General features: G+C 37.6%; 3 protein-coding genes across 4 annotated transcripts in view; 2 read left to right on the plus strand and 1 right to left on the minus strand.

Moving 5' to 3' along the window:
- Positions 1-574: 574 nt before the first annotated feature.
- On the minus strand, positions 575-35,874 carry LOC129278991 (tripeptidyl-peptidase 2-like). Its single transcript, XM_064111576.1, has 26 exons — positions 35,866-35,874; positions 35,495-35,623; positions 34,691-34,786; positions 32,576-32,808; positions 30,881-30,978; positions 29,400-29,620; positions 28,865-28,941; positions 26,755-26,882; positions 23,908-24,007; positions 22,844-22,977; positions 20,987-21,117; positions 19,802-19,964; positions 18,620-18,777; positions 17,640-17,817; positions 16,954-17,225; positions 16,305-16,405; positions 15,001-15,097; positions 14,120-14,257; positions 12,333-12,656; positions 9,468-9,536; positions 6,423-6,571; positions 5,640-5,736; positions 4,747-4,877; positions 3,715-4,033; positions 3,276-3,401; positions 575-2,232 (listed from the first exon to the last, which is right to left on the minus strand). Exons 1-26 carry the CDS (start codon positions 35,872-35,874, stop codon positions 2,143-2,145), a joined length of 3,768 nt encoding a protein of 1,255 aa, XP_063967646.1. The 3' UTR covers positions 575-2,142.
- A 12,275-nt stretch (positions 35,875-48,149) lies between these two features.
- On the plus strand, positions 48,150-58,451 carry LOC129278999 (inner centromere protein-like). The gene is made up of 6 exons (XM_064111381.1): positions 48,150-48,410; positions 53,307-53,488; positions 54,060-54,305; positions 55,546-55,673; positions 55,951-56,020; positions 57,280-58,451. Exons 1-6 carry the CDS (start codon positions 48,302-48,304, stop codon positions 57,526-57,528), a joined length of 984 nt encoding a protein of 327 aa, XP_063967451.1. The 5' UTR covers positions 48,150-48,301; the 3' UTR covers positions 57,529-58,451.
- Positions 58,452-68,632: 10,181 nt separating this feature from the next.
- LOC129279450 (quinone oxidoreductase-like) overlaps positions 68,633-72,089 on the plus strand; it is a 22,069-nt gene continuing 18,612 nt past the window's right edge. Inside the window, exons 1-2 of one of the 2 annotated variants that reach the window (XM_064111444.1) lie at positions 68,633-68,954; positions 70,788-70,937. In XM_064111444.1, the coding sequence (XP_063967514.1) occupies positions 68,832-68,954; positions 70,788-70,937 (273 nt within the window). In that variant the 5' untranslated portion in view covers positions 68,633-68,831. Of the gene's footprint in view, positions 68,955-70,787; positions 70,938-72,089 lie in introns of those variants that run through there. The other variant, XM_064111445.1, reaches the window with a different exon arrangement.

The following is a 72,089-nucleotide window of genomic DNA, read 5'->3' on the forward strand; positions in this document are numbered from 1 at the left end:
CCCTGCTTAATTCTCAATAGTCAAAATATAACTGTGGAGAAGGCCAACAAGGGTAGCAATAACATGACAGCCAAGTTTTATATTAGCTCTCCTGAAAACTTGTGATACAATTCATTAACACCCTATCAACAACCCAAATGGTTAATTTTGAGTTCTGTGTTTACATCTGGTGTTAACATCTTATGTTAGTGTTGCCTGAAAACTCTCACAAGTCTCAACACTTAGGCCCGAGAGTATTTTGTAATTTAAAAAAAAATTTGTTGCATGACCGGTGACCTGTTCGTTGGCTAAATAAGATATCCCAAATTTCGTATTTGGACAAAGTATCATTAACAGCAGAAATTAAATCTACAAAGATTTAAATAATAATAATTCAAAAATGGTATGAAATTGTGAGTCTTGGGGCTGTTAATCAATTCTAGAGTCTTCTACACTTAAAAACTTCACAATACAAGATAACACTATTTTAATCCAATCCTGAACTAAGTAAACATTTTCTGGTTATTAAAAAAAACAAAAGTGCAGTCATTAAAGGAAGAGGGTGGGGGGATAGCACAAATAGAAGGACATTATTCATATTATCAAGATATATACAATAAAACATAAAAATCAAGGTTAAAAAAGGCAATAAAGCAGAGGAACTTTACAGACTGGAATAAAGCCAAGTGAGATGAAAGGAGGGCAAACTGACTTGCTACAGCTAAAATTGATCTATCAATCGTAAATTGCATCGGAAATTAGTGATTGCAAATATTTTCTTGAAACGCTCCCTCAGAGATAATTGGACCAAACATACATTAGACAAAATGGGCATAGCCATTGTGGGTAAGCCAATCGCGGCCATGTATCACAAGGCTTAGTGATCGATTGTACGTTTGATTTCATGAATAATTGTACACTGTGGTCAATGCATTTAATCATAAAATTCTGTCTATGATCAATAACTAAGCATTATGACACAGGGCCCTGACATATGACCACAAGGGACATGAACATGAGGCTGTAAACATTTACAGGTTAACATTCACATAATATGACTTACGAAAGTTACTTTATCACAAGTTTTAGGACGTTGACACATCAAATAAAGGGCGTGTCTTTCCGACAATACTGTTGATTCTACGCTACTCCTGAGAAAAGACAAAATGTTCCAATAAATATAGAGCGATGGTAAAACAAGACTTCCCTTCTATACTCAAAGTACTGCATCTGAACTCGTTTGTCCACTCTATATTATGTAAAAAGTATGTATAGATAACTCTTCTAACTTTAGACATCTTTCATCAATTAAATATGGTTATTATTATATCTAGCTATCATTCACACAAAGACATATCACATTTGCACACTTGACATGTGGTTATTACACACATATTCTTTCTTTCTCAGAAGATTGTTGGATTACTGTTACTGCTTCACAAATTATCCAAGCTTTCAGTCCTCAATTCAAACGCTGACTCTGATTTGTTTTCACCCGTTGGAGACAATGTCGGCATGTTATTGGAAAAATCACCAAGTCTTCAACGAGAGAGCCGTTTCTTGATAAAAAAAGGCAACAGATCATTTATCAAAATATCAGTTGACCTTTAATCACTTTTTTTTAACGGACAGGTTACACTAAACTAATCATTTGATCTAGGGCTCATTATATACTTGATTGCATTAATAAGTTATGCGCAATCAGGCATACAGATCACTTGTAAGATCAATTGCTAAGTTTCGTGTAACGGCCACAGCCGTTGATACAACCCCGTACAGATGGCTGACAGAGAACAACGGGTGATAGGAACATCTTAGCTTGCAGCACGAATGAAGAAATCCTCAAGTGACCCAAAACAGGTCAAAAATAGGGCCAAGGACTGGTCTAGAACAGGTCTAAAATGGGCCAAGGACTGGTCTAGAACAGGTCTAAAACAGGCCAAGGACTGGTCTAGAACAGGTCTAAATGGACCAAGGACAGGTCTAGAACAGGCCAAGGACTGGTCTAGAACAGGTCTAAAACAGACCAAGGACAGGTCTAGAACAGGCCAAGGACTGGTCTAAAACGGACCAAGGACTGGTCTAGAACAGGTCTAGAACGGGTCTAAAACGGACCAAGGACAGGTCTAGAACGGGTCTAAAATGGACCAAGGACAGACAGGTCTAGAATGGGAGGAAGTTTGGTGGATACTTGACAGGAAGCCAGCTGACTGCATGTTCTACTATATGATCCCATCCTAATGATTTGTACACCTGGATGAAAATAGAAAAGAGAAAACACAATATTAATGCCAAATTTACATCGACTACAATCAGGGATACCACTTCAAATTGATGAAAAAGTCTGAAAAATCATCTAGAATGAGCTAGTTCGTACACAAAATTGTGATTTCTATGGCTGAAAATAAGTTTAAAAAGTCTGAATTTAGTTTTTAGTCTGAAAATTGGCATCATTGCACGATCATCGTATGATGGATTAGTCTACAATTTTAAGGGGCACTGTGGGTGGTTACACATTTGTTACGCTTGTTTTTGAAGCCTACATTCTCGCAAACGTCTCTATGAGCTTCAAAATGAATATTCCTTTAGCTTATGACATCATAATCTCATAGCGCCCTCCCTCAGAGGATATAGGAATATGCACAAACAGAGTTGTCAGAGATGTGCCAGCTGCAGATCATCACTGCATGCAACACAATGGCTTTAGCCTCTAAGATTGCGGCGCAATGGCGTCAATGCACAAGGTCTACTGGATATAATTACCCCAGATTCAGCCTGGCAGCCTTTAACAATACCCAAACATTTCAAGGAATTTATCACTCCAATTCTCAATAATCTTCACCAGCTACCAGCATCCACAAGAATAGAACTCAAAAGCTTATTCCACACCTTCAAAACCTAATCTCAGAATATATTCCCTTTAGAAATCAAACTTTCCACTCCTCTGATAGAATAGTTTACTAGATATAGATGGCACATAAATGTCCTCCCTCAAATTGTGTGTGAACGGAGCAGCAGGGCACCAGATCCCATCAAGATGTAGCTAGGAAATCCGATGAGTGATGCATAGTTGTATTTATGGTAAGTTACTTACCTTTCATATTATGTAATTTAAGATCTATATGTAGAATTCGTATACTTGTATATTTGTAGTTTTTCCGTATATATCTACAGGAAATGTTACTGAGCTAGCGCCGCAGACGTCTTTGAATGGTGAGTGCGCGTTATAAGATATCACCATTATTCTTTTTATGATTATAAATGCAGTGTTTAATATCAATGTTGTTATTAAATACCTCAATTATCCTGAGTTCGCCATCCTTAGTAGGCCTAGATTCCATTTCTTGTTGTTTGAGCATACACTTGAGTCTACGTCCTTGATGTTTGCTGACCTGAGCATGTCTAGTTGTGAAGAGTAACACCTACAGAGACATATAAAAAAAAATCATAGATAAATGGATGGACAGACAAGCAGGCAGATAGATAGATATATATAGAGATGGATGGATGGTTGGATATATAGATAGAAAGATAGATAGATAGATATAGAGATAGGTAGATACATACATAAACAGATAGTAGATACATAGATACATAGTTAGACTTACATTACATGTAAATAGATAAATGAACTGATGGTCATTTACATTAGTGGGAAATCAAAGATGTCAGACTCGCAAAAGTAGCAAAAATGAAACGGACACCAAAATAAATTCAGCTCATACTGTACCCTACCTTCTTCTCCTCGGCATCTGCCCACTTCAAGACTTCTGTATACGTGTGCTCCATCTCCTCCCGTAGTGCCGCGTCTTCATCCAAGACAGCCGAGGTGCTCACTTCTGCCGACGCACTGGCCGATGGTGTTGCCGTTGTTGTTGTGGATGTGGTAGGTGCCGTAGATGAAGTGGTGGTGGTGGTTGTGGCGGTGGCGGCAGTAGAAGAATCCTTGTCCGCTTGGGTCGTCTCAGAGGTTGCTGCGAGTAGTTGATCTGCCACTGCGACCCCCTTGAGACACAGCGCTGATATAAGGTGGTGCTTCTGCTTCTCCATTTCCCTAGTAACAAACAGAGGAGTGTTTCATGAACATTTTCTTTCTACTGACAAAGTTGCTCTGAGCCAATCAGATGAAAGGATTTTAGTAGCTTATAACAACATTCAGTTAAAATCGCACATTTTGTGAATGCTTGACATGATATAAGCATAACAATTTAGGCAAAAGCGTGACAGTAATCCAGGTGGGTGTTTCATAAAGCTGTTCATAACTTGCAAATGACTGGTGATCTTTGCCTGTGGTAAATGACAAACATGTCCGTAAGAAAGGATCACCAGTCGTTCATAAAATCTTTCCTAACTTACAAACGGCTTTATGAAACACCCACCAGGGACCTATTTCACAAGGAGTTACAAGTGATCCAATCAGTCTCAAATATGGAAACCCATGAATGTGCTCATTCTTCATACATGGAAAGTAAACTTTGGGTATAGAAACGCTGATCGTTAAAATTAAGACACTGATGCTGGAAGAGGTAAACATCATATTTAGGAAATGCTTTGAATGGACATATGAATTCTAAATGTTGAGGCTGCTGGCTTTCCAAAGTTCTGATTGATCGGTTCAACGCAACTCTCTGTAAGTCAGGAAACTATTTTGACCAGAGCTCCGACAGGTCAGAATGTCTTATGGATGCACACTGTTTCTAAGCTAAAATGGAGATTCCATCAGGAGTGCAATTTTTGCCATAATTTTTGCACACAAGTCACACTTACTGTTTTATACTGACTGCATCCGGTCTTGTATCATTCTTGATGGCTACAAATATCGCCAGCTCTGATTGGTCAATCAAAGAGATTACCTGATTGGCAGCTTCTACAATGTCTTGAAGGTTCTTGCTCCTTTCCTGCGGACAGTAAAGGAGGAACAGAGGCCCATGCTATTATGACATCATCTTCACCATTGTCATTATCATCATCAATATCACTATCACCACCATTATCATCACCATCAACACCGTCATCATCAGTATGACCACTTTCATCATCAACATCATCACCAACACCATCAACGCCATCATCCTCACTATAATTTTGTAATGTAACTAAGTTAGGGGCTTGCCTCTTGTACAAGCTTTGCTTTTTTTCGGCAAGTCCCTCCGTTTTACTTTTCAATACAAATGTCATTTGAGATATCTTTACTTACTGAATTGTGTTCCTTAAATCTATGATTATGTTATATATATTATATTTTGTCTTGTAGTATTTTTGACCTTGTTATGTTATGTTTATCATATTATGTACAATTGTGAAACGGAAATAAATAAATAAATCAAATCAAATCAAATCAAATAACCACTTTCAACATCATTGTCATCATCATCATCATCATCATCACCATCACCATCATCACCGTCATCATCACTATGACCACTTTCATCATCACCATCACCATCATCACCGTCATCATCACTATGACCACTTTCATCTTCATCTTCACCATCATCATCATCATCATCATCATCACCATCATCACCGTCATCATCACTATGACCACATTCATCATCATCATCATCATCATCATCACCATCATCATCATTATCATCATCATCATCATCATCATCACTATCATCATCATCATCATCATCACCATCATCATAATCTTTTACCTTTTGATTTTCTTTCTTGTTCAGTTGAGCTACGTAGAGAGGTAGATGCGTGGGATACTGCTCAGCTAGCTCTTTGTACAGGTCATCACCTTCAAGCCTGAAACAAAAATAAAATTTTATGCTCCTAAAGTTTGCTGAACCATGCCAAAGTGTTCAGAAACGTTGCAAGTAGTTCCTTTTTTGCTCAACACAATTTCTAAAAAGTCTAAAAAATCTCTTTTATCTCTCTATCAACTTATGAAACAAGCTCAGAAAAGACTGGAAAGAAAGAATAATCTTGAACTTCAAGCATCTTAAAATTTATTGAGCTCCCACAACTTGGTACACAAAAGCAACAAGATAGGAACTTGTTGTGAATGGATTTAATCTAAATACAGGGCCAAGTCTCAAAATGCTAAATATAATGAAAAAAAAATTCATATGAGTTGTAGGATGATGTAGAGCTACAAAAGAAAAGACAGTTAAAGAATGCACTCGGATCATACATTATAAGAGTCCAAATAATTAAAGATTTTTCTCCCGACCACGAAAAAAAAAAAATCCAATGATTTTATCCTCCTGAGGACGACAAGAACACACTTGTCGAAGCATCGAGATTGGGTGGTCCCTTTTCAGGACCAACACTTGCCCAAGAAAGATACATGGGGTACCGTGAAAGCTACTACACTATTCTTCTTGGCCATGGAAACCTTCAGAAGTTACATGATTTTATAGGGCGAGTAAACAACCATTTATGAAACGTAGTCCGTCTGGTGTGACGGGGGCTTTGGAGATGAAGCTTACTTTGATAGCCAGCTGATCTTCATGTCCCTGTTAGCTTCAGCAAACTCTTCATCTTTGGTCTTCTCCTTGTCTTTGGCTGATTTGTCTGGTTTGGGTAGATGGGACTTGTGCGGTGATTGGGTCAGTACGTACACAAATGGATAGGTGTCCTGAAGAAATAAACAAAAGAAAATAATACGTTCAATTATAATGATAATAATACTGTGGTTCCATGCAGTGGCGGACCGTGACCCGGAGGAGACAATGATTAGAGGGGCACTGTATTGTTTGTTAACAATGCTGTGCCCCTCCAATGCTTTGTCTCCTCCGGGTCCAGTCCGCCACTGGTTCAATGACAAAAGGAAGCAACTCTGAGGTTTTTTTACTGACCTTTTCCTTGATTTGGGATGCTTTCTGTATGCTCTACATGATGCTAAATTAATTGGAGTCACATAGCCCCCAAATTCAGATATATTGATAATTAAAAACAAGTAACTCTATATATTTCCACATGAAACAAAGACATATTTTCCTCATTTACTATTAAAGAAACTCATTTCACAGAGTTGCATCCTTTTGACATGGGATGGCAGAAAATTAAAATTTTCTTGTTATTTTAATAGAAAGATGCTTATGATACAGACTGTGCATATTTAGGCGCTTGCAGATGTTATTACCCCGGTCATTAGATGCAATCAGCCATTCCCACACACAACTTTATGCACATACTCCATTCCCTAGGGAGTATTCCACCTAGTCACCATTTGAGGTGCTCACAAGACTGGTATGGAGAGTGACTTTCACATCGTACCGAGTACCCACTAAACACCTGGGTGAAGGACGCGAGTTCACGGTGGGTTTTGAACACACAACCCTCTTGATGGCAAGGCAAGAGTCAGAACCACCACAACCACACCACTTCGTATTGAAATCTTGTGCCAGTGTCGTGAGCAAATTTGTAATAGAAATCAAGCTTGTTATTTATGATTTTTTATTTTTTTAAAAGAACTACGGGCCGGTTTGGTACAGCTTTATATAAGTTACGCATAAACGCACGTCTTTACCCACAACTTGTTCAGCCCTCTCTTGTGCTAAATATTTCCCTAGAAGTAATAGCACCTAAGAACATGTTCCACTTGTGCATTCCGTCACACATAAAGTCATTCATATTTACAAACAGTTTAAAGATGCACTACCCAGAGCCAAGAATGGGCTTTACAGAGAACATGAAATAAATTTAAATATTGTTTTATCAGGTTAAATGTATGATTTTATCTTGGATGCAAATGAAAAAAAAAGGCCATATGGGCCAATCAATTATAAAAAAAAAATTCTAACAATATTCATTGGCTGACACAAAAAATCCATGGAAATAGCCCTTTGGAAAACACAGAGAGAACAAAAGATAGAGAAGGGAAAAGAGTACAGTGAAAACTGTTTGTAAAGACCATCAAAGAATAAAGATAAAGATCTTTATGAGCAGTTGGTTTTTTAGCCCTGTTCTTTGGGAGAAGATTCTATATTCAACTGTAGGAATATGGCTTTTTGTGGACAGGATCTCTAACTGCATCATAAAAGAGGAAAACATGGAAAATGGTCTTTACAGGCAGTTGAGTGTTTTAGCCTGGTTCTTTGGTACACGATTCTGTATTGAAGGGAAGGACATGAAGGAAAAGGGCTTTTGTGGGCAGGTGAGTGCTGGAGAAGATTTGAGAAGATTTGACAACATGCACATTACAAAAGAGGGAATCAAGAAAACTGGTATTTCTAGTCAATTCTCAGTAGGTATTTTGTTAGGTTAATTGGTACAACATTCTACATGTATATCTGAGGGATGTAGGAAGCAAGGCTTTTATGGACAGGCGAGTGCTAAGGAAGATTGGACGAAATGATAAAAGAGGCAAACATGTAACACATGTACAGGAGATTCAGTTAAAGTTTTTGACATACTAGTACATGTTTTGTGTCACGTTATGAAAAGTTGCGTACATAACATAACAGACGGAACAACATCAGGGAATAATTTTCCTGGTATCGCATCGCAATCCGCCCCACATTTTTGAAAGACTGCTGTGCATAAAGTCTTTTGTATAGCATAATTTTACATACGACTGTACATTACTTAGTTGAGAGCTTTTCTCTTATGACCAAAAATGCTATTAAAATTCGTAAAGCAAAATTATTCCCTGAACATAAAGCCTAATTCAGTCAGAAGCGTAAGCATGCTGACAGTGAAGAACCCACAGATAGATCTATCAGTCGTTGCAAACTTTATTGAAAAAGTTATGTACAACTCGATGTCTTCATCCTTTAAAAAAAATTTAAGAAATGTGTTAGAGACACAAGTACTTGTTTTGCTACTTTGTAACAGGTGTGGTATGAATGTACTGAGTGGTGAAATAGTGTGCAATCTTTCAAGTGGGCCTATGTTACAAGACTACATAGCACACAATAGTGCACTATGCTGGCCAGATGTGAGTAGTTGAGGAGGACTTGAGATGGTATTTTAAAGGTTCATTTCTCTTTTAAGAACTGGCATATTCAGTGCATTGCTTATTTCGAGGGTTTGGATATCAGTGTAAAATTAATTTACAAATTCGAAGAAAAAAAAAAAACCCTAAAAAAACTAGTAGACAAAATACACATGTACAGAACTTACAAAGGGAAGGAGTGGGCTCGTGCAATTAATTACATGAACATGTAACTATGTTACTCTAAATGTTTACAAGCAAATGCAAACAACTATAAAGTGGTGAGTTTTGGACAATCTTCGTTAATTCTGCAGGTTATGTTAGTTAAAACTCATCAAAATTTGTATTTTCTGACAAAATCAACTAAAATTTAAAAACCCAAGTCTTTAAAATAGCTAAGACATGCACCATCGAGATTTGAAAAGTTAACAAAATTCAGTTTTCATAACATTCTTCACATTTTAAATCTGAATAATAACCATGACAATGTATTAGTATATATATAAAACTCAATTTTTTTTTTCTTCAAATTTCGAAATGTAAAATTCTCAATTCTTTTTTCAAACTGAATATATTTCTGGAGGTATCAACTTACAGGCTTCAATCCCATGTTCCTTTTGCCCTCTGACCCCAAGCCTGCTGCGTGACCTCTCTTGCCCTTTACCTACAAAAGGTCAAAGGTCAAATTGAAATGAGGGAACAACACATATCACCGCAAAACATACTCGGCAGGCTTTACACACTATCAAATCAAGATCATGCAATTCTTTTCAAGCTATGTTATCTGTCAGGCAAGTTTATGTTGGATATAGTTGTTTTTTGCACATTTAAGTTAGAATAAAATCATCAAGCCAACAACAAATGTTAATCATTCCAAGAACAAACAAATCATCAATGGACTTTATCAAAATCCTTCAATTTGAGAGCCTACTCTCCCCTCCTATAGGAAGTTTTCCAGCCATTAAACATGTATGAATAAACTATTTCTTTGTAAAGTACATGTACATGAGTTGGACTTTATATAAATCCGTTTCTGTGTCACGAAGGCAAGATGTCTTCATTTTCGCGATTCTTGCATGACGGCTGTGTGGTCGGAAAACGTTATACAGATGGTAGTGTTTGGGGTGATGTTTACATCTCGATCTAAATTTAAAAATCATTATTGACTTAATGAATTATGATGAAATTCATGTCACATCCTCATGCCCAACCCACTTCACCCAGTCCTTGCCTTTAGTTTGTGCAAATTCATGACGTAAATAATGTGAGCGATGCACAATGCAACTGTGTTGTAAGCTTAATCGCGCCGACTATAGAGAGAGAGAGACGCTTGATGTCCATCCCTCGTACCATCTTTGCTCATGGCGAGAAATAGCTGAGCCAAGGAAAAGAAAGCATAGACAAAATACTGGATGAGATAGATTCCAAGACGTGACTCTAAACTCTGGCACCTAAGTGGCTAAAAGCGAACTGTTTCTGATGTGTGTTTCACTGTTGTCAGCCAGGGTTGTTGGGAGATGTTCAGGGTTTGTAAGCTACATGTATGCCCATGAAATTTTCAGGCTAGTCAGCGGCCGCCCAGCCTGACATGTGGTGGCGAGAACGTTGGGGCCAGGTATTGCAAGTCACATATCTATATAATTATGCCACTCAACACCATAGTGCAATAAATATACACCTGGGGTGTATCACAAAGCCAAGGTGTTCCTCTTAGAGTCGCACTTAACTTCTCAGTTGTGCACAGCGTAAAAGGCATCAACGCATGGGTCAAATCACTTTAAGAAGACACACACTACGGCGTACTAAGCAATAAGATTGCATGTTACATATCGGGTGCATGTCAGCACTAAGCCTTCCTCTCCATAGATATATACTATGTCATGAGCAGTATTTGTAATTGATACAAACATGTATACAATACAATTCAACTTAAATGACATTACTCCTTTAAAAAAAAAACCCATCCAAGATCTGCGTCTTATTTACAATACATTTACCGCTGTCTTTTGTATCATATCTGGTCTTGTCTTTCTGTAAATGCCCACAATCATTATATCGATTATTATGGCATTTGAACGTCAAGATTGGCTTGACCTAAAGATTTTTGCCGGGTCTGGCAATAGCACTACACCAGGTGAACACCCTACTCTTTGAGAAATAGTGTATTGGTTTTAACGTGCATAGGTTGTGACTCTTGTATACACGGGATCAACATCTGGCACAGCTTTTTGTGTGAATTTCAGGAGACTACTACTAAAAAAAAATCCTTCTTCTCCATGCATACTGTAATACTTGAAAGCAACACTAAAAACTAAAAAAAATTAATGAATTCTGAATAGGCTGAATACAGAGAATTTGTAAATATGCTGTATAGGGATGAATTTGTGTATATATATATATACATGTCCATGGGCTTACAGTGTGGAGTCCAAGCATTATCATCATTTTATCATCATCATACTGGGAAATCAACCACTCAACAGGCGAGGTTCAAGAGTTACAACTGAACTATTTTCTTGGCTGCCAACCAACATTTCATGAGTACTTCACAACACAAGCTCATTGTTGAGTTAAAAGTGGGGAATCCCCAAATATTCCACAGACATAATGTGAATACCATGTGCCAGCAATATTGGCTGCAGACCAAAAATAATGCCACAAATGAGGCCAGCGAAAACAACTCCAGAGCGGTCACAGGATTATGTTTTTTACCAATGACACCAAAACTGCTTCATATACCCACCGAAACCAACTGGAAACTTTTTATGCATGTATCAAATTTGTCCCTAACGAGCAGAAACATGTCAAACACGCTCTATACAAAGGTTGCTATGCAACAAATCCCGCAAATTACAGGCCGATATCGGTATTATCGGTAGTAAGTTTAAGAAAAAATTTTGTTCAAACAAACCTAAAATTATATGAGTGACAACAATTTATAAGTCGGTAATCAATATTGATTTTGTGCATATTTCCCTACTGAAATGGCACTTTTACATCTCTTTGAGAATGTAAATGAAGTATTACATAAATTATAGGTCAGCCAGACTGAGAATTCGTCAACATTTAAAAATAAATTTTTAAAATTTTTTTTATAAATGAATATCACGACTTTACAAATGAAATCGACAGATTCCCTGACTGTCCCAAACTTGTTGCTTTGGTAAAAGTATGTGAAATTTACTGACTTAACCCCAAAATCCCCATACCCATAACAACCCTGTGAAAGTACAACATTGTCTTGTTGATCATCTACTAATAAACCATGGCATAAATGAACTGAGAGTACTCAAAAGAAAGGAAAAAAGTAATATCATGCGACTTTGCAGAAGAAATTGACAAATTACCCGACTTACCCAGGCTTCTTATGATACAATAGTAATCAACTTTTCATACAACAGCACAAATAAACTCAGAGTACATGAAATAAAACAAATAATGCACTGATTATTTTTCTAACCTTCTTTCCAAGTTCACTCTTGGCGAACGTGACTTGTCCAGTAAGAATCTGTCCCAGGCTCGCCCCCTTCGGCAGCTTATCATCTGGAATGGGCGGTATGAACAGCGGCACGGAGCTGCCTCGCGGTACTGTCATGGTGGAACCGAACTTTGCTTTGCCATTGAGGGCGCCATTTACCGTCTGATAGACGTCAACGGATAGACTGGAGGATAGTTTCTGATCGATGAGGAGGACCATGTCCTTGAGCTTGTCAAGCATCTCCTTCTTGTCGTGTCTGACTTGGAGACGGAGAGTGTAGTCTCCCTTATCAAGCTTCAGAGTGTACTAAGAAAAATAAAACAAATAATAAATAAATTATTAATAATAACAAACTAATGACAAACATGTAATTAAAGCAGCAACAAAAATAGCAGCCTTAATAGCATCACCTAAAGTCCTCAACTATTCACATCTGACGAAGAGTTGCGATTGATCCGATCAATCATAACTATGGATGGCCAGCAACGTCAACATCTATTATGCATGTTTGTTCAAAATATTTACGAACTATGAACTATATTCATGCATTCGTTGTTTTCTTGAAAATTCACTGTGCTTCTCTTCGTTTACAAAGGACATTGGGCAAATTTCTTGTAGAAGAATCATGACACTGATCGATTTCCATAGAGTTACGATTGATTGGATCAATCGTAACTCTTTGTAAGACGGGGCCCTGGCTAGCAATAATCTAGCATTCTAAGCTGTGTAGTCTTGTAACATAGGTCCACTTGAATGATAAAACATCACCACTCGATACGTTCATACTACACTAATTCCATCTCATGACCCCAACTACTCACATCTGGCCAGGATAATGAAACACATGTAATATGTAGGCCCACTTTAATAATAACATATTATTTCACTACTCGATACATTCATACCACACTAATCATATTACCAAGTAGCAAACCAAGTACTTTTCTCTCAATTTTTTTAAAGTTCCTTTGCAGGGTAGGAAATAATGTTTATTTTGTAAGGGGCTATCCTAATTTTCACATTGGGGAGTTTGCATAATGTGGGGCTATTTCTTCCATTTTAAGGGCTACTTTTTACGGGCATCAAGCAATTATGCAGTCAATGCAAATATCATTCTGCCATAGTTAAAATATTGATTTTCAAAATAATCTTGAATATTTTTTGTAACAGATCTTGGGGCGACTCTAGAAGGAATGGTTGCCCAAAAGCACGCATTTTAGGGGAATTTAGGGGTGATTTGGGCTTTCAGGAGGGCAAAATCGCCCGTCACCCTCATGTATTTCCTATGCTGTTCCTTTGTATGATTACATAATAGGCTGATCCCCTGATGCCATTATAAAGAATGCAAGAGGAATTATTCTTTATATGTTAATTTTAATAATAATAATAATATGCAACATTTATATAGCGCTTAATACAAATGTTAAAGTGCTGCATAATATTACCCGGGCCTTAGCACAGCTATCCTGATCGGACGCTCGAGCATTCAAGGAATTCCTTCCAACTGGATACCCATTTACTACACCTGGGTCGAGAGTGGCAAATGTAGATAAATGACTTGCCAAAGGACGCTAGTGCTGCGGAGAGCTTTGAACCCTGGACCTTGTGGTTCAAAGTCCGAAGACTTATCCACTGAGCCATAGCACCTATTTTCATTTATATTATTGAATGCAGAAGTATGTAATAATAGTGCAACATATTATCTGTTGGAAATTAAATAAAATTTGAAATCTGAAATCATGGAATGAAATCAGAGTAAAGCTTGTTACCTGGTGAGGGTATGCATCTCCCGATCCCATGTAACGTTTGTTACCATCAAACAGCATCCACAGCTGGCTCTCATACTCTGACTCATACAACAGATCACTCAGCAAAGGGCAATTGGGTGTGATCTCTGAGGTTTTACTCTGTAAGGGAATATAATAATATTAATAATAATTATACTTGCTTATATAGCGCTAGATACTTACATTATCAGAAGTCTCTAAGTGCTCTACAGTGATGCAGCATAATTACCCTGGCTTTAGCATAGCAGCTGTTATGCACACTGCGTTTCAAGGAATAAATTCCTACCAGGTACCCATTCACCTCACCTGGGTTGAGTGCAGCACAAAGCGGATCCATTTCTTGCTGAAGGAAAACACGCCATGACTTGGAATCAAACCTAAGCCCCTCAGATTGGAATACGAGTCATAATCACTAGACCAAGAAACCCCCACAACACAATAAGGCATTACATTCTGAGCATGCACAGATTAAGGTCATTTGTACCAAAATCTAAGACCCACTCACTAGAAACTTAACAGATAATTTCCTGACCTAGCAACACTTAATTTATACTCACTGGATTCCAAATCAATAATATTTCTTCATATTTGTGGCAATTATAATGTACCAATATATCCATTATAAGTTGCATTATTTTTGTATTTTCCAATTCTTCCCATTATAAAATTCAATTATTTTTTTTGACAACTTTTTGCAGCAGTACAAGAATAATTATTAATTGGTGAATAAGTTGACAACTGGCACTCCAGAATACCACCCATAGGCAATAAGTTGTAACAGTCCATACATAAAATCTGTAAATCCTGGCATTCAAAATGGAAAAAAAAGTTACAACAAACCGCTCTTGAATGAAATGACTTACTTGATGGAAGTTGTAGGTCAATATGAGTTCATAGATTTGCCTGCCTTTTGGTAAGACATCCCGCGAGCCAAGAGGACGTAGTTCACATTCATTCGGTCTGTAATTATAAAATGACCAAAAGATACAATCAGGACAGGGGCATACCAAAGGGGGGGGGGGGATGGTTGGGGTAGGGGAGAGAAGAAGGAATAGTATCAAATAGAGAGGCATGGGCTGTGTAAATCTATACTACCTGTATAATTCAATTGAGAACAAAATGATCAATGCTTAGGATCATCCCCTCCCCCTCAAAATGGTGACACGACATATGCTCCTGCGACATTTGCTCCTGTCTTATCATTTCAGAGGGCATAGGGCTAGGATTGTAATAGAGAGGTTTTGGTTCAGAATAATGAAAGGATTAGGATCGGGGTTTATTTAGGTTTGGAGGTTAGCTTTTATGTTTGGCTTAACCAGATATTCCATCGGAGCCAATTTCGGCGGAGCAAATGTCATGGAACCATCAAAATACCCTTGCGCCGCCCATGGTTACAAAGCACACCTCGGAAAAATTCAGCATTGTCAAAAAATGACAATTATATGTCATTTTGGGGGCAAAAAGTTTGGCATGAGACTGATTAATCATGCCCACAGAGTTCCTGTACTCTGACCATGGTCTTTGAATTGATTTTTATATTATTCCTATCATCATTATGACAGAACATTGTCAAACATAAAGAAAGATACATACATGCACTTCTATTTTCACTACTGATTTCAGGACAATTTCTATATATTCATAACACAAATGCAGTATTCAAAGTAATTTCTGGGGCACATTTCACGAAACAAGTAGCCTGTGATTTTGACTATTACTAAAAACTACTACAAATCCTTCGATTCCATTGGCTGAGAGCAACTTAGTCAGTGATGATCAATGACAAAATGTTTTGTGAATTGCTTCCCAATTCTCCCTTTCCCAGACCTGCCAACCTCTGAGAATGAAAAATTGTATTCTGTGATAAAAAAAAGTGCATTTTCCCCCCCAAAAGTGTATTTTATAATAAAATGCGTGGCGCACTCGCTCATCGCGGGGCTCAAGCTGCATGCAAGCTAAAATGTGCACTGCTCTTTCAGATGAAAAAAAACAAAAACATTTAAAGATGTGCATATCTCACCCTGGTTTCAACAAAATGATTGAAAACAAAAAAACAAGTTACCTGAAATTACATTGATCTAATAACCATATTTGTGTAAGTTTTATGAAATAGAGACATATAGAGATGATTTTGTACTGGTTGGCAGGTCTGCTTACAGGTACTTACCTAAGTGGTTGCACACAGTTCTTAATTGATATGGATGGACAGAGTTCTTGTACCCTGAGGGTTGACTTCACATACAACCTCCGGACTCCATTCGCTGCATGCTGTCAAAGACATACAATCCACAATTATTGACTCATGATGAGGGTTTAAAACCAATGCCCATATTGTGAGTTTAATAGGTGTGGTTTATTTATGGATAGCCAATTGTGACACAAATTTCTATCTTACATGTTTAATTTGTCAGCACATCAGGTGCTGAAATCATTTATAACTGTCTGAAAATAATAAGCAAAAATAGCTTTCTTCACCATTAAAGAAAGGAGAAAGAACACACTAAACAAAATGTTGACATTTTCAGCTTCTCATAATTTCAGCACTGAGTTGGATCTAGCCTAAGGTAAGTAGACTTCAGAATACAGCCTTTGACATTGCAACTTTACAATCATTGACAATTTCTAGTTTTGTTTGATTTGACAGTTTTTTACATGAAATATACTAACATTTCAAAACACTTTCAAATAATAAAAACAGAGGTCCTTTCAAGGTTCTCAATCAGATTAATATTCATTGACGAAAAAATTCAACAACTTCTAAATGTTTGCACGAATCACTACCACTAATTAAAAAAAAAAAAATCAAAGAGACTTACCATTTGCACAGTCTTTTGTGAAGGCTGCAGGCCGTGGAACGATAGACTATACTTGACCCTTGACCTCCCTAAGCTGGCCCACCACTTTGCTATGGTGAATTCCATGATCTGCCCCCCATGAACTGCGAACGAGTGTTGGACCTCGCATTGTTCTTGAAGCGAAAGGAACTTGTAGAACTCATTGTTCCTGTAGGCTGTCTGAGGCTGCAGCTGTATGGTGTGTAGCACAAAACGTGATGACTGCTCTCTTTCTAATGATGTTATACTGATCTCTGAAAAACATAAGATGTATTTTCAAAGAGCAATAAAAAGGTGGATATTTTCTCCTACAATCAAGAAATATTGGGCTTTATACAGCCGAGTGAATTCTTAACTAATTCTGAAGAAATTCTTGATGCTAGGGGTAATTCACTCAAAATGCTTAGAGGAATAAGTTGTTGACCTGGGGCCTGTTGCATAAAACTTTTTACCTGAGAAAACTCAGGTATTTTTTACCTGAGGTTTTGCCCTGTGTTTAAGTCAATGGCAGAAATCAGACAAACCTTATTTTTCAGTTTTCACCGGAGTTTTCTCAGGTAAAAAGTTTTATGCAACAGGCTGCTACAAGGTTAAGAAAGCCTCTAATAAATGATGAACGTTGGCACCACATGCATAATGAAACGCGCAAATTGTGTAGTGATTCTTACCTGCCCATGTTGCCCCCTGAGGTATCCTGACAAAGTGTCTCCTGATCTGACCGGATTTGAATTCCTTGTCGTTCCATTCTACATCGATCTGACCGTTGAGATCTTGAGGTACGATGACGGTCACCGGTATTCTGAAGAGTGGTCCTTTAGCAGGTTCATTCAGGTCATAACCGCACACCTTAATCACAAAATAATATGATAAGTAATAATGATAATCAAAATCGAAATGATAATAACAATGATCATCATCATCACCATCATCATTATCATCATCGTCATCATCGTATGGTACTAATATAGCGCATAGTATTCATGATCGATATGCGCTTCACAAATGAATTGTTTATCACAAAAGAAATTGAGCAATCATTAATTGGAGTTTTGTTATATTACAATATTATTCTACATTATTCATACTAAAAATTAAGCCTTACTATACTATACTTGAGTATACAATTTAATATATCGCCTTAAGATTTCAATTTTGATAACGCTACAGCCATTGCCTTCGCCATTGGAAAAGTGGTGTCTAATGTCTCGCTCAGCTATGCAGGTGATACAAATGATATCATACTGGTAAGCAGGTCTGGCCTTTGGAAATTATGGAATTCAGTAGACAATAGATTAAAGGGCCTACAAACCAGAAGTCGTAACAGCCCAACCTTAAGTCCTCAACCACTCAAATCATGCCATGTTAATTACCCATAATGCAACTTTCTGAGCAATGTAGTCTTGTAATATAGGCCCACTTGAATATTAACACACTCACTACTCAATACACTCATACCGTAGTAATGTTACCAAGTAGCAAAACATTTTAGTTTCTCTGCACAAACAGAATTATAGGCTAATTTATTCTCTATAATTTATAGTTATCCCAAAAGGTATAATTGAAGACTAGTGATTTATAACACAGTCAATGAGAGACAACACACATCGTTGGTCAGTTCTCTCCCGCTTTAATGTCTATCAACACTCACCTCAGTGTAGTGCGCTCCCTCTGGAAGTCCTTGAGGATCGACCTTGATAGAGACGGACCTTGAGGTGTTCATGAGGACAAGGTGTGCCGGGGCATGGACCCAGGGAGCTTCTACGGCTAGTGCTATGTGAAGATTGAAGGCAATCTTTTCTGCAGGATCTGCAAAGAAATTGTTCAAATCTAGAGAATAATTTTTAGTGCAAAAGGTACGCCGGGGGGGGGGGGGGGGATGGACCCAGAGATATGAGCTGTGTGTGTGTGTGTGAGATTGAGTTTTGTCAGAGAATCAATCAGGTCAATCAGATATGATTATTTTTGTCTGGGTCTGCCCTTTAACGTCACCATGCGAAAGACGTAACCAGGGCTTGAACCTCGAACCTCTGTATCACTTTGTAATGTCCCTACATAGTTTGGATTAAAGGCGTATGCCATAACACCCAGTTTTTCAGCATCTATGGCAAGTGCTTCATGTATGTGAAGATCACGATCAAAGTTTCCATGATAGTTACCATAATGGCAAAGTTCTCATAGTTACAGTGATAGACAGATCTTTAAGAAAGGGGCCCTCAGTAAATAACTAACAGAATCATTTGGCACAAAATTTGATTTAGTGATTGGTAGTGATTTTGAACCTGATTGCTAAGAAAGCATGAATGCTTGTAAGTAAGCAACCAGAGGACCGACGGCTTAAAATCCTCTCCAAATGACCTGGTAATGAGAATTTAAATGCCTTTAAATACCAAAGGGCGCCAGTGCATCCATTGGGAATCGAACCCGGGTCACCGGAATACGAAACCCCCGCTCTACTGACTGAGCTATTGCTATACCCCATGTGAGTGATATTTTGTTGGATTCTGCTTAAATTCATCCGTGGTCATTACTTATAACTTAATTCATACCTAAAAGGTAAGAATTATCCCATAGGTATGGGGTTTGATATTTGGATCTTTGAAACAGATTACATTCTCTATAAATATGTCAGAAACAATAATATCTAACTCGTACACAGATAAGGGGCCCGGTGTCATGAAGACTTACACGTATTCTAACTTCGTTATTATGGTAACTATCATGGTAACCTTGATCGTGATTGGCTGCTGAGCCCTGTTACCATGGTAGTTGCCAAAATGACAAAGCTACAGTAGTGTCTTTAGGAATACACTGTCATCAGATGGCTCCTTACCTGTACTCTCCACAAACTCTGGTTCAATAGATACATTGCATTCCCGAGTTTTGTTGTTTTCCCTGAGGTAAATGCCACGCCCCCCTTCGAACGAGACATTGAACTTCACATTGCGACTGGGACAGTCTTGGTATGTCTGAAGAAACTCAAATGCTTTGACAACCTGGAAGGTAAAATACATAATAGATAGGTTCGTGATTCGTTCAAACAGGTAGGCGTTTCATAAAGCTGTTCGCAAGTTACAAAAAATGTTACACATGACCGGTGATACTTTCTTGAGTTTAATAATCCCTATGTAGCTGACTTATCTCCTGAAAACATGTTCCAGTCGTGCGTGAAGTCATGGGTAACTTAGAGAACTGCTTTATGAAACACCCACCAGAGAGGTTACTTTCTTGAAGACTAAATTTATCAGGTATTTCAATATTATTGTACTAGTGCTGGTTGATATTTTTTAAATGTTAGTCGATTATCGCCGGCAAAATATTGCCGATAACACGAAATATCACAAGGTCTGAAAATTCATTACATACTTTTATTAAAGGCTGCAATTCTGTGAGAGCAGGAAGGGAGAAATGAAAGAAGGATTTTACTTGGTTCTTGTCCATAAAAGCTGGCATTTGCGTACCAACTTAAGAAGTTCTGAGTTGGTTTAAAGCAATAGAGGGCAGAATATTTGGTCAATAACTAGTGGCTGGCTTTTCATAATCAACAATATTTTGGTCATTTAGTGTTAAAATAATAATAATGTCCATTTATATAGCGCAGTTACTATGTGCATATGCTCAACTGCACTTCAATACATGGAAACATATTATTACCCGGGCTGTAGCTGAGTCACCATATTAATAGGTGCTGAAGTGTTCAAGGAATAAATCCTACCGGGTACCCATTCACCTCACCTGGGTCGAGTGCAGCACACTGTGGATAAATTTCTTGCTGAAGGAAATTACGCCATGAATTGGATTTGAACCCACGACCCTCTGTTTCAAAGTCCGGAGACTATTCTACTGGGCCACAACGCTCCATGGACAGGATAACAGGATATATCAACATTATTGATTTTTCCATATTTTCACAAAATGACATGGGCTACTCCATTAAATATTTGTCGTTTAACAGTGTACTGAGCATGTTATCCTGTATATGGATACTTTCATGAATGAACAATATCAAAATACTTACCTGCAGGAGGCCATAGCCTTGTGAGAAGCGTTCTACATTGTCCAAGCTCTGTGCAGTACATTCAACCGCTCTTCTGACACTGTGGGGTGTGTAGTGTATATTTTCCTTCTTCAAACCACTAAGAATTAGACCTGACGAGGAAGAAGACACAAAACCTTGTCATACTCGCACATTAGACACAGGGCTACCAAATGTTACAAAGTGTCATGATCTTGGGATGAAGTACTAATCAAACGCGCAAGCTGAAAAATCTTCGAAAGCAAGACAAATCTTCTTGTGAGACTGATTAGATGTGACCAGCCACCCCACAATCTGCGGGGCGTTTCATCAACATTTTTGTCCGACAAGTTGTCAGATCTGACAACTTTTCTGGATTTTGATTGGCTGAGAAGCACTGTTACTATGGTAACTGTCGGATAAAATGGGAGTTGTCTGATAAAACGTCTGACAAGTCCTTTCATGAAACGCTCCCCAGACCTGCCAACCTCTGGGAATGAAAAACTGTATTCTGTGATAAAAAAAACTGTATTTTTCCCCAAAAAAGTGTATTTCATAATAAAATGCTTGGCGCACTCGCTCATCGCGGCACTCAAGCTGCATGCAAGCTAAAATGCGCACTGCTCTTGCAGATGAAAAAAAACAACATTAAAACATGTGTATATCTTCACCATGGTTTGAACAAAATGATTGAAAAAAAACAAGTTACCTGAAATTACATTGATCTAATAACCACATTTGTGCACGTTTTATGAAATAGAGACATATAGAGATTATTTTTCTCAATAAATTACGATTTAGTTATAAAAAAAAAAAAAAACGTACTGCCGTATTTTGGATGCAAAAACGTACTAAATACGGCTAAAACGTACTGGTTGGCAGGTCTGCACAATACGTTGCCCAAAATGAATTATGAGAATTTGATTGAGTTTGAAAAAGTACATCCTAAATTTTAAAATGATACAGTATATATAATATAGAATTGAATTTAATTGAATATAACTTGTCAAACTTGATCAACAATAACCCACACAAATACTTGATTGAATGCAGAAGGAACTACGGTAAGTGAGGGCTTCAAAAAATAAGGAGAAAACAAGTTTGTGTTCATTCAAGCATTAGATGTGCACACTGTGCAATCTCAATGAAACTTCCAAGCAGTCCTCAAAAACTTGTGTCAAAGACACTCTTGTATCTTGTTTTCTACTCAACTTTACAACTTTAATTTTGGACAGTATAAACAAGAATTGCTCTTTCAAATTAGCTAGTTTTCCAAGTATTGAAAGACAAAATTACTATTTTTTGCTACTTTTAAAGATAATCTTCCTTTGCAAATTATTGTTGGTTAGGGGCTGGCTGGTCAGTTTATCACAGATGGATATTTGACAAATTTTGAAAGTTTGAAGGCCTATAAAATGAGATGTGTTGCACCCTATCCTGTTTTAATTCGAAGGCCACCGCCAAAGATGCCCAATGAAAGTTAAATTTAATTGCATGTAGCATGTTTGGACATTAAATAAAATTCCTCAAATATTCACTGTCACAGACAGATGAGATTTATCAAAAAAAATATAAACATTGTGGTTTAAAATCATTACACAAATTTGATATGTCAACGCGCAATATCTACAAGATAATGAATTCCTTATCGACACAAAATTATTCTTGGGACTCACTTGCATTGCTTTCTCACATTGTTTTCGCAAAATAGTGCAGCCCCCTCAAGGTTTTTCGCAGTTTAAAAACCAGTGCTAAAATTAATGATGTCACATTTTGTACTATATTTCCCATTCATCTCTGATTTAACCCTTACAAAGAATGTAAAGTTCCTACTGTGAAAATAACATTTTCAGTGCATACCTATTCCTCCGCAAGCATTTGGTGATGACATTGAAGTACCGTTCATGAGCTGAGTACCTCGTAATGTCCAATTAGGTACTGACGTTATAGCGCCCCCAGGGGCACATATGCTCACCCCTAATGAACCATCCACACTGGAATATCAAAAAAAGAATTAGATTTGATCAGAGGTCCATCACTGTTTTATTAGTACTAAAATTGAAATGTTGCAAGAATAAAAGTTAACTTGATTGGATAATTCATGAATATTTTTGGAGGGTTATTTTTTTTTAAATAATGAAAATGATTTATCAAGTCTCTTAACAAAAGTTACTCTTAAATCTTAAACAAAAAAACACTTTATCCTGGTTGTGAGGCACAAGCTGAGCCAACACAGCAGTGAAAAACTTAACAGAACAACTTAAAGGAAAATGAAACCTTTGAAACAAGATAGCCTGTGTGAAAACACTAAAATATAAGAAACAGATCAACAAAAGTTTGAGAAAAATTGAATAAATTATAAGTTATAAGTTATGAGCATTTGAAGTTTAGATCATTATCATAATGTAGATCCTCCAGTTGGCAATGCGACAAAGATGTGTGATGTCACTTGTGAACAACTTTCCCATTACTTTTCTATATATTTCACTTAAACTGCGTCTTTTATCACATTTATCAGTAGATCGTGTATTCTTTCTATAAGAGGGCATGTAATACAGATTTTTAAAGAATTCATTATGGATAAAGAGTTTGTATCACTATAAGAATGAGCAAAAAGGGGCATTTTAGGGGTATTTTATAGTCCCTCACAGGGAAAGTTGTTCACATGTGACATCACACATCTTTGTCGCATTGCCAATTGGAGGATCTCCATAGCATAAGTGATTGCAGTATTCAAATGCTCATAACTTTCTCATTATTTGTCCGATTTTTCTCAAACTTTTTTTTATCTTATTCTTTGATTTTTCTCTTTCCACACAATGTTCCACAGGTTTCATTCCCCTTTAAACAACTTAACGGATTCAAAGATATTATTCTATGGTGAGTTAAAGGTCATTATTTTTTTCAATAATGAGATGACTTACGTTGGTCCTCTTGACGACCATGTATAGGGCATCCCTGGAAGCTTCTCCCTGAGTGAGTATTCAGCTGCCGACATTTCAGGCGACACATAGGCTCCAACACCTTCACATAAACAGAGTAAACATAAACAATTATAATTATCTCATATAAATCACCATGAAATAATAATAATAATTAGACTTATATCGTGCTAAATCCACTCTGTAGAGTGCTCAAGGCGCTTAAAAAAAAAAATTTAAAGGAAATTACGAAGAATTGAAGAGAAATGTTTTGAGGTATTGTATGAAAGTTTCAGAGGTCAAGCACTGTTTAATGTTTCCAATGAGGCTATTCCATAACTTGGAGGATGAGTAAACAAATGATCTCTCTCCCAGGTTTTTGAAACTTTGCGGGTAACGAGAGAACTGGAAGAGGAGGAACGTAAGGATCTTGAAGGGGTATAACTTTTGATCAGTGAAATGAGGGACTGGGGAGAAGAGCCATAGACACAGTGGAAAGTTAACAACAAAATCTTGAACATAATACGTTGTTTTACAGGGAGCCAATGTAAGGATCTTAAAATAGGAGTAATGTGAGTGCCCCTGGTGGATAGAGAAACAATGTGAGTGGCAGCATTTTGAAATTTCTGAACTTTGACTAACTGATTCTGGGGTAGATATACAATCTAACAACCATAAATTCACTCAAAATCAACATACATCACAGAGTTAGTGGGTGCATCCAGTCAAGATGCCTGGGCATAGAAAAACATTGCATACATCATAATCTCAGTTTATTTTTATTTTCTGAAGGCTTATGTTTATGTTACTCTGTATTTTGTAACCCAATCGCTTGAAGGCTTGGTCCCTCTGCACTTACGGATGCAGAGAGGTAAAACGTTAAAGAATCTTGCCATCCGTTGGAAAACATTATGTATCCGTTGTGTACTCTTTGCATATGTGTGTCATACGCTCTGTATCCATCGAGCATCCGTCCACTGTGATCTCATTGTTCGCCCATTTTGTCCATTGTCTGGAGCGGATGAAAACGAATGGAACCACCCCGATATTTTGCTTGTCCGCTGTATCTGCAGAGCTGCCAACATTGGGATGATAGAATCCAGTAGATTTCGCGGAGGTATGATTTTGTGAGGGAGCGGCGGAACGTTGTCCCACGGATGGGAGTTTTGGGTAGCAAAACACATTAAGAAACAACATTTGATAGTAACCGACAGCTGTCTAAACCATCAAAAAAATTTCCGATAGATTAAATGCACATTAGAGAGAATTCATGAATTGTCATTGACTAAAATACACACTTCAGGCAATACAGTAGATTTTTAAAATAATTCATAAAAGAATGCATTCAACATGAAAATACCTTTAATTGGCCAGAGGGGGAAGGGGCTGCAGTAGTGCCGTGGTAAACATGGTAAATGAGCTTTATATGTGGACTGTTTAAAGTCTCTGAGGGATTCCTGTGAAAATTGTCACACAGTCCCATTCTGCTTGAAAATTATCTATATACTTGTATTACTTCGACAAGTATTTTGTCGTCTTGGTCATGGATGACTCCATCTCCATGATCTCCATGGTCACTGGCGATGCGATTGTAGTGTGGATGAATCGGGACGGGGCGTGCTTCGCACAGCTCAGCCAGCCAGTGCCAGGCTAGCTCACTCACAAAAGAGAAAATGTTCGAATCCGATCAACCCAAGTGAAAGTAGGCGAAAAAATCTCCACTTTGCTTCTAATTCTTCAGGATTGTCAATAAAATTATTCCTGAAACTGAAAGTCGAGGTGTAAAAGTAATCCACTTGTTAATCCCATCGTTGATCCACAGTTTCAGCTCAAATAAGGCGCACGCAAGCTTACGAAAAATGCCTCGCAGTGCTCGTGAACTTTCCTTCTCGGAGCTTCCTGGCGCAGCGCGACCGGCTGGAGCCATGCCGGGGCGTATCGGGGGCCATGTGCATGGAGTACCGCTGAAGAGTTTTCATCACACACATTGCAGAACCCGGAAATAAAATGGCTTGTTAGACTACTTCACCAGTCGTTCAGTAAAATTATCTTCATTTACATGGGAAATCAATGTACGATTATACAAAAACTGGTAGAAGTTACTGGGTAAAATGAAAATGTAATAAGGAGGTTCCACGTGGGTGTTAGGGAGTTGAACATGCTAGACTCGTTAAACAGTCGTTTGTATGAATTTTACAATTTAACAGCTAAAAATCCTGATTATCCGGGAGATTTTGGCATGGGGTCGGGAGAACGGGAGATTGGATCGCAATCCGGTATTCTCCCGCAGGATCCGGGAGACTTGGAAGCTCTGTATCTGTTATGAGTATGTTTTGTGTCCTTGAAATGTGACTATGACTATTACAATTCATTACTAGATTATATGAATGTGTGTATGCCTGATAACAATTCTGATGTGGAGGATATGAAATTAAAATGTGTTTTACATAATAATGTTTGCGATTACACTTGAAAATGTACTTTGATTGGGTGCCGAATCACAATAAAATATCTGTGTAGGGTTTTCTACTTGATATAAAACCTATTCCAAAGCATGGACTGGACTGAAATTTTCAGATAATCAATCCAACATAAAATAAATACTCCATTCATTACTTGCAAGGATTTCATTGTATTATTTTTAAATGGTGCAATAATCTAAATATGATTTTTTTGATGGGGCAAGTTGACAGCAAAACATCTCTCTTTTGTTGTCATAGTACTTGAAAATGTACTGTTATCAAACAATAATCAAAAGGGAAAATGTCCAATGTAATTTCTGTGGAAAAAAATAAACTATGAACGCGAGAAGACAGGTTTGTGAGAGGACTGATGATATAGCAACCTCACCTATAATACTTGAAGTGGTACCTCCCGGACAACCTACGGTAGATAACGCTGGTCCATTATTACCAGCGGAGGAGACAAATATAATACCATGGTTGTTGACTGCTTCTGATATCACATCACATACTCGTCTACAGAACAAAAACAGAAAAAAGGTAATCTCTATTAAAAATGTTGAATTCACAAATCTTCAGCATCATCCCACAAATTTGATGTTTTGTGTAAGAATCATTTTTATCATGTTATATGCACTCAACAATTTTGAAGCCTCCCACCTAAAAAGTGTGATAATAATAATAGGCTTTTATATAGCACCATCTCTCTGGAAATAATCTATTCCGAGGCACATTGTTATTATTTATATTATTATTACCCTGGCTTTAGCTGGAGCTGCCTTTCATCACTCAGAGTATTCAAGGAATTAATCCTGCTTGGTACCCATTCACTTCACCTTGGTTGAGTGCAGCACAATGTGGGTAAATTTCTTGCTGGACGAAAACACGCCATGGCTAGGATTTTAACCCAGGTCCCTCTGATTGAAAGACGAAAGACATAACCACTAGACCACGGCGCCCCGCAAATAATGCAATAGCGTTTCACATGTATAGCTTTTAAAGTGATATTCATACTTTGTGCCAACAAACTTGTTAACATGAACGCTCCTGTGGCTGTGTTTCTCAAGTGCAATACTGTATGAAACAAGTCTGAATGTCAATAAATAGCATTTTCAAGTGAATGTACTGTTACAATTTCATTTAGATCTTATGTTTTAATTTACAAAGTCGTAACACCACTTAACCCCAAACAATTAGTATTATGAGAGTTATAACTTGCATTATGAGTTGTCCAAGCAACAAGCAAATGTAACCAACATACCTTTCAGGGTTCCTAGCTTTTCAAGAAAACAAAATTCCCTGATTTTTCCCTGATGAAGTTTAAAAGTTCCCCGATAATTATTTAAACCCACTCCCAGTTTCTCATGTTTTCTAAGTTGTTGCAGTGAATTACATGTATTTTCAGTATAAAAACAATAATGCAAAACTAAAGTACTACAATGTATTACACAGGCATGTAATGGCCTCCCTTCTCCCCATACAGCCATCCACCATACCCCATTACCTGTCATTTAATGGATGTTGTTTTGATATGCAACAAAATATAACAGTCTGACTGATTACCATGCGCGCTTTCGACTTTTGGGCTGATCAAAATTCCCTGAGTTTTCCCTCATTGAAGGCATTTTCCCCTGATTTGAGGTATTTTTTATCAAATTCCCTGATTTTCCCTGACTGGAAAAAAGTAAAATAATTTTCCATGATTTCCCCAATGGGCTAGGAACCCTGCCTTTGAAAACACAGGAGCACACTGATTTACCAAGTCAATGGAGTAAACCATATATAGAAAACACTTTGCATTCTAGATGTTGGCATTGCTGGCTTTCCATATTTGTGATAGATACAGAGACAATTCAGTATTAGTATAAGTGGAGCGTTGTGGCCCAGTGGATTAGTCTTCTGACTTTGAAACAGAGGGTTTTGGGTTCGAATCCCAGCCATGGCATAATTTCCTTCAGCAAGAAATTTATCCACATTGTGCTGCACTCAACCCAGGTGAGGTGAATGGGTACCTGGTAGGAAAAAATTCCTTGAATGCTTGAGCGCCTAGGTAGCCCAGCTAAAGCCGGGGTAATAATATCCAAGTCCTTTGGAAGCACATAGAGACGTTATTCATAATGTATTATGCGCTATACAAGAACTGACTATTATTATTATTATAGGACAGGGCCAAGGAATATCTCAATCCTCCTTTTCAGAGTTTTTAAGAAGTAATTGGAAGAACTGTATTTTTTCTGTGTTGTAACTGGTCATTGCAAATATTGTAAAATTTAACTCTAATGAACTTATAATCTGAGGGGGTCTTGCAAGAAAATATTTGCAATCAATTGCAAATTTCTGAAGCAAACTTACAAGTGATAGATCAATTGTAACTAGAGCAAGATAATTTTTACTACTTTTTGCAGGAAGTGGACCAGCCGTTGAAGTACATATTTGCAATCAATTGCCCATATTGTGATTGACTTACAATTGATTGCAAGTTTCTTGTGATAACTTACCCTCCATTCGGCCAATGAGCTGCCTCTCCGTAACTGAAATTGACAAGGTCAACTTTATGCTCTATGACAGCAATCATCTATAGGAATGTGAAGAGAAACACAGGAAGACTTTGGAAAAGAGCAAATTAGGACTTCGTTGATTATCATTATCATTTTCATTTGTTTTGGCATCACCTGTGCCTGGGAGGTGAAAAGTGAACTGAATCACTATGACACAAAGGTAACTGACGGAGGATTACAGGTGGACGACTACATCAGGATTTTTCCCCTAATTTTATACGAATAGAGCATTGGCTTCTTATCACGCAAAAGTATACTGGCTGATTGATTACCTAATTGAATGAGCGAGTGTTTCGTGCGTTCAGCAACTCTTCCGTTCCTAGCGTAAATGATTGACAAGACTACTGATTATTCTGATTTAGGCACAACCAGTCTCCATAGTACCTAGACATGAATTGGTACCTTTACAACTGATTGAATGACTTGAGATTGATTGATTGATTGACTGACTGACATAACTACAAGCTTGACTTACCGCTCGAACCAGCGCACTACCAGTCTCCATAGAACCAAGACGCGAATCTCCTATCTTTACGGCTACAATCTGAGCACCGGGGGCGACGCCGTTCTTCTCGGGGTTGTCGGCGAAGTGAGCTGCTGCAATACCAGCTACGTGGGTCCCATGGGAACCAGCATTGGTGACTATACTCAGGATGTTACCATCGTCGTAGATGTTTACAGAGTAGTTCAGCATATCTTGGAATTAAACAAAGGGGAGCACATCAGGGCTTAAATTCCAATGGCCTGGGGCCTGTTGCATAAAACTTTTTACCTGAGAAAACTCTGGTAAAAACTGAAAACTAAGGTTAGGCTGATTTCTGCCATTGAATTTAACACAGGGCAAAAACTCCGGTAAAAACAACCTGAGTTTTCTCAGGTAAAAAGTTTTATGCAACGGGCCCCGGGGTGGTATTCTGAGATCCATTTTATCTCAGATGAAATAAAACATTTTATCTCCATTAAAATCAGTGAGATAAAATACCCTTAAAATCTCTCTAAATTGGTATTCTGAGAACAATTTTATCTTCATTTTATCCCTGTAAGACACAACTATTTTTTCAATCAATATCCAATGAGAAACACGCTTTTATAGCTCTCTCATCTCACTCAATCCATTCCACCAGTAGGTGAGGCAAAGGAGTGAGATAGCGTCAATTTATTAAATTCAAATACGCTTGCACTTAACACTTGCGCGTCTTTACAAAGATTTTTCTTTTTTTTTTAATACAATACTCTCATTTTTTTTTCGAAGTCTATATCGCACCTTGTCAAGCATCATGTCAAAGACAATATTAGTCAAGAAAAGTCTGAAATAATTCCTGATTGTACAGGAATATTGTTAAGGTGTTATTCTCAATAAATGTATAATTTTTCTTCATTTTCATGTCAACATTTGGAGTAAATTCACCTAGAAATATTGATGAAATCAACATCGCAGATATACAATAGTCCAGTCTTACAAAGAGTTGCGATTGATCTAATCAACCACAACTATGGACAGCTAGCAATGTCAACACCTAAAATGCAAATTTGTTCAAAATATCTTCCAGATATGATGTATATTCATGCATTCATCATTTTCTTGAAGATTCCGTGTGATTCACTTTTCTTACTAAGGAGATTGAGATAATTTCCTGTAGGAAAAGGTTATGGTATGGATGGATTTCCATACAGTTGAGATTGAGTGGATCATCGTAAAGTCAACATACGAAATGCATGTTTGTTCAAAAAAAATTCTAGATATGAATGCATATCCATAAATTCATTGATTTCTTGACAATTTGGGGTGTTCTCCTTTGATTACAAAGGACATTTTGCAAATTTCCTGTAGAAAAAATTATGATACGGATGGATTTCCATACAGTTGACATTTGATTGGATCAATCGCAACTCTTTGTAAGATGGGGTCCTGGTTTGTTGCAAACTGATAATATTGTGAAAGAATGCTTAACGTACCTAGGTTGCTGAGGGTTGCCATCTGATGATCTTCTTTATAGTTGGCTAGTACAGTACAGGAGGCAAGATCACCACATGATGAGGTATCAACTACAGCTCTAGAAAACAACAATAACAAATAGCAATACAAAGTAATGTTGATGATCTAAAAGTTACAAATGTATGTTACTAAAATGTCTCTTTAATTATCTTCCCTCCCATTCCCTAGAAGAAGACTGCTGTATGCTGGGCCCCGCCTTACAAAGAGTTGCAATTGATCCAATCAACCACAACTATGGAAAGCAAACAACCTCAACAATTAACATAATTATATTTGTTTGTTCCAAATATTTTCTAACTATGATGTCTATTCATACATTTGTTTTCTTGAAAATTCAGTGTGCTTCTCTTTGTTTTACTAAGGACATTGTGCAAATTTCCAGTAGAAAAAAATTATGACGTTGATGGATTTCCATATAGTTGAGGTTGATTGGATCTATCGCAACTCTTTGTAAGACGGGGCACTGATATATTGACCACAGTTCTCAGAGACAACAGCAATTAATGTGTTTATTATTGAAGTTGTATCAATTAGTAAAGCAGTTGCTCGTATTCATCCTTGAAAATTACAAAATGAGACAGACGGCAATTGAAATATTTTTACATCAACACCCCCCCCCCCAAAAGAGGATAAAACAGTTGATTTTTTGGTATGATGTTTATCTTGTTCCGATAGACAACGTAGATTAAATAAAACAATACCCACTTTCAGGTCACCAAAGAATCACATACATTGTAAGAGATGCAAGAATAAAGTTACACAAAGACAAAATTTAATTTGTTTTAGTAAGATGTTTTCATGTTAATGACCTACACAAATGTTAATTTACACAAGTCAAAAATTTGGTAAACATTATTAGTCGGTGGATATTCTGTATCAAAAAAGATAAATCTTTAAGAGATCTGGGTCACTTTTAATACAAATTTCATGGTAATAACGTCTGTTAAAAGCTAGTGAAACCATGGCATATGATTGGCAATGGCAATTTTTTTTCCCTGCAGTTTTGGATTTGTTATTTTTTTGTTCAATAAAATGAAATCCTGGAAAGTGTTTCATGAAAGGACTTGTCAAACGTTTTATCCAACAAGTCTTGTTTTTTTACCCGATAGTTACCATAGGAACTGAGTGTCTCAGCCAATCAAAATCAAGGAAAGTTGTCAGATCTGGCAACTTTTCAGATGAAACGCTCACCAGGGCTCTGTATAACAGAACTTAGCAATCAATCATAGAACTTTTTTTTGACTGATTGCATTAACCACGAAGCACAAATCAATCACGAAAATCAATTGTAAGATTGATCACTAAGCTTCATGTTACAGAACACTAATCCCCTTTCATACCTCCATGTGTTTACATCATTGAATACGAGACAGCCATAGACTATACCGGGGTCTGGGTACCTTTTATCTACAGTGTTTAGTTCCACAAAGCTATGTGATTGATCATAGAAATTTCCCCTTCCATCAGTGGAAAAATTAATAAATGATACTTTCCAGGCTACTTTTTGATCTCATCAACCAAATTTTGCTATACTGTATTACACATTTCATTGGACCCTATTTCCAAGGAATTTCCAAGGCAGTTTTTGAACTTTTCATGTTTCTTTTGGGCATTGCACCCCGAGCCCCACGTAATTACATCCCTGCCGTCCATACCTCCACGTGTTGCCATCGTTGAAGACGAGACAATCATAGACTGGACCGGGGTCGGAGTACTTCTTATCTGCGTTGTTGAGTACATCCAACATAGCGGCAAGATTATCCCTCTCAAGTTTCTCCTCCTGTTTGGTGATGTTAGGATGCGCGGCATCGTACACTTCTAGCTTGCGCGTTACCTCGGCGATTGCAGGTTTGTGGTACCTGTCCCACAGCTTCTCCTTGCGGTCTTTCTACAGGTATCAAAAAATAAGAAAATAATGATTTGACAACTCCATACAATCCCTCTCATAACCTTAGGTCTGCTAGCTCATCCTTACTTGCTGTACCACACAATCTGATAATTCATGGTGAATCAATCATTTCAATATGCTGGGCCAGTCCTATGGAAGAAACATCCAAAAGACATCCGCAATATTTCTTGTCTTACCACCTTCACAACTTCATTAAAATCTGATTATCCATGCAGGTTTTCAGGCAAATATGATTTTTTTTTCCCCCTTCCTTAACAGGTTTCCATTTATTTATTTTTTTCTTTACTGTGTCATGAGCATTGTTTTATGATGGATACCGGCGCATTACAAATATCCATACCGTGGAAGCACCGTGGTGTAGCAGTTCTGACTCTCGCCTTGTAATCAGAGGGTCGTGTGTTCGAATCCCACCATGGCCTAGCGCCCTTTGGCAAGGCGTCAATCCACACATTGCCACTCTCACCCAGGTGCTAATTGGGTACCGGTAGGAAACCGTCATTGTGGTTGGTTTAGCAAGTGTGCGCCTAACAGGCTGCTTGAAATGCTATGGATCCAGTGACCGAGATTTAGCGATGATTTATCATAATGTAATCATTATAATAAAATAGACAAATGACCTACCAATGCAAAGCATAGAATCTACTCTTTCATCTGATATTCCTCATTCACCCATGAGTGAGCAAAAACAATTTGAAGAAAGGATACCAAAAACTCATTTGGCGGGGGGTATCTGAATTTCAAAAAGAAAATCACATGCCTAACAAGTTCAATATCTGCTCTTTTATTTGATACCTTAATCACAAAAAATGGTCAAGAAGTAAAAACGTTCTGTTCCCTCGAAATGATGCTTGTATTTCCATAATTTTATTAAATAAACGTGTTTTCACCGGTTTCCCGCAGAAGCTATCGCACGGTTAACAAAAGACTTAATGCATGGCTGATCGTCAACAAAACGAAGTGTCAAGTGAGGCTTAACGCTAGCCTGTACAACCTCTTCATTTTATGAAATTATTGAAATTCAAGCCTTATTTCAAATAACCAGAACTTTGTTATTACTTGACCATTTTCTGTAATTGAGGTATCATATTAAAGAGCAGATACTGAACTTTTTAAAAATGTGGTTTTCATTTTGAAACCCAGATACAGCCCGCCAAGTGACTGTTTGGTATCCCCTCTTCAAATTGTTTTTGCTCACTCATGCGTGAATGAGAAATAATCTAAGCTTAACAATGGTAGGTCATTTGTCTATATTATTTATGATTAAGTTATGATAAATCATCGCTAAATCTCGGTTTCGTTTTTTGTGGGACGCACTGGATAGAAAAAAGTAATGGTCTACTGGTGGTTTCTACCTCTACCTTTTAACACTTTTCATAGTCCTTTTATGGCTCACAACGTGGTGTGCTGTAAACCAATTCTGCAATAGTTAATGGTAAATTTTAAGGATTTCCTAATCAAATTATTACAGTCACAAAATAATATACAATTGACTTGAATGATAAGGGGGAAATCATTTTATTTATTGAAATAATGTTGGGGCCTCGAGGTCTAGTGGTTACGATTCTCGTCTTTCAATCAGAGGGATGTGGATTCAAATCCCAGCCATGGTATGTTTCCTTCAGCAAGAAATTTACCCACCTTGTGCCGCACTCAACCCAGGCGAGGTGAATGGGTACCCGGCAGGATAAAATCCTTGCATGCTAGCTGGATCTACAGCCTAGGTAATATATAGTGCACCATTTAATAGGCAGCTAGATAATCGGTACCTCATAAATGTTACAAATTATTATCATTTACAAATAGAACATATTAATGTTCTATTTTCCTTTTTTTCAACATGAAAATGATGAATTCCACCTACCTGAACCCTCTCTTTGAGTCCCTTAGGATAAAGCTCATAAGCATTCTTCACTCCTATATGGAACTTTCCTGAAGGATTTTGCCAGTGTGAAGGAATCTGGTTGAATAACAAATAAGAAAATGACATTCAAACGTTACATACAAAACTATGATTGGAAATTTGGGAACGATAATAATAATGACAACAGCTACGATGATAAAAAAAAAATCTAGGGTATTCACAGTTTTAAGCAAAAGCCCTTCGGTGTAAGTGCCTCATGCTTATTACATATTGTAAATATCCCAAAGTTTGCTGCATCGCCACAACATACTCACAAATATGCATCATTCGTATAATTACTATAGTACTAATCATAGCAATGATAATAAATACAATTCACTGCATTTCTATGTCATCATAGGTCCGTTTCACAAAGTTATTTTACTGTACAGTAACTTTTCCATTATGGCAATTAGTATTACCATGATGGTAACAGGGCTCAGCAGCCAATCACAATCAAAGTTTACATGGAAGTTGCCACACTGATAAAATTATGTACCAAAGACTTTAACATTTTTTTACTTTAGGTAAACTTTATTTCCAAATCAATTCACAGTATTTGATAAAAACATGTAATCACAAATCAATAGAAATTAACCCTTTTGTCTTCCATTTTGTTGCTCGCCATCTAGGCTGGAGAAGGATAAAATAACATGCTATGCTTTGCAGGGCTCACTATTTGAGCAGTTTTAGAACCGAAGTGGCTCCCTGGGTTAAAAAAAAAATTATAGATTATACTCAATTTTTTTATAATAGTAATTATACCTTGAGTTTCCTTCCTGTCAATCCTGTAATCTCGCCATCCCTTGCTTCCACTACAGTTGACGTAATCACATCGCCACTTCCAGTTGCATCAATGATATCAATTATTTTAGGAAGACCGTCAGTAGTTGTCTGAACGAATAATAAAAAAAAAAGAAAATACAATGATTATTAGAATAGATAGGCCTCCATCCAGTAAAAAAATATAGAAAATGGAAGCTCAATTGTTTACTTGGATTTCTTTCAGCAGCTATGCTGAAAAGAAATCACGAAGGGAATTATTGAAGGCAGAAGAGGAAGGGGTTGAAAAAAGAAAAGCTGGCTCGGAAATATTGAGACAGTAGGGACAGTGATTTTCCGTTTCAAAAAATTGCCTTTTCCATTTCAGTAAATCTTAAATTCCGTTTCAGCATGTCAGAAAACGGAAATTCTGTTTCCCCATAGACTTTGTGTACATAAAAAATTAACGATTCCGTTTACCCATTCAGTAGCAATAACACAAGTTAACACTCGCGCAGGTCAAAATTTGTATCTGCCACTGTACTAACAATGCGGTAGAATCCGCTCCAATCGGATCTATGCGGGTACACAAAATATTTTGACAAACACATTTAACATGAATACATCCTCACCTTTCACATTTTTCGCATTATTTTACGGTTGAATGAAATTATATTGATAATTTGGGGTTTTTGTGGACATCGTTTTGAGCAGTCAACGATTTCGTTCTATCCGCCATTTTGGATTTCAAGATCGTGCTGTTACATCTTCAAACGTAGAGGGCAGCAACACACGACCTGCATGTGAATTTTTTCGATACGGCCGATCAACCGTACCCCGTCGGCGCGGCCGGGAAGGGCCGGGGCCAGGGGTACAATCGAGTGTGATGGAGTGAAGAGCAGTCACGATGTGTGGATTGTCGTGATTGTAGTGAAGTGAGATTGTGTTTTGTGGCCATTTAATATTTGTATTTTGTTGAGATTTTGGAGTAATTTTTGTTGCTGTATGGTGTATTTTGAGGAAAAATATGTTTTCCGTGATTTTCCGTTTGAAATGCCACTTTCCGTTTCAAAAGGCCATTTCCGTGAATTCCGTACGTTTTCCACGATCGCGGAAAATCACTGTCCATTAGAAAGAACAAGGCAAACGCCAAGTGTTGTCTCGCCTGCATATTGCAGTCATGAAGAGACTGCATGTCAAATCTGAAGGGTAACATTTAAGAAACTTTGACAGCTTTTCTATTGTACAATTGGCAAATTTATGTGAATATTATAAATGGTGCCAAGAACTATAGCTCATTAAATAAATAACAACAACAGTTTTTAAAGAATAAACAAGTAAAATACAAAATCTGGTTCAGGTATAGAGAGTACCGAGTTCTGAAGTAAAATGTTAGTGTTAAAAAGTATAAAATTATAAAGTTCATGTCATTAGAGGAACAAAGTAGTGTGAAAGTTCATTGACCTTTGACCTTAATCGAATTCAACTCACATTCGAACCAACCTGACCTGCACCTTCAAGAGATGGACCTCTGTTACAAGTTTGGCGATCCCACCTCGAAGCTATAGAAAGTTATTGTGTGTACAACACAGCACAGTGCCAGTCATGGAAAGTTCATTGACCTTTGACCTTAATCAAATTCAACTCACATTCGAACTTGACCTGCACCTTCAAAAGATGGACCTCTTATATGAATTTGGCAATCCTACCTTGAAGATATAGAAAGTTATTGTGTGTACTGCACAGCAGTGCCAGTCATGGAAAGTTCATTGACCTTTGACCTTATTCACATTCGGCTCACATTTGAACTTGACCTGCACCTTCAAGAGATGGACCTCTGTTATGAATTTGGCGATCTCACCTCGAAGCTATAGAAAGTTATTGTGTGTGCAACACAGCACAGTGTCAGTCATGGAAAGTTAATTGACCTTTGACCTTATTCACATTCGACTCATCAGGATTCGAACTTGACCTGTGCCTTCAGGAGATGGACCTCTGGTATGAATTTGGTGATCCCACCTCGAAGATATAGAAAGTCATTGTGTGTACAACACAGCACAGTGCCAGTCATGGAAAGTTAATTGACCTTTGACCTTATTCACATTCGACTCATATTCGAACTTGACCTGTGCCTTCAAGAGATGGACCCCTCGTATGAATTTGGTGATCCCACCTCGAAGCTATAGAAAGTTATTGTGTGTACAGCACAGCACAGTGCCAGTCATGGAAAGTTCATTGACCTTTGACCTTAATCAAATTCAACTCACATTCGAACTTGACCTGCACCTTCAAGAGATGAACCTCGTGTATGAATTTGGCAATCCTACCTCGAAGATATAGAAACTTATTGGGTGTACAGCACAGCACAGTGCCAGTCATGGAAAGTTCATTGACCTTTGACCTTATTCACATTCGACTCATATTCGAACTTGACCTGTGCCTTCAGGAGATGGACCTCTGGTATGAATTTGGCGATCCCACCTCGAAGCTATAGAAAGTTATTGTGTGTACAACACAGCACAGTGCCAGTCATGGAAAGTTCATTGACCTTTGACCTTAATCAAATTCAACTCACATTCCAACTTGACCTGCACCTTCAAAAGATGGACCTCTTGTATGAATTTGGCAATCCTACCTCAAAGATATAGAAAGTTATTGTGTGTACAGCACAGCACAGTGCCAGTCATGGAAAGTTCATTGACCTTTGACCTTATTCAAATTTGGCTCACATTTGAACTTGACCTTCAAGAGATGGACCTCTGTTATGAATTTGGCGATCTCATCTCGAAGCTATAGAAAGTTATTGTGTGTACAACACAGCACAGTGCCAGTCATGGAAAGTTCATTGACCTTTGACCTTATTCACATTCGACTCATATTCGAACTTGACCTGTTCCTTCAGGAGATGGACCTCTGGTATGAACAATGTGACTGGATATTATCGCTATCAATACTTCCTGTCCGAAGGAATTATTTTGGGGACCACGGTGTCATGACATGATCTGTGCGATTGACCAATCAGCGGTCTCCAAATTGCTGTGCAATGGTCTATCCGTTCTATAAAGTCTATGGACAATTTGCCACTGTGGGGCGTTTTATTTTTGGCCTTTTAACACTCTATTCGTGTTCCGCACCTATTCGCTTATACACGAAAACACCCCTTTTACCATGTTTTTTTTTGTCGTGGATGTTGTCCACTCTTCATCATGGCAGTGACCCAATCCCCACCAAATCAAATGGTGTGACATCGAAATGGTTAGATTTTTTAATTGACACGATTGATTATTGGTACGGAAAATACAAGTATTCATTGATCATAATTCATATTGATTGAAAATTGGCAGATTCAAAATGTGATGAGGTTTTATGCATTAGCCATTGAGTCGTCTCCTTTCCTGGATCCCGATGCCCCCCCCCCCCCTAGACCAAAAGCTATGGTCTCTGTTATGTTGGTTGTTCCGCTGAACTCCGTTGGATCCATTCACCAAATACAGAGACCGAAGTTCTAGCTCGATCTGTACAGGGACTCAATGGCCATATGTTTATGTATTAAGTTCGGATAAAACAGGGAAGTGAAGTTGCACGACAGCCGAAGTCACTGTTTTTTCCCCTTTTAAGTTTATTTTCCCCGTTTTGGTGCATTTCAGGCCAAAACGGAATATTAATAATCTTTATTTTGGTACAGTTCTTTTTGTAACTGTATATTTTTATGAAATAACGACAAAAATCCATGAGCCCCGTCGGGGGTAGCCAGGAGGCTTCTAGAGAGTAAAAATCATTTACTAACGTAAGGTTACTCTCATACGAAGCCAGGTCTTCCTTCCTACACTTTTGCGTGTACCACCAAAAAACCTGAAACTTTCGCCCCCGAGATTTCTACTTTCTTTCTAAAAGATCTAGCCCTAAATCATGTACATGGGATACAACTTCATTTCCGACATTTCTACGCCATGGATTTTATTTCTAGACAAGAATTCATCAAAAAAAATGAGGAAAATATCATGAATAGACGGAAGAGACTTGCCCGATGTTTACGCCGCCATCTTGTTTTCTATTGTTCTTCCTCAACGTTACGCGACGCAAGCGTCCGTATCGTGGGTGAAGAACAATAGAAAACAAGATGGCGGCGTAAACATCGGGCAAGTTTTCTTCCGTCTTTTCATGATATTTTCCTCATTTTTTTTTGATGAATTCTTGTCTAGAAATAAAATCCATGGCGTAGAAATGTCGGAAATGAAGTTGTATCCCATGGACCCATGTACATGATTTAGGGCTAGGCCTAGATCTTTCAGAAAGAAAGTAGAAATCTCGGGGGCGAAAGTTTCAGGTTTTTTGGTGGTACACGCAAAAGTATAGGAAGGAAGACCTGGCTTCGTATGAGAGTAACCTTACGTTAGAGTAAATGATTTTTACTCTCTAGAACTAGAAGCCTCCTGGCTAGTCGGGGGGGATTTTGCATTGTTAACCCCCTAATCATATGGTGGCTGCACGATAGCGAGCCGTCTGTGTAGTAGTAGTATAGTGAGTGATTGTATTACCGACCGGCCTTGTATTACCGAACGCGCGCATCATACGCGTCAGAAAATAATTTTATACGCTCAAAATTTTGCAACATCCTTCCAAAGAGAACTTGAATAGAATTAGAAAGATGATGAAAAATTATAAAAAACACATTTTCAAAGTCTTAATATTCTGAAAATAACAAAAATATGGTCAAAATAGCTCATCAGACATCAGTGATTTTGTTGTTTTTTCAACTAGGCCCCCTATTCCCATAGAAAACACACGTTCGGTAATACGATACCTTTTCATGTGACCAAAATATTTCACATGCGAAGAGGGGTCCGATTGGAAGCTAATATCGTAAAAAGGACAAACGATTTCGGCAAAATTTTCACATATTTATATTTTGTAGGTAGGTATATAGGCCTAGGCCCCTAGGGTAATTGTGTATTTATGGTGAAAGTTTGGTAAATTTTATGAGAATAATGTGTTTGATATGATTAAATTCATGAAAAGTGTTCGGTAATACGATCCACTACCATACTAAGAAACTCCTAGTCCTAGAAACAGACGGCTGCCAGCTGTCTACCACCACCAGCAAGCGCCAGCACCCGCCCCGCCCCGGAGGCGCAGGCTCGGCCTCGGGCAGCCGGCAGATGCACTGCACTAACGACCGGGAGGCGAAATTATTTTTCCCACCGAGTTCTGGACCAACATATGAATATTCATGACTTGCGTCTTCGGATTAAGAGTACGCATGCGCGTGGACTTGGCCTCGACCAGTGCCGGTCGTAAGCATTCACGTTCAGTTGCTCAGAATGAATTAGCATCGTCAAATTACCGGTACCCTTACATAGTTACATAGGCCTTATAGGCTTAGATCTATATATATATATATATCCAATTCTTAAACACTTATCAAACTAGCTGTCATTAATGGCAAGACATGTGTTAGGCTAGGGCTAGCTTAGGCTGCTAGCTTAGGCTAGCGCATTAACTTTACCTCAAATCTGGACCTGTCTAATGCCTAACATGCCTAATACTAATAGTATAATAGCCGACTAATGCCAAGGTTTACTTCGAACCGGTAAATTCCGAATTTTACGTTTGATTTTATTTACCATGGTTTGATATGTCTAGTCCGTATACATAACCAGTCCTAGCTAGATCTAAAAAAAAATATATTAGTTCTAGTCTAGTCTCTAGATCTAGACTCTGATCTACGCTGTATCAGCATGGAATAACTAGTGTACCAAAGGGGGGGGGGGGCAGATCGACTGCCCCCTGACGATTTACAACTGATCCAGGGGACGTGCCCCCCCCCCTTTGAGAAGCCAAATTAATTATTTGTAATGTCAAAATGCAACAAAAAAAAAGACTTATGTCCCCTCTTTTGAACGTGAAGATTTTTTTTTTTTTGTTTTTTTTTTGCTTGTCAATTTTTTTTCAGCTAAGAGATCCTTAATTTGGGGTGAAGACGGGGATCAAGATCACTGACGTTAGTTTGTGCCTGACGTTGGAATATGTTCCATACACTGCAGTGGCGTAGCTAGGATTTTTTTTCCTGGGGGGGCACTGGGGGTCCTTGCTTTTTCAGAAGGGGGGCACCGGCAATTTTTTCCGGTGTGTGTGTATGTGTCACAAGGGCGGATCGGACTTTCACTAATAGGGGACGGGGCCCGAAATTATCTTCACCTATATTTTCCCCGATCAGTCACCTCTTAGTTTTATTCTTATAAAACAACATAAACATGAAATAATCTCATAAGCCTTATAAAAAGTGTGAGCGCGAAGCGCGAGCGATTAAAAAAAAAATTATGGGCAATGGTATGTGTGATCTTGAACAAGATTCGTATGTAACTAGATGGTTACTGCAAACGCCAAGCACGAGTAGAAATTTGTATTAACTGCTCTAGCATTATCGAAAAGGGACCTGTTAAGGACTACTTTCAGTTACCCACGAAGACGGTATATATTTTGACATTCCGACCTAAAAAAATGGTCATTCTAAGCACTTTTTGCAGGACACTCTATTCATTTTTGTAATCATAAATAGGATATGGTTAATTGGGTAACATTAATAATGCGATCGTGAAGCGTGAGCAGACAATTATTGATATTCTGATGTGAAACTGGATAATTTAAGTACATTTTAAATAAAGAACATGCAGGCTATCGCGCATGTTTTAGATTTAGACCTAGAATCTGGGCATTCTGAATACATTTGTCTAATGGAACATTATGGAATACACGTAGACATTATGAACTTGGCAAATCAAACAATGTGACCACGCAGCGTGAGCTTAAAATGCTGATATGTAGACCAATACAGAGCACTTAAATTTGTAAATGAAAAAAAAAATAATGAAAGCTCGAACGAAGTCCAAGCTAAAATATGTTTTGTATATTGACTTCAAAACTTGCTCCATATCAGCCTATTGAGCAAGATAAGCGCAAGCAAAAATTTTATATAGTAACATGAAAGATTTTTTTTTCAAGTCTTTCCCTCACATTATTTCATTCACTCGCCTTCCTCCCCTTATTTTCCTCTTCTCTTCTTCTGTCTTTATTCTTCTTTTCCTTTTTCTTTTCTTCTTTCTCCCCCCTTTTTTTTTGGTCTGCCAATTTTGTTCTGGGGGGGGGGGGTCACACCAAATCTCGGGGGGGGGGGGGGGGGGGGGGGGCACGTGCCCCCAGGCCCCCCCCCCCCCCCCGTAGCTACGCCACTGATGCACTGGCGTACCTAGGATTTTCCAAAAGGGGGGCAAATTTTTGGAGGATATTTCGTCCGCGAAAAAATGTGACAAGCCCCCCCCAAAAAAAAAAGAAAAAAGAAAAAAAAAGATCTTCACGTTCAAAAGAGGGGACATACGTCTTTTTCATTGCATTTTTACATTACAAATTATTAATTTGGCTTCTCAAAGGGGGGGGGGCACGTCCCCTGAATCAGTTGTGACTCGTCAGAGGGGCAGTTTGCCCCCCCCCCCTTTGGTACACTAGTGGTTCCATGCTGATACAGCGTAGATCAGAGTCTAGATCTAGAGACTAGACTCGAACTAAGATACATTTTTTTTAGATCTAGGACTGGTTTTGTATACGGACTAGACAAACCATGGCAAATAAGCTAACATTTGTCTAAACCTAAGTAAACGTAAAGTTCGGAATTAACCAGTTCGAAGTTAACCATGGCATTACTAGAATCAGGGACAACTCGGACGATGAGTCATCATCCCCATCCCTCACCTCCTCGTCCCTCTCATCATCAAGGCCCATCCCTTATCATCCCTCTCATCACCATCTCTCACATCCTCGCCCCTCTCACCATCTCCAAAACTCGGCTCTCTACACCAGGGAAACTCAATATAAAAAATAAAAATGAAATTGGCATGCCCACACAGATACACCTAGAACATTTTCACATTTCGGGGGCAGGAGTGAAGAGGCTCCGAGCCCCCATCCACGTATAAGTATTTTTTGAGCGACTCAAACATCCACACCACAGTCGCACTCAAAGTCAAAGAAATTGAAGCATATTGATTATTGCAACTTAAAACTCAGCTCTCTACACCAGGGACACTCAATATAAAAAATAAAAAAATAAAAAATAGGCCTAAAAATAATCAATTTGAAGTTAAAAATTAAGCCCCCAAATAAACATTTATTATTGATGGCTACCCTCAGCCCGGCATGCCAATACATCTACACTGCAAATATTTTTCACATTTCGGGGGCAGGAGTGAAATCGCCCCGAGCCCCCACCCACGTAAAAGTATTTTTTGTGCGACTCAGGGAAAATAAAAATAGAAAAAATAAAAATATATATATAAATATTTACAAAAAAAAAGCAGAGCCTATACGACACTGCCACGCTTCAAGCTCTAGTTCACTCTCTCACTCAGTCAAGCTCAGCTCTTTGACTGTGCACGCCCACTTCCATTGGGGATTCGGGCTGAATCCCACCCCGCCAGTTTAGGCGGCCGAGCTACGTAGAATTGCGATGAAGAGCAGCGGACCGTTCATCGGTTGTTCGCTTCTTGCGACCAGAGAGAAAAGGTGAAAAACTTTAACAAAAACATGCAAATGCACCAAATTTTATCCTTGCGATGAGAAAATGGAGTTAATGGAATACAAGAAAGTCCATCTTCTGCGATAAAAGTGGTAACTTGAGGAGAAATGATCACAAAATCAAGTCACTGTTGAGCGGGGCCGAGCCGAGCACCGACACAGTTAATACACGCGCGCCTATGGGAATCGCGAGCTGTCGAAAAACGCCTAAAATTACACTTTTTTTTAATTTCAGCGAAAAAAAAAGCAATAGAAAGTGAAGAACATTACCATCAGACCATATCTCTAGAAAATCTTTACAAGAAATTTCGAAATGACGAAAAATAGACGCAGATTTGTGAAAAAAAAATCTCGTAATGGGTGGGACAACTCGGCCCGCGGTCCGAGATGTCCCGTGGTCCGAGTTGACCCGACCCCCATTACTCGGCTATTCAGTGTTGTAGTCAAGGCTCAAACCTCCAAGGCCAAGGCCAAGGCTTCAATACCAAAGGCCAAGGCCAAGGCCTGAAAACCTCAAGGCCAAGCCAAGGCATTTCAAATTACTGCGCTAGCCTAAGCGAGCCCTAGCCTAGCGCATCATGTCTTGCCATTAATGGCAGCTAGTTTGATAAGTGTTTAAGAATTGGATTGATAGACCTAAGCCTGTAAGGCCTATGTATCTATGTAGGTACCGGTAATTTGGCGATGCTATAGCGCGCGCTAATGCTGAGCAACTGATCTGAACGTAAATGCTTCGACCGGTGTACCGGCGGATCCTGCGCCTGGCAGATACTGTTCTAGGCACCAAATCCGCCGGCGGATATGGTTCTCCTCCGGCGGATTCAGTACCAAAAAAGGCCACTCCCTTCGGAAGATTCGGAAGATATCGTTCTTGCGCTATCGCGATATCCTTCATTCATCACGTTCACACGTCATGCATGCACGCGCACCGCGCGTGAATAACGTTGCGAAATGAAGTTCGAAGAAGAGGTGGGTTAGCTAAGCTTAGTCTAATTGAGAGCCAGCTACCTTTCGGATTCTAGTTACATTAGGCCTTGAAGAGGAAAGCCTCAACATTTTGCCTTTATTCTGATGATTAGGGACAGAGTCAGACTCAGACTGACGTTAATCAGAGATTAAGTTTGCACAAAGAAGAATCTAACTTTGAGCTATTTTTGGGCATTATATTCAGTAAATAAAATCATATTCTACACTTTTCCTTTGCTTTTCTTTCCTCCTTTCTTTTTGTTCTTGTTTGTAGAACTTTTTGGGACCATAGCCCAACCCTTCCATACGCAGTGCTGTGCGGTTGGGGTCCGGAATTTCTTGATATCAAAGCCATTTAAACCTCGCAGATTGCCGCTATTTTAATCAAATCGCGGGCATGTACAGGATATAGCTTTTACACAACACATTTATTCAACCCAGTTGCGTAATGAACCAAATATTTTGAGGGGCAAAACATAGTAATGTGGGAAAAATCTGTAAAAAGTCGCAAAGTGATCGAGCTGGAAAAAAATGCCTTTTGAAATTAAATTCTAATTATGTAATTGATTTTTCCATTAGATTCAGCAACTAACAAATTTCATTGTTTCCATTCATTTCATTATACCTTGTCTCCTTTAATTTATTTTATTTCTCTTGGGTGTGGAACCAAGACCCCCCCCCCCCCCGGCGCATGTGCAGTAATTGAACGTGATTGTGAACGGGAAGCGTTATAGAGCAATTTGAGGTTCAGTATAAATGAAGAGCCCCTACTGTGTGGGGTCTGGGGCAAAGCCCCGGTAGCTTATTTACATAAAATTTAGCTAGCTTATAGCACAATGTTGTATCCAGTCCATCTTTCTTCCCGCTCTTTAATTTCAATCATCGGAAGCCCGGTCGTGTTATTTTTTTTTCTTGTCCCTTTTCTTTGTTTTCCAAAAATTAGCTTTTGACTAATTGCATTTTACCTTCGTTTCGCGCTATTGTTTGCCATTTTGTCATCTTTTAATTTATTTCCCACCGTGCTATTGCATTACATATGCCTGTTTTGGAATGATTTGTTCTTTCTCAAATGTTCTTCTTTCGTTCATTTTCCCGATTTCCTTCCTTTTCCATTAAAAAGGGTTTTTTTCTTCGTTTTCTTGTCACTTTTTCCTTTCATTTTCCCCTCATTCCCCTTTCCCTTTCTTTCTCCCTCCTTTTTTTTTCCTTTCCCGTTTTTCTTTTATTCCTGGTTAAATCCGCCAGGGGGCAACTCCCCCCCCCCCCCGCCTGTTACGTCATGAATATCCATTAGGTGGACTGATGATGTCACATCTCCACTTGTTCTTTTGTAATTTATTATATGAAATTAGGTTTATTCAAATTTTTTCCTCCAAGAACTAGAAAATTTGGATTGACAACTGATTTAGTGCATTAGATATTTATTGCTGCAACTTATTTCATTATAAGGGAGACATATTATTCACACAAGTATGAAATAAATGAAAAAAATATGGTTTTGTGTGATAACATAAGAAAACGGAAAATGGGGATGTGACATCATCAGCCCAACTAATGAATATTCATGATGACTGTTTTCACAAAATATTGCTTAACTTTAAACTTCAATAACTTTATTATTTGTTATCCGATTTTGATGAAATTTTCTGCATTTTGCTCAGTGAATTCTACTCTATGTATTAAGATATAAATATTTTCAGCCCGGACCATCCCTTTAATTCAGATTCCTTAACAAAAATATTGGAAAAAAGGAATTAAAACAAATTAAAAAAATACATGACAAATTAAAAATAGGCCTACAATAAACTACATAAGATATTAATCATGTTTTGAAATTCTTTTTTTAAATGTTTGTTTGAAAAATGTTTTCACAAAAAATTAGCACTCTACAAGCAATAATATGAGTTAACAGCAATATATATTCATAAACTAATTTGCCTCATTTATTTTGAAATTATGAAGTTTTAACTCGTTGAAAATCTGTAGTTTTATAAAAACCATAGGCCTATATGGGGGTACAAATTTTCGCCAGTCTGGCAAACTTACACTAATCATGGTGTGAAAAAGCACAGTTAAAGATATCGATGCATACTGCGGACTGAAAGTAGTATAAATTTTCACGTAGGGCCTACAAAACAAAATGATGAAAATTTCATCAAAATCTGATAATAATAAATAGCAAAGTTTTGGCGCATGTGCCAGGTCTATGTATACATGATATATCGATTCATTGTTTCTCCTATTCCCTCACCCCCATCGAGCCCTTCGTCAAAAGCTGTATGGATCCGCCCCTGAATAAAAATTCACTAAAAGTCTAAAGGCGGACGAAAATCCCCTCCCCCCATTGGTAACGACATTGCCAGAGCCGCGCATGCGCGCGCTGCCGAGGTTGGACGTCTGTCCAAATATATTACACGTATCGTCAATAGAACCAAATCCGCCGAGGAACCAAATCTGCAAACATCAAGCCGCGTCAAACCCGGCGGATATGGTTCCGATTAAAAACGATATCGGCCATTAAGAACGATATCTGCCGGCGGATACGGTATCCGCCGGTGGAACCGAATCCGCCGCTACACCGGCACTGGTACTATGATGGTCGAGGCAAAGTCCACGCGCATGCGTACTCTTAATCCGAAGACGCAAGTCATGAATATTCATATGTTGGTCCAGAACTCGGTGGGAAAAATAATTTCGCGACCGGGAGTAACAACACTGAGTCAGTGACACTGCAAACGCCGCCCGGTCTGCGACTGCGAGTCTGCGGTGGACCCGGGCGATGGACGCATTCTTATTTACCTGCAATCCAGGCGCCCCTGGATCAACGCCGGTGTCCAAAATCGCAATAACCACACCTCTTCCATCATACTCTGGATACTTGGTGAGGAAAGCTGATGCACTTGTTTCATTCTTCGGCAGCAGCCCAGCAACAGGGAAATTCTTGTCGATGTGAGACGCCATTTTGCCGGTGACACCCAAAATAGGTCAAAGGTGAACGAACTAGGCCGCTGTACAATGCGTACATTCGGAGCACGCGCGTCTGCGTTCCTCCGTACGTATCCGTTCAAGCAGCTTTGGCGGAAGGGGGGGGGGGGGGGTAGGGTATGGTTCTCGACCGTCGATCCCAGTGTTGCCTTGGTTTTCAACAGCGCGGCAGCTGAACCTCAACGTAATGTAGATCGCCGCTCCGTCGGTCGCGTCAAACACTGAATTTCGGAAACAATATTGTCAGCTTAACTAGCTTAAGATTTGCGATAAATTATCAGCATCAAAACCATGTCTATGAGATCATGCAGGAAGAAACAGAATCCACGCGAACTTTTGGAGCAAATGCTCGAAAGGACAACTTTGACGACCAGACGAATTGCTCATGATAATGTTGAAGGTATATTATCACACTCACTCATTCTGTTTGTTGCTTTTAAAATTTAGGTTTTTGGTGCTGCATTGACTTGCTGGTAATATTATTTCTTTTGTAAATAATAAGTAAATAAGAACTATAATAACTTGCACCCCTTGAACGTTAACCATGAGTTCATATTAATCATTTATCCTATTCTGTGCATGTTGATTGTTGTTACTGTCAGTAAAAATTTGATCATCATCAGTGCAGTTGGTATTATTGTCTATTGAATTGATTATATTTTTATCATTACAATTTTCATTATTGTTGTTTTATGAATTTTGTATCATTATTATTAATGTTATTATCATTTATATATAACACTTAGAATATTATTACTGCTGTTGTTGATATATTTTTATTATCATTATTGTTATTATGATTAATCAGCCCGTAGCCATGGTTTTCAATTCCTGCTCTTCCTTTGGCTTTGCTATAAACTTGAACAAGCAAAACAACATAATGATAATAATTAGTCAAAATAGTTGTAGGGCCTACAGTTTATCCCCGTGAAAAAACTATTTTCTCCCTCACCGTAGATGTTCTTGTTTTTAAAAATTGGAGGGGTTCGACTTGAACCCCCCCCCCCTGCAAAGGGTTTGATTGTTATGATTATCATTAGTAGTAGTAGTACATATTAGTAGTAGTAGTACGTAGTAGTCGGTAGTAGTAGTAGTAGTAGTACATGTAGTAGTAGTAGTAGAAGTAGAAGTAGTATAGGAGTAGTAGTAGTAGTAGTAAGTAGTAGTATATAGTAGTAGTATAATGGTAGTATAGTAGAAGTATAGTAGTAGTAGTATAGTAGTAGTAGTAGTATAGTTGTACTAGTAGTAGTAGTAGTAGCTAGTAGTAGTAGTAGTAGCTAGTAGTAGTAGTAGTAGTAGTAGAAGTAGTAGTAGTAGTAGTAGTATAATGGTAGTATAGTAGAAGTATAGTAGTAGTAGTATAGTAGTAGTAGTAGTAGTAGTAGTGGTAGTAGTAGTAGTATAGTCGTACTAGTAGTGGTAGTAGTGGTAGTAGTAGTATAGTACTAGTAGTATTAGTAGTAGTAGTAGTAGTAGAGTGCTAGTAGTCATATAGTAGTAGTAGTAGTACTACTACTACTACTATAGCACTAGAAGTAGCAGTAGTAGTAGTAGTAGTAGTAGTAGTAGTAGTAGTAGTAGTAGTAGTAGTAGTAGTAGTAGTAGTAGAGTGCTAGTAGTCATAGTAGTAGTAGTACTACTACTACTACTACTATAGCACTAGAAGTAGCAGTAGTAGTAGTAGTAGTAGTAGTAGTAGGCGTAGTAGTAGTAGTGATTGGTAATTGGTGGTGATTTTTTTTTACCTGATTGCTTAGAAAGCATGAATGCCTGTAAGCAAGCAACCAGATGATGTATGTATGTAGTATAGTAGTAGTAGTAGTAGTATAGTCGTACTAGTAGTAGTAGTAGTAGCTAGTAGGAGTAGTAGTAGTAGTAGTAGTAGTAGAAGTAGTAGTAGTAGTAGTATAATGGTAGTATAGTAGAAGTATAGTAGTAGTAGTATAGTAGTAGTAGTAGTAGTAGTAGTAGTAGTAGTAGTAGTAGTAGTAGTAGTAGTAGTAGTAGTAGTAGTAGTAGTAGTAGTAGTACTGTAGTAGTATAGTCGTACTGGTAGTAGTAGTGGTAGTAGTGGTAGTAGTAGTATAGTAGAAGTAGTAGTAGTAGTACTACTACTACTACTATAGCACTAGAAGTAGCAGTAGTAGTAGTAGTAGGTGTAGGTGTAGTAGTAGTAGTGATTGGTAATTGGTGGTTCTTTTTTTTAACCTGATTGCTAAGAAAGCATGAATGCCTGTAAGCAAGCAACCAGATGATGGCTTAAGTTCCTCTCCAAAGGATTAATGCCTTACCAAAGGGCACTAGCTAGCACACCAAGTAGGAATCGAACTGTCACCGGAATATGAATCCCCCGCTCTACCGACTGAGCTATCACTCAGTAGTAGTAGTATATTAGTCGTATTGGTAGTAGTAGTAGTGGTAGTAGTAGTAGTAGTGGTGGTGGCAGTAATAGTAGTAGTAGTAATGGTAGTAGTTCAAGTAGTAGAAGTACACAAGTAGTGGTAGCAGTATGTAACAGTAGTAGTCGTAGCAGAGAGATATATCTCCGTTGCCGTAGTAATATTTATAGGTAGATTAATACTCATTGTTATTACTACTACTTAGGGTTGCAAAGGGCTGGAAACTTTCCAGAAATTTTGGGAAATTTCCATGGAAAGTTTCTGGAATTTTGGGGAATTTTCATCTTTTTCACAAAAAGTGATAAATCCTGATTCTAAATACAATATTCTGTTTCTAAATAATATCATAAATTGATATACTCATATATTATACTTTTCATTTGTATTTAAAACTATTCTTCATTCTTTTAATTGCCCAGGGTATAAAATATTCATCAAACTGTACATAAATACATTACTGTATAGTACATACATGTATATGTATCCAGAAACATGATGGAGCATTGAATGTATAAAATGAAGCGTTTCAATTCAACATGAAAAAATAAGACTTTGCATTACACTATTTTTCATTTTTCTTTAAATGTCAAGGGTCTTTTTTATGTGAGAACCTGCCATTATAACATGTTAAGAGAACGTTGCCCCCTACATGTAGTCTGCATGCACAGACCCTTATTGAAACTTTGATCCACAGGTGGGACTTCACACAAGACTAGCACGAATACAATTTTCTGTTGAACAAAAGGACCTTCTGTACACAAGTCATTGGCAGAAACTTTATGCTGCATATTGAGACCACTTTCCTTGAGTGAAGGGTTTGCACTCGTCTGCTGTGCAAAGCCTTCACTCAGGTTAAAGGTCTGAACAGTGGCGTAACTACGGGGGGGGGGGGGGGGGGCATGGGGGGGGCACGTGCCCCCCCAATCGGCTGACCAAAAAAACAAACAAAAAAAAACGGGGAAAATGAGAAAAAGAGGGAGAAAGGAAGAGAAACGTTGTGGAAAAGAAGACATTATTGTTCATTCTAATGTTATATTATATCATAATTATGTTATGTTATATTACATAAGAAACATTTTTTTCATAACTTTATGAAGCATAATTTGCTCAGGGCCTATGTCGTCATTGTTCCTGGTGCTCGCATTGTCTGTTTATCGAGATATATAATCCTGTTATACTAAAACCTCCTGTTTTCAAGTCAATATACACCAAACTGCCAAATATACTTCCTCGCACTTCGAGTTATCATAGTTTTTTGTACAATAGTATGCTTCTTTTTCATGACTACTTAAAGTGATTGCCCCATTTTAAGGTCTTAATATAAAACATTTCCTGTCCGTGCTTACTTTCTCTTACTGCTCTCCATGAATTCCTAGAATCAGTCCTTAAGATGTCCCTTTTTCTGATCTGAATATCAAAATTTTTCAGCTCGCGCTTCGCGCTCGCATCACTTGGTTAGTGAACTACGTATGGTCTTCGTGAATTCCTACAAACAAGCCTTAAAATGCCCCTCTTCAGGTCTGAATTTCCTAAATTTTCAGCTCGCGCTTCGCGCTCGCAAGATTTGATTAGTGAGATGGGTATGTTGATCATGATTACAAGTGCTTTATGTGCATGTTTAGATGTAATTCTAACAAAATCAGCAAGCGCTAATTGGCACTTTGCATTAGATGACTATGATGAGATGTGTATACTCTTAATGAATTCCTAAAATATAGTCCTTAAAATCTTCCTGTTTTGGGGTCAATATTTACAAAAATTTCAGCTCGCGCTTCGCGCTCGCATTATTTAGCGAGACAGGTACGTATCATGATTACAAAAGATTGATTATAATGTCCCTTTTTAGGTCTGAATATCAAAAATTTTAAGCTCGCGCTTCGCGCTCACATTATGTGACCAGTGAGATACATATCCGTTTAATGGCACTGTCCTTAAAATGTCTCTATTAGGTCAGTATACCTGGCAACTGGGCGCGCTTCGCTCGCTCACTAAGTGACACAAATTTTTTGCTGGTGCCCCCCCAATGCCGTGACCCACGGTACGCCACTGGGTCTGAATGTGCAGCCTACTCATGCCATGTGTACTGAAGGCCCTCTCGCTCAGGAAACGGCAAGATTTTATGTGCTAGTCTTTGTGTGGAGACCCACTTGTTGATCAAAGTTTCAATCAGGGTCTGTGCCTGCAGACTAGGTTTGCACAGCAGACTAACCCCACCAGCAGCTATATGGCACTGACTTGAGTCTTTAAATGGGAAAAATCAGGTCCAGGAACGGAAAAGGTTCAATGAAAGCTGCAAACTGCACCAAGTTCTCACTTCTGCTATGCAGAAGTAAATGAGAAATAAAGTAATGATAATAAAATAATAATAATAATGTTAATAACAACAATAATGTTATAATTATTATTAATAATGATTCTCAACATCTGCCAAAAGATCAGAACACCCAATAGGCATCATTCCATGAACAATATCTCTTTTGTAAAGCATATTTGCAGTGTACATATACTGCCATCGCACGTACCAATCAGCCACTAATACAGTAAATCAACTTTTACATGAAATTCATTGAAATTCTGCTTTGTCTGACCGTCTTAGCATAATATTTGGCTTGAAACTTGCTGACAAAGCACAATCAAGCATCATCTGCCGGGGTAATCCTTTCAATTCCTGTATATAAATATCAAAAAATTGCTACTTTTTAAAAACAATTTCCAACATTTCTTGAAAATTGCTGAAAATTCCCCCAAATTCCTAGTAAATTCCTGTTTATTCTCATGGAAAGTTTCCGCCACAAAAATTCTCGGGAATTTTGCAACCCTACTACTATTACTACTAGTACTATTATTGTCATTATTTTTTTTCATACTACATGTACTACTATTGTCATTATTAGATGTGGGAGGAGCTGCCTACGGAAGGGCACACGAAGCATGGAGGCAAGACAAAGAAGAGTCAATACGTAAAGCTGTACAAGAGACAGAGAAAAGGGCAGCCCGGATATTGAAAGAAACACTCGAAAAGGCAATGAAAAAGGCAGAAGAAGAGAAAAGGAAAGCATTAGAACAGGCTAGATTGGTAGGTTATTGCTTTAACAACACCCCCTCTCATAGTCGTACACACCAAGGGGTGGGGGGAGGGGCAGCTCCCCCCCCCCCCAGAAATTTGGAAACTTGCATTCTTTACTGAACATTTTCATGAAAATTCAAGTGTGCACAAGCCCCAACCTTTCACTTTAGAAAGTTTAAAAGTGCCCGACTGACAAGCTCAGTTGCTTCACTTGGTCGCTTTGCTCCCTCGCTTTTGAGTTTCTTTTAAAAAAATTTACACATCTTACCCCCAACCAGAAAAAAATTCTGCTTTTTTAATTCCATCATGCCCCTTCTTGATGCCAGGGATGGGGCAAACATTTTATAGTATGTAAAATAAATTTTGCAAGTGAATAAAAATGGTAGCATTTTTTTTAATGAAAAAAAGCAAGTTTTTCACTGTATTTCTTGCCTGTTTTGTATCCATTTCTCTTAAGAGAATGAGTTAGATACACTACTATCTTTTGGAAGCTACATAGAAGTCTAGAATTATAGGTATATTATGCAAACACATTTTGATATTTGCTCATTTGACCACTACTTGTTTATTTTTTCCCCAGGAAGCAGAAGCTACTGCCGAAAGGGTAAGGATAGCCCGAGATCAGTTGGAAGCAGAGCGTATTGCCAAGTTAACGTGGGCTTTCAAAAAGGAGAAGGAAGAGGCTTTGAGGAAACAGTGGGAAGAATGTGAACGGATCAGAATAAAAGCTGTAGAGGATGCCATTGAAGAGACGACTCGTAAATTACGCAAGCAGTTCCTTGTTGCCAAGGAATTTGCTGTAGCCAGAGCTCTCAAAATCGCCAGGGTATGTATTCTACATATGTCACCGGCCACCCCAAAGCCAACAATAAGTCACAAGGGAAGGTTCTCTGTAAATTGCGATTTGGTCTTCAAAAAGCAAATATGAAAAAATAACCTCATCTGAATGAATAGTTCCTCTTCATACTGTCAAAATTTCAGGACGTAAAGTTGGATAGAAAAAAAGATAAAATCTTGAGTTTCTTTGACACCAGTTTTTTTTTTTTTTTTTGGGGGGGGGGGGCCGGGGGGGGGGGACTGAAGTTTCACTGAGATTGCACAGTGTACATATCACATGATTGAGTGAACCCCAAACTTCAAACATTGTATTCTCCTTTTTTTTTTTTAAGCCCTCACTTAGTTTTCTCTGCATTCAATCAAGTACTTCTGTGGGTAATTGTTGATCAACTTTGACAATTTATATGCAGGGGCAGATCCAGATTTTCCAAAAAGGGGGGGGGGGCACATTTCCGAGGAAAAATTTGACAAGAAAAAAAAAGGTCTTCACTTTCAAGGGGGGGGGCACACTTCTATTTTAACAGCATTTTTAAATTACAAATTTTAATTGTGCCTCTCAAAAGGGGGGGGGGGCATGGGCCAGATTTGCCCCCCCCCCCCCCACCCTTGATCCGCCAGTGTTTATATGTCATGTTAAAGCTTTTGATGTGCTTATTCAAACTGAAGTTCTCAAAATTTATTCTGGGCAACTTATTGGATTGGTTTTGGGGGTGGCCGGCCACATAGTAAGTGCTAACTCTCATTGCTTGGTGGACACCATGCCCAAACATGGACTTTCAAAATTGACTGTAAACGAGAAATCATCCTTTGACATCAGAATACCCATCACAATCAATTCATTTTCCTCACTCACCCTAAAAAGTGTTATGAAATTAAGTCTGAAAAGTTGCCTATTTCGAGCAAGCGTTTGTGTTGCAAGTTATTGTGATCGACCAAACTGTCGCAAATGGACATATAACCGACCTTGAAGGGTTCATTCAACACGCAGAGTAATACAATCTCGTTCATATCTTCATATCTTCAGAAGTTCAATAGCTGCAGGATATTTAGTGGGGGATAATGCTTCAAATATTTATTCAGTAGGCCTATATACCTGTTTCCACTTTGCGAACTATTGAAACCACTTGGCCAACTGGATCCAGTTGGATTCAGCTTGATTTTTCAACCATTTACAGATAATTATGATTTTTTCTATTTATTTCATTCATTTTTTATCTTTTTCTTGTCAGTTTCATTTTGCCCACCGTTTAAAGAAGGCGATAGAGGCTACGAAAGAAGAGTGCAATAGATTGGCAGCCGAAGAGGCAGCACGGGTTGCCAAGCTTCACAGGGAAGAAACAATGAGACTCAATAAAATGTAAGTTTTTTTTTATGTACTGCATTCAGTATTATTTCCATAATTATACGGTGAAACCTTTTAAAAAGCCAATGGCTGTAAGATGTAACCTTAAAACTCCCAACATTTATTACATAAATTCTGATTAGCAATTTTGCTCATATCTTCATTCTCTTGAGTGTATCAGGGATGTATTTTGATATGAAAAGAAATATATTGATATTCTCTGTCTTAAATGTAATGTACCAGTACATATTTTAATGTGAAAGTAATATTTCTCCTAACTTTGAATTTTCAGAATTCATGAAACTGAAAGAGAGCTTCGAGATGAGATGCAAGCCAGAGATTGGGTTCAAACAGATTTCAAGGTAAGCCATAGGCCTATATGCATTCGAACCAGGAGGGTGTTTCACAAAGGTTTCGATATGACTTATAGAGTCGCACTTAAATTCCCAGTTGGATGCGTTATAAAAGGCATGACCGCATTGGTCAGATCATGCCAAGAGGATGCGCACTACTGTTTATTGATCAATGAGATCGTGCATTGCATATCATGTATGTGTCTGCATTTAAGCTTGACTCTAAGTCATACTTAAATCTTTGTGAAACACCCCAGGACTGCTCAATATATTCTATTATTATCCATATAGGGCCTTGAAGCGGTGCAATAGAATCACATATTTTTCTCGTGCAATATCAGAGTGTGTATTGCACGATGCACCAAAACCTGACAAATTCCCCAAAGGCTTAAGCGTACAAAATTTGATCTATGATACCGTATTACATAGCATGGTCAAATAATTAACAAATATTAAAGATAACCAATAGGCTTTTCTTTTGTGGGATACCAGAAATATTCAACTCATCAGGGCCAATATTGTATTTATTCATGATAAGGCAGTACATTATTTTCAATGAAAAATAAAAGTTGAGATTGGCACTCTTTTGACCACTGGCAGAGATTGGGGGGGGGGGGGGGGTTGGGCATTAATTGGCCCGACATAAATGGAAAAAAAGTAAAGATAGAAGGAAAAAAAGAAATTCTTCAAGTCTCACTACCCCTTCCCCTGGATATGGAAATAAAGCATTTATGTTTAAGTCCTCAATAATTAGTTTTATGCTTCCTCTGTCCTTCACATACAAATGTACCTATTTTCTGCAATGCTTATGTATTGTAGGTTCGTAATGCAAAGTTTTACTGGTGAATATAGCAAGGGTCAGTTTTGTTTAAAGACAATTGCTAGTTGTGGTACAGTTGTATTTGAGTTCATGCAGAATCCAATAAAATGACACAAAAAGTGTCGTGTGTACAAATTAAAAAATATATGCCCAAAGGATTCAGGAAGAAATTTTATAATTGCTGACAAAATAAGAAAAGTACGCTCGATATATCACCAAAATGTCTGGTATTTTTCCAGCAATAATTGTCCTAAATGTGCTTATCTGTGTTGGTGATCCTCAGTGCGATAATATTTCAGCTTGAATTCACAAATTTCAGTTTATGTAAATATACCAGATTTAGATCTAAGATGATATAGTGACAATTAATTTTCGTTTTACAGACTTCCTCATGAAATCAGTGTTTAATGCTACTTCTTTCACTTCTCTTTAACATCTGAATTTACAGGATATTCAGAACGACTACAGGCGTTTCTTGGATTACACGGACGGCAAATACCATTCAGATTATATGCTTAGGTTGCGGAAGCACGGAATGAAATTTGATGCGAACTTTGACCAGATTGATGAGGAATCTTGGGTGGATATATTCCCGCTGCCAACGTATCTCCATCGTTACGCACGCAAGAGTATGGTGACTCCGCACGACGTGACCAAAGAAATGAACTTTGCACCTCCGAAGATGGTTAAAAAATGATGTATGTCTTCTTTAATAGCAGTACAGTATTATGAAGGTATATATTTCTATAGAGAGAGTAAAAATGCATTTTTCACTAGACTGAAAAATCCGCTCCTTCACAATAATTTTTTAGAGCATTTTCTGATTTTCTCAGTTATCCTACACAGACGGAAGTCTCCCATAGGACTTGTAATGGTAGTGGTCTGCGTAACATTTAACTACAGCGTCTATGAGGAAAAGGGTGAGCCTCTCCCTTTTTTATTACTGCTTAAATCCCACTTTTGATGGGAAAAACAATGAGTGTCAATGAAGAGTAGCTTTATCTCACTGGTTTCTCAAAATATGTGATATGAAATTTAAAGATTTTATTCCAAACAGACAGGGTTCACTTTTTCATTTTGTTTTGAATGCAGTTGGAACATACGAATGCACCAGCCAATCATGTTCATATTACCATCATGGCATGATGTCTATACTTTATTCTATAGAGGGAGGAAATGCGGTGAAGTTAGGTGAAGCCTCAGTAGAGCATATTCTGGATGAAATAGACTGATTTTTCGGTCTAATTTTACACCTGAATAATTATGATAGATTCCTGAAAGTGTGGTGTGATGACTTAAATCTTTTTTTTCACAATCATGTAATTTTACCTGTTTTGGCTTGCTCTCACTTCCGATACTGCGAGCTTCATCTGGAGCCTGTTTCATAAAACTTGTTATAATAACAAATTTGCAATAACTTGTTAAAAGCTACTAAAATCCTTCAATCTAACTGGCTGATAGTAAATTTGTTAAAGAAATTAATGCATTTGTTATTATAAAAAGTCTTTATAAAACGGGACCCAGACCTTCGTTGATGGCATAGTAAGAATGAGAGAAGTTAGTATTGTATATTGTTTAACAACTCAGAGATGCGTTTTCTATTATATATTTGTGCAAAAATTAAACCAAATAGCAGAAATTTACAAATAGGTTAAACTTTCGATGGGGCCAAAAAAAAGTTTCCTGACCAAGAACAAAAAAGGGGAGAATGAGAAAGGGGAAAAAGGTGAAACATGATATCATTTTGTGAATAGTATGCCAAAATCTATCACAGAATTAAATATTTGGTAGTAATAAAGGTTAGAATCATCAATTTTTTCTTTTGTTCGCGGGAAACTTTTCACAACTGATTGCCTAAATCTGCAACATAAGCTTTAACATTGCAGTGAATGGGGAATTTCAAGACTCTTTTTTTTTAATTCCTAGGGCTCGTTTGAGCATTTTGGGGACGATTTTGCAATGATCCCCTCTGTAGTTTTTTCCCTGGTATTTTAATTATTTTTGTACTTCACATTCTCAGTATTATTTCTCCAGTATGCCTCCTTGGTAGTAACTCTTTATGCAATAATAATGCCTTAATTACACGCAGTGTTGATTAATTCAGGTCATTGTATATATGATCGATCGCAAGTTTTCTATCTTTTGTAACATCCTTAGAAACATGTTTGTGAGTGGCTGTTGATTGGTGTTACCATGTTAGTTGCAATGGGTGGAAGAGTTACACTGCCAAAACATTGGTATTGATTTAACATTATCCAGGTATCCACACTGGAAAACACCAGAGAAGTGTTACAAGCAGTTTACCTACTTCTCAGCTTGTCTAATACCACTTGGTATATGATCAGTGTGGTCTTCTATTTATTTATTCATTTATTTATTTATTCATTTATTTATTTATTTATTTATTTATTTATTTATTTATTCATTCATTCATTTATGTATTTATTTTTTTCTTTATTTCTTTATTCATTTATTTATTGATTCTTATCATTAATTAATTTATTGATTTATTGATTTATTTACTTGTTTATTGTTTGTTTGATTCTTTTGGTTTATTTATTTATTTTCATTAGTTCTTTGCATATATGTTGGACATTCCTCTCCAGTCAAATATATGAATAGTGGCCAGCTGTATATCAGATTTAGATTTAAACCTTGTTGATTTGGATATAAATCTAAAATATTTAAATTTGAATACTTTGAGATTTAAAAGTTAATCCGAAAGATTTGAAATAAATTCAATATTCAGATGGTCTCAATTCACAGCCGATCTGGATTTATTTTAAATACTTGGAATTTAGAGTGTACTGACTTACTCTGGATCTTTCATAGCACAATGTAGTATTGTACCATTGGATATTAAATATTGTTAGATTTGTAATAAAAACACAAAAAAATATTGCACGTTGTCCTTTTTGTCGAAAAGTGGTCTTAACAGACCTCGGTGCTCTGAACATGAGCAAAATTTTTACTAAATTAAGGCACCAATTGGTGATCCACTTGGGCAGCAAAATGCTTTTGCCCTGCTTTTTATTTACATTTTATGGATTCTCATTTGATGTCAGATTTTCCTCTTTTTATTTGTTGATAGAGACAGAGAAAGTATAGGAAAAGGAGGAGAATTTCATGGAGCAATAATCAGTGTTTTTTTGTTGACTAATGGGGTGTTGCAATTAAATATTTGCAATATCAATTTTTAACAATAGTTAATCAAATTTAACTTCTTGTTCTAAAAAAAGTACTCTAGCAATTGAGTGCAAATTTGAAATTAATTACAAGACTTGTGATCGATTTGGGACCCAAAACTGACTTGCAATCAATTACAGTTTTCGTGCAATGCTCCATTAGCTGTTCAGAGTCAACTAGAAGCAAGGTTTTCAATAGTTTTTATCAGTTGTCATTTGAAACCACTGACCATTTCTTTCATAAAAATCCCCAATGAAGAAAGTAATTGAGAGGAAGAAAGTGGCAAGTATGGAGTGGAAAGTGCAGATTGAGGCAGAAACTGAGAAGAAAATGATTGAGAGAAAGGGGAAGAGGGTGAGAGAGAAAGAGAGAGAGAGAGATGGGGGGGGGGTAGGAGTTAGAAAAAAGAGGGAAGAGATAGAGATAGTCTGCAGGCACAGGCCCTGATTGAAACTTTGATCAACAAGTGTGTCTCCACGCAAAGACTAGCACATACAAAACTTGCTGTTTCAGCGAGAGGGTCTTCAGTACACAAGGCATGCGTAGGCTGCAATTCAGACCCTTTACTCGAGTGAAGGGTTTGCACAGCAGACTAGGATAGAGTAGAGACAGAGAGAAAGAAAGAACGAATACAATCGAACTATTTTTAGTTACATAATTTCAAAGAGTAAAATAGGGAGTTTAATAAAGGCAGATTCGTATGACCTCCAAAAAAATAACATATTTTACAATTTATATTATATTGTCATATATTTAAACCCTGTCTACAACTTTGGTATAGAATCACGAATGTGAATTACATTGGAGTATAGTGCTTGCTGACATTCAAATCTTACACTACTTTGTTATTGTGACCCGGTAGTTCATATTTCACCGATCCCGATTGTTGTTGTTTTTTAGTTTATATTTAGTTTTGTAGAAGGAATAATATGTATAGGTCTATGCTGGGGTGATACCAGTAGATTTTGATAGGGGAAAGGCGACCGTAGATAACGTCATATTTTTCTCTAAATTGAATTATAGGGGTAGTGCAGATTTACATTCAGCAGATATCTCCTTTCTATATTCTTCCTTTCCTTATCTCCCTCTTTTTCTCTTTTTTCACGACTTGAAACATCATTGAGGTGATCGCCCCTGCCCCTGTGAAGGCGTATCCCTGCGTGTACGACGCTTTTATCCTATAAAAAAAATCCTCTCGTTTCATGCTTGAGAAGGGGGCTTATATAACAGAGTGAAAAAAATCAATTCATGTATCTATTCAGGTATTTTCTCAATTTATATATGCATAAAAGAAATATATATATATACAAATATATATTGATATATCACAAAACAAAATATACAATCTATTTCACTGATAAAATAATATCTGTAGTATATCTATGGTGAAATGCTATATCCATGCGCTATAATACTTATTTAATTAATAGTTCATAGATCGAAATATCAACATAAAGTTTGTTATTGAACTGCATTCTCATTCACAGAAACATGTAGTCTTTTTTTGGCTGATGCCATTCAATAATCATCTATTAATCATAATATGACTATGCACTTATTGTATTTATTAATATTTCAGTACAATGAACAGATGAAGGGGTTTCTCTCTTTCCTAAATACAATAACATATAATTATCACAAAACATTGTTATAATGGCTTCTACGTTTCATTTCTGCCCGGCTTATTAATAATAATAATCGAGGAGCATACCCGCGCAACCCGGCCGTGATTCTTCAATTCTTTTGTCAGGATCAGATCGTATAAAATTGTAAATTTTGTGATAAATTGTTTTCGCTATGTCATGTACACTGATGTAGATATAATATTTCACATCGCATCTTTCACAGAACATACATGAATGATTGGAATATCTCTTATTTCATCTGACAATATCAATCAAGACTTACAGGCTTTAACGTCATTAATGCACATAAGATTGCTAAAATAACTAATGAAATCACACTTTCGTGAATTAATCGAAAGGAGAGCAAGGGTTTCCTTTAAAGGCATGGTCCGGGCTGAAAATATTCATATCTTAATACATAGAGTAGATTTCACTAAGCAAAATGCCGAAAATTTCATCAAAATCGGATAACAAATAATAAAGTTATTCAAGTTTAAAGTTTAGCAATATTTTGCAAAAACAGTCGTCATGAATATTCATTAGGTGGGCTGATGATGTCACATCTCCACTTTCCGTTTTCTTATGTTATTACATAAAAAAAAAAAAAAATATTATTCCATACTTGTGTGAATAATATGTTTCCCTCATAATGAAATAAGTTGCAGCACTAAATATCTAATGCACTAAATCAGTTGTCAATCCAATTTTTCTAGTGTTTGGAGGAAAAAATTTGAATAAACCTAATTTCATATAATAAAATACAAAAGAACAAGTGGAGATGTGACATCATCAGCCCACCTAATGAATATTCATGACGACTGTTTTCACAAAATATTGCTAAACTTTAAAATTCAATAACTTTGTTATTTGTTATCCGATTTTGATGAAATTTTCGGCATTTTGCTTAGTGAATTCTACTCTATTTATTAAGCTATAAATACTTTCAGCCTGGACCACCCCTTTAAACAGAGAATGATATGTGTCTGGATAGCCAAAAATAAATTTATGAAGAAAGTTGACCACTTATGGAAGCTTAAAAGTCCCAGCCAGATGTTCAGATAATCATCGCTTCATGTCTACAATCCTTGAAAAAGATGACAAGATCTTGGATCTCGGCATGTCTACAGCATAGGCGGATCCAGGGGGGCCGAGGGGCCCGACCCCCCCACCCCCATTGGCGGAGCAAAAAAAAGGGAAGAAAGAAAAAAACAGGGGGGGGGGAAGAGAGGATAAAAATGAAGGGGAAACATAAGAGGAGGATGACGACTGAATAAAACAAGATTACTTGGAAAATGATTTTTTTTTAATCTTTCATGTCATAGAAATAACATTTTTGCTCGCGCTTCGCGCTCGCATATTGCCTTTTAGGTGATTTACATACCTTGCTCAATATGGAGTTTAAAATATCTAATATAAGTCAATATACAAAACATATTTCAGCTCGGAAATCGAACTTTCATTATTTGTTTGATTCTCTGTAAAAATGTATGTTTTATGGTCTGAATACTTATATTTTCTGCTCACGCTGCGCGCTCGCAAAATTTGATTTGGCTGGTGCCTATTTTCCTGTATTCCATGAAGTTATCAAAATATTAGGCTTATTAGATTAATGAATAAGATATTAATTTATTAATCAAATCGACAAGTTTCATCTCGTACTTAGGAAGAGATACTGGAAGATAGTCATCATTTTCATGATGACATAATGTTCTTAGAATGTCCCGGTCCTATATGTCAAAACTCAAGGTAATAATAATGAAACATATCAGCTCTTTTTTCAACTGTGATCCAGATCCACCTCACAATAATACAAAGTGCTTGAAATACAGAGCTTAAATTGACCCTTTTCAGATCGGAATATCAAATATTTTAAGCTCGCGCTTCGCGCTTGCTTTATTGATTTTTCCATGATAAAAAGGGTATTTAGAATGCTCAGATTCTAGGTCGATATCTGAAACACGTGCGCGCATGTTTATTCAGATACGCAGCTTGTTCTCTATTTAAATCATTATCCAGTTTCAGATCACAATATCAAAAATTTTCTGTTCGTGCTTCGCGCTCGCATTATTAATGTAGGAAGATTTCCAATTACTCATCCTTTTCATGATTTACAAAACATGAATAGAGTGTCCCATTTTTAGGTTTAAATCTCAATTTGTTCCGCTCGTGCTTCGCGCTCGCATTAATTGTTTAGTCATATACATATAATTTCCACGATTACAAAAAGTGCTTAGAATTCCCATTCAGGTAGAAATGTCAAAATTTTCAGCTCGCGCTTCGCGCTCGCATTATTTGATTGTTGAAACTTGTAACTTCTTCATGGCTAACTGCAAGCAGCTGTTAACAGATCCTTTTTTATCAGATCGAAACGTATATATAAAAATTATTTAGTTGGAGACCCACCTTGTTTAGGATCACAAACATTGCCCAGAATCTTTAAATTTTAGGAAAAATACATGAAATAAAAAATAGCTCGCGCTTGCACTATTTAAATAAAGCTTATAAGATTATTATATATTTATGTTGAGTTATAAGAATAAATCTTAGAAGTGACTATTAGGACTACCCCTTCAAAGTAACAAACAAAAATCAACTTCGAGCGGCCGATGGGGGAAAATGTGGCTGAAAAAAAAATCCGCCCCCCCCCCATTGGCGAAGGCTGGATCCGCCCCTGTACATCCCGTGGGAGAGATGATCAGATGACAAGAGCTTGGATCTCTTCATGTCTACATTTTGTGGAAGAGATGATCAGATGACAATATCTTGGATCTCGTCATGTCTACATCCAATTGGATAGATGACGACATGACAAGATCTAGCTTAGATCTCGTCATGTCTACATCCAGTGAACGAGATGATCAGATGTCATGATCTCGTAACACGTCATGTCTACATCTTTTAGAAGAGATGATCAGATGACATGATCATGGATCCAAGATCTTGTCATCTGATCATCTCTCCCACAGGATGCAGATATGACGAGATCCAAGATCTTGCTATCTGATCATCTCTTCCACATGATGTAGACATGACGAGATTGAGGATCTTGTCATCTGATCATCTCTCCTACAGGATGTAGACATGTCGAGATCCAGGATCTTGTCATCTGATCATCTCTCCCACAGGATGTAGACATGACAAGATCCAATATCTTGTCATCTGATCATCTCTCCTACAGGATGTAGACATGTCGAGATCCAGGATCTTGTCATCTGATCATCTCTCCCACAGGATGTAGACATGACAAGATCCAAGATCTTGTCATCTGATCATCTCTCTCACAGGATGTAGACATGACAAGATCCAAGATCTTGTCATCTGATCATCTCTCTCACAGGATGTAGACATGTCGAGATCCATTGTCATCTGATCATCTCTCTCACAGGATGTAGACATGACAAGATCCAAGATCTTGTCATCTGATCATCTCTCCTACAGGATGTAGACATGTCGAGATCCAGGATCTTGTCATCTGATCATCTCTCCCACAGGATGTAGACATGACAAGATCCAAGATCTTGTCATCTGATCATCTCTCTCACAGGATGTAGACATGTCGAGATCCAGGATCTTGTCATCTGATCATCTCTCCCACAGGATGTAGACATGTCGAGATCCAGGATCTTGTCATCTGATCATCTCTCTCACAGGATGTAGACATGACAAGATCCAAGATCTTGTCATCTGATCATCTCTCTCACAGGATGTAGACATGCCAAGATCCAAGATTTTGTCATCTGATCATCTCTCCTACAGGATGTAGACATGTCGAGATCCAGGATCTTGTATAATAAATAATAAATAAAAGTTACATTTATATAGCGCATTACATTAACATTTCAATGCGCTTTACAATAACAAATTAGTAAACATGTATATAATACTTTACAAAAATCTGAGTTCAACATAATTATATACATTACTGATAGCATGTTCTGGTATTATTATTACATCAGTTCAAATTCAATCTATTCATTTAAGTAGGGCTAAGGTGAAAATGTTACGCCCTATCATTGAATACACAAAAAGTGCTTAAATGTATGCATCATAATATATGATCTTGTCATCTGATCATCTCTCTCACAGGATGTAGACATGACAAGATCCAAGATCTTGTCATCTGATCATCTCTCCCACAGGATGTAGACATGACGAGATCCAAGATTTTGTCATCTGATCATCTCTCCTACAGGATGTAGACATGTCGAGATCCAGGATCTTGTCATCTGATCATCTCTCCTACAGGATGTAGACATGACGGGATCCAAGATTTTGTCATCTGATCATCTCTCCCACATGATGTAGACATGACGAGATCCAATATCTTGTCATCTGATCATCTCTCCCACAGGATGTAGACATGGCGAGATCCAAGATCTTGTCATCTGATCATCTCTCCCATAGGATGTAGACATGACGAGATCCAAGATATTGTCATTTCTCCCACAGGATGTAGACACGACAAGATCCAAGATCTTGTCATCTGATCATCTCTCCCACAGGATGTAGACATGATGAGATCCAAGATCTTGTCATTTCATCATTTCTCCAACAGGATGTAGACATGACGAGATCCGAGGTCTCGTCATTTGGTCAGTTTTTCCAAGGGATGTAGACATAACAAGATTTTCATCTGAATATCTGGGTGGCACTTTTAAGCTTAATTCTATAACCAATAGCTACAATACTGGTTTCACTATATCAAACTCTTGTAGTTGTGTCAAGTATTATATCGGTTCTTTGTGTATGATTTTTTTTTTTTTTTTTGGGGGGGGCGAGGTATCAGAATAATGATCAGTGATAACATTTTTAAAACCTTATTAACAAATTTCATCCACAATATAGCAATAAAGTACTTGTTTCCTCATTATATATCTATCTAATTTTGAAATCAGATAATTTTTGAATTGCTATTACCATTTCTTGTAACATTAAACGATATTAAACAATTGCATTTTGTTTGGTGTTATAGTGTGAAATAAAATGGAATTGAAATGCAAATGCAAATGAATATGATATATGAAATGAAATTGGAATAAAATTCAATCAAATGAAAGTAAATAAACTATGAAATTGAAATTGAAATCGAATTGAAAAAGAAAACCAAAATTAAAATTAAAATGAAAACGAAAATGAAAACGAAACCGAAAAATAAAACAAAAAAAAGTGAATGAAAGTGCGATAAAATGAATGCACTCTAAAAACATAAAGTAAACAAATTCCCAACATTGGGAAGAAAGGGAACATGCATGTATGCTGGGTATTTTCCCCCCAATATTGAGTAGAAGCATGTTTTAGGGGTAAATTTTAGCGTAACATTGCGTAAAATGTAAAAAATATATGGTTTTTCTTTACCCAATAAACATGCATGTTCCCATTTTACCCTACAATGGGTATTTTTTTTAAAGACTGTAAACCCCTCCCCTACCAGTATACTACCCGGTGACTGCTGGAATGTAATATCCGTCAGATAATGTCAGAGTTTTCCGTTTGCATACCAGCACATCTCGATCTGTAATAAACAGATCGAAGCTTCTAGGCCATGAAATATCTTTCGATGTTTAAATTGATGCACTGAATGAAGGTATAAAGGTTGTTTTTCGATAGGAGTTTTCAGTCTTGCCTTACCTTGTCCTTGAAAATTTGTCATTTTAATAAGTTTTGTATCAATAAAATCAATCAATCGATTGCTATTGTTTATGGTGCCATTGTTAGTGAAACTGAGCCAAAATACTTCATAAACTAAAACTAGTTTTGTAAATTTTGATTGGTTTTTAGGATTGAATAAATAATGAAAACTTTTACATTATCTGTCATGCTTAATTTCAAAAGAGTACGCTTAGATTTAGAGGATTATTTTTATTCTTTAGGAGACACACTTTCTTATGATATCGTTCCAAATCGTTTTATTAACGAAATTTTCGTTAAAACAGTTAAGGAGAGAGAGACAGAGAGAGTAAACATGCTATAATTGGGTGTAAGTACAGTGAAAATGAATAAAAATGAGAAAGAAACCTAGACGATATCAAAATAATACCCCAAAATAGAAGGGAAAACTGGACTACTTTTCACTTAAAAGATCGTAATTATGAGTATGCAGGCTTTTATGCAGAGTCGGACGAAAAGAAAGGCTGAGAGGGAAAAAAAGGCATAACGCATTTCGATAAAACAAATTTGAAAAACAAAATATACAGAGTTGATACAATAGTGAATAGATAACGGAGATGATGATAATAATGCTACACCCGTATGATAAATTTCACGATATAAGTATATGTTAAAAAAAAAAAAAAAACATCAGCGATATAAAAGGGGCTGGTGAAAAAATCTTTACACCTCAGAGATTTTGGAGCACATTAATTAATAAATATTTAAAAATGTATATTTCTGTATGACGGTCTTTTTCATTTGAAGTGTATATGCTCACTTACTTTGTATGTATTATTTTAATTACTTGGACCCCTCAGAAGGCCGCGCTTATATTCTTTTGCTGAAGAGAGCCAATGGTCGAACGGAGCCGGACCCCCCCCCCCCCCGTTCGGGGGCGTAAACTGGACTATATTTCACTTAAAAGACGAAATATTAATTATGATTGGGAGGGGGCAGTTGCCGCCAAATATTTTGAAAACTTTGTTTTTTACTGAATTATAATTTTACAAAATTCAAAAGTGTACACGAAATCCTTTGCAGAATTTTATGCGTCTTCCGCCCCCATTGGCGGACCACAATGTCATTTTTTAAATTTATTTATTTATTCATTTATTTATTTTATACTGCAGGGTAGGCCTGGGTAAATCTATTTACTATCAGTATATTATACATAATTATTAACCATTCACCATTATTCCTATTTTTATCCATCGACAATGATTCTACCAGCTTTTTGATAATGTCACCCACTTTAATAGACGGGGTTCGCCGCCGGCATCTTTTTATGACTCTTTCGTCCTATAATTATGATAGTTACCGGTACCATGAGTACTGCAGGCAACAAATGATAAATTTTTGGTCCATTATAATGATGTATTATCCGCTTGGTTATATAAGTAGCCTCTTGACGAAAGAAGGCCTCAGTGCAATTCGTAAGAAAACTCGGAGGGAGTTTTTAAGAAAGTAATGCGCTCCACTGGTTCGCAATTAATTTCTAGAACTGCATCGTTTATTATCTTTTGAAGTACGAAGCATATTTATGAACTTATTTGAGATGGCGGAATCAACACAAATGAAGGCTGTTTTCGTAGAAGAGTTTGGAGGGGCGGAAAACATGAAAATAAAGACAGACGCCCCTGTGCCCAGAGTTGTAGCTGGAAAGGTAAGTAGAAGTTTTTTCTTTCTTTTTAGTATGAATCACTTTGGAGTGGTTAGAGTGGGGGTGAGGAATTTCAAAATTTCAAAACCTACTTTCTTATTTCTTACAACCGCCCCCCCCCCCGCGAACGTGTGTACAAGATCATTTGATTATAATTGAAAAACATGCCCAGTGTCCCGTAAAACAAAGGTCAGCAATTAATCGTAACCTTGATTGTTACGAGTAATTTTTGTTATGAATTGAATCGACGCATTTCATAATAATTGTTTTATGTTTGTTTATGTATTCCGTACTGTATTCATTTTAAGTTGCCCTGTATTACGTTTTTCTAGAACTGATAACCTGGGCCCATTATTGTAACTGATTCTTTTTTTAATGAATTAAAGGTGATTTATAAAAAAAAGTGGTCAATGCAATCAATCGTAAAAATTGTTCCACGATTGATTGCTATGCTTTGTGTTATGGGCCCCTGATCATCTCGCTAGCATCGCCTTCTCGTCCACGTAATCAAAATGTTGAACATTTAAATTACACCCTCTAAGTTACGAAACTTCGAGTGAATCAATTTACCGTATGGATTATGATTATTATTATTTATTCGGCATTTCAAAATACATGAATTACAGTACAATACAAGTTACATAAACATTAGGATATACGTGACATAATACAACCTCCTGGAATAGAGATGAAGGGGCTGCCGGGGTTTGGAAAAGGTTAACTAAATTACCCACAGGTCTTCCTTCCCACACACATTTACCTCCATCTAGGTCAGTATAAGAATATGAACATATGAATTAATAGTAAATGGATTAAAACTTAACTGGAATTCACCTCCAGAGTAGAATTTGAATTCGTGATTGTGATTAGCGTTCGTGATTCCAATCATATTCTAGTTTGGTTTCACACGTGCTAAAAATGTGTCATATTAGCCCTATTTTTCACTGGAATCATCATTCAAATTACGATTTTATTTGCCGTATGAAAGGGCGGAAAATGATTTTCGTAGTCTCAACGCACAATACCCGTATGGAAAGCACAGTGTGATCACAGTGTCTTCACATAGTGGACTATGTGAAAATATTATACACACTGTTAACATGATCAAATTCAACAGCGTGAACTTTATTTCCACACTGTGGATACCTCGACAGTGTGACTGTTCCCAGCGTGTTCACACATGGTCTATTATGTGAATATGTGATTCACACTGTTTAAATGCTCAAATTTAACAGTGTGAAGGTGATTTCACACTGTGTCCCACACTGTGAACACACTGAGGGACACTGTGTTCTTTCCCGTCCGGAATGTTTTTGGAACTAAAGTAAGAGCTGAAATTGTTATGCAGTTGGGTTTAATTGCATGCGTCTCTGGGTATATGATATTTGTTAGGCGCCTCGTCAATTGTATCTTCTATTTATTTCAATTTACTGTTTAAAATTTGGTAAATATGGGCAGCTTTCCCACATATCATGGTGGTAACATTATGCAGGTACCCATTTTATAAAGAGTTAGAATTACTGTAAGTTTTCCATTATGGCAACTTATACCATGGCAACATGGCAATGAACTCAATCACAATCAAGGATCCAATGAAAGTTACAATAATGGCAAGGTTGAAACGTACGTGCTCCAGGGGAGCGTTTTATCAACATTTTTGTCCGACAAGTTGTCAGATCTGACATCTTTCCTTGATGTTGATTGGCTAAGAAGCACTGTTACTATGGTAACTGTCGGATAAAACGTCTGACAAGTCCTTCATGAAACACTCCCCAGATCCAAGAATAATTTAAAAATGACAATTCGTTTTCTTGCTATTGTTCATCCTGTTTATAGGTGCTTGTACGTCTGCATGCTGCTGGTATCAACGAGCTCGAACTTCGCATTCGTTCTAGGGGATGGAGGGGGTTCATAACCCCTTTCGTTCTCGGAATGGATGGAGCAGGGGTCGTCGAAACCGTCGGCGATGGCGTGATGACTTGCAAGGTGAGTGATCACAGATGACATCCGGGGAAGCGTTTCATCAACATTTTTGTCCGACAAGATGTCACTCAGATCTGACAACTTTCCTTGATGTTGATTGGCTGAGAAGCAGTGTTACTATGGTAACTGTCGGATGAAATGGGGCTTGTCGGATAAAACGTCCGACAACTCCATTCATGAAACGCTCCCCGGGTCCTTACAGGGACGGCCCCTTCGTTTACGTCTTGAAAAGTGTGTTTGTGTGTGTGTGTGTGGGGGGGGGGTACATCCCCAAACCAAGTTCACAGTGTTCTGTATACAGTATATAGTTATGTGAATGTAGAAATCGATTTTCTTGCATCAGTGTGTTCTGTTGCTTCTTCGAAGATATTAATATTCAAGCATCGACACGGAATCAATCGTTGTATTTTTGTAATATGATTATAGCACTTTGTACCGTCTATATACCAACTACTTATCTATTAATTTTTTATGACATCGAAACAGATGGGTAAAAGGTAATAAGACACGAGTAGCACTTTATTACAGGAAACAATAACCTGTGGAGGTACTGGTATATTAAAGGGTAACCTAAACAATGGCAATTTGTTATTAGTAGGCATTGGCGGCGGAAGCCAAAACTTTTAGGGGGGGGGACCACAACAATTTTTTGACAAGCAAAAAAAAAAAAAAAAGGTTATCAACCAAAAACTTTAGGGGGGACGCAAGAAAAAAATATTGACAAGCAAAAAAAAAAAAAAAAAAAAAGGTTATCAACAAAAAATTTAGGGGGGGGGGGGACCGTCCCCCCCACCTAAAATTTAGGGGGGGGACACGTCCCCCCGCTTCCGCCGCCTATGTTAGTAGGTCCTATCCTTTATTCAGGTTTATGATGTAAAATGGGTGGAGAAGATACCAGAGAACTGAGAATTGAAATTTAAAAGAGGTTATAAAGGAGAAAGAATCATGAAAACTTACAAGAGTCTTTAAAATTGCCCTTTTTCAAATAGGTATATTACAAGTTTCAACTCGCGCTTCGCGCTCACATTAGTATTCACGCCCTCACGAGGCCTTGTGAAAATAAAGCTAACGTGTACTTAAAACTTTGGTCTAAAGGACTACCCCCACCGGTGAACAGATGGGGCAAGCTTGTAAAAGCCATGTAAGCACCCCCTT

Source organism: Lytechinus pictus, chromosome 16 (assembly GCF_037042905.1).
Source record: "Lytechinus pictus isolate F3 Inbred chromosome 16, Lp3.0, whole genome shotgun sequence".
In the NCBI taxonomy this organism is placed as follows: domain Eukaryota; kingdom Metazoa; phylum Echinodermata; class Echinoidea; order Temnopleuroida; family Toxopneustidae; genus Lytechinus; species Lytechinus pictus.

Excerpts from the sequence above, each read along its gene's own strand:
- LOC129278991 (XM_064111576.1), bottom strand. Across the intron at positions 29,621-30,880 it reads GGCAACCCTCAGCAACCTAG|ATATGCTGAACTACTCTGTA; the intron begins GTACGTTAAGCA and ends TTTAATTCCAAG. Across the intron at positions 9,537-12,332 it reads AGAGTGAACTTGGAAAGAAG|GTAAAGGGCAAGAGAGGTCA; the intron begins GTTAGAAAAATA and ends GACCTTTTGTAG.
- LOC129278999 (XM_064111381.1), top strand. The coding sequence starts at position 48,302 with ATGTCTATGAGATCATGCAGGAAGAAACAGAATCCACGCGAACTTTTG. Across the intron at positions 53,489-54,059 it reads CATTAGAACAGGCTAGATTG|GAAGCAGAAGCTACTGCCGA; the intron begins GTAGGTTATTGC and ends TTTTTTCCCCAG. Across the intron at positions 56,021-57,279 it reads GGGTTCAAACAGATTTCAAG|GATATTCAGAACGACTACAG; the intron begins GTAAGCCATAGG and ends CTGAATTTACAG.